The 71,539-nt window shown below is 41.1% G+C and overlaps 1 protein-coding gene and 1 non-coding gene across 6 annotated transcripts; both read right to left on the bottom strand.

Moving 5' to 3' along the window:
* Positions 1 to 14,184: 14,184 nt before the first annotated feature.
* RNF138 (ring finger protein 138) lies at positions 14,185 to 56,541 on the bottom strand. 5 transcript variants are annotated; one of them, XM_003261958.4, is made up of 8 exons: positions 55,966 to 56,541; positions 55,316 to 55,502; positions 35,398 to 35,563; positions 33,140 to 33,255; positions 22,748 to 22,804; positions 21,226 to 21,337; positions 18,969 to 19,076; positions 14,185 to 16,480 (listed from the first exon to the last, which is right to left on the bottom strand). In XM_003261958.4, exons 2-8 carry the CDS (start codon positions 55,423 to 55,425, stop codon positions 16,412 to 16,414), a joined length of 738 nt encoding a protein of 245 aa, XP_003262006.1. In that variant the 5' UTR covers positions 55,426 to 55,502; positions 55,966 to 56,541; the 3' UTR covers positions 14,185 to 16,411. The 5 variants fall into 5 exon arrangements, with proteins under 5 accessions (XP_003262006.1, XP_030666470.1, XP_030666469.1 ...); XM_030810610.1 differs by lacking the exon at positions 55,316 to 55,502; XM_030810609.1 differs by lacking the exon at positions 22,748 to 22,804.
* LOC115834981 lies at positions 53,640 to 53,742 on the bottom strand. The gene has a single exon (XR_004029961.1). It is a non-coding gene; the product is annotated as a small nucleolar RNA U13 (small nucleolar RNA).
* Positions 56,542 to 71,539: the final 14,998 nt, after the last annotated feature.

Below are 71,539 nucleotides of genomic sequence, written 5' to 3' on the forward strand. Positions count from 1 at the left end.
AGGGGGAAATATTTGAAGAAATTAAAGTAACTGCCATTCTAACAAGATGAAAAATCAGCCTATAAAAGAGACATGTATACAAGGATAAACAGCAGTGAATCATTTCAAGAAGGTTAGTACCCCAGATATCTAAGACTCTTGAAAAATTCTGAAGATTTTATATTTTAACCTTTTAGAGAAATTTTTGGAACAAGAGAAAAAAAAGACTGATAGTATTCTGTTAGGAGCAGAAGATACAATGTCATTCATTTACTCCAGTGGTTCTCAAACCTTGCCTGCATGAGAATCGCATGGAGGCCTTATGAAAACAAAGATTGCTGACCTCAGTTCCAGAGCTTCTGTATTCAGAGGACTGAGATAGGACTTGGGAATCTGATTTTCTAACAAGTTCCCAAGTAATGCTGATGCTGCTGGGACAGGCACCATGCTCCAAGACTGACTTAGCGTGTGTCTTGGTTTGGGTTCCACAACAAGTAGACACTAAGAAAAGGATTCAAGTGTAAGTAATTTATTTTGGAGGTACAGAAAACACCTGCAGCGGGCTGAGCACAGTGGCTCATGCCTGTAATTCCAGCATTTTGGAAGGCCAAGGAGGGAGAATCACTTGAGGCCAGGAGTTCCAGACCAGCCTGGACAACACAGTGAGGCCCCACCTCTACAAAAAAAAAAAAAAAAAAAAAAACTTAAAAATTACTGAGTGTGGTGTTGTGCACCTGTGGTCCCAGAGACTCAGGATTGCTGGAGCCCAAGAAGTCGAGGCTGTGAGCCATGATCATGCCACTGCACTCCAGCCTGGGTGACAAGGCAAGATTGTGAGAGAGAGTGAGAGAAAGACTGAGAGAGGAAAAAAAAAAGGAAAGAAAGAAGAAAGAAAGAGAGAGGAAGGAAGGGAGGGAGGGAGGGAGGGAGGGAGGGAAAGAGAAAAAAACCTGTAATCCCAGCACTTTGGGAGGCCAAGGTGGGAGGATCACTTGAGCCCAGAAGTTGGAGACCAGCCCGGGCAATAAAGTGAGGCCCTGCCTCTACAAAAAAATACAAAAATTAGCCAGATGTGCTGACAAGCACCTGTAGTCCCAGCTACTCAGGAAGCTGAGGTGAGAAGATCACTTGAGCCTGGGAAATTTGAGGCTAGAGTGAGCTATGATCACGCCACTGTACTCCAGCCTGGCAACAGAGCAAGACCCTGTAAAAAACACGAGAGAGAGAGAGAAAAAAAAAAGGAAAGACAGAAAAGAAAAAAAAAGAAAGAGGACAAACAGCTGTAGAGAAGGGGAAAATGAGACAGGGAAACAGTAAAATACAGACCTCAGAGTTATTCCACAAAAGGGGCCAGAGAGGTAGGATGTTTATACATCAAATTCCATTGGGCATTGATCGAGGATTGATGGAGGGGAGGCTGATAAAAGAGATTGGTTAATTCTCCAACACTTTCAAACTATGGACCTCCAGGGCGTCACAGGAAGGCCTCATCAGAGGTGGGAATATAGACTCTGGCAATTGACGATGCAGAAGCACAGTTGATTCCTACTGTGTACTGGGCATTGCTATGCCTCCCCCACTGAGTAGTCCATTGCTGCTGTGTCCTCATGGAGCTTACATTCTGGGGGAGACTGGCAAGAAGTTATTTAATTTAACTGGGTTAAATGCTAGGAAGCAGAACAGGTGCTATGGGAGGGTACAGCAGGACCACAAGAGAGCTGGGTCATCAAGACTGCCTTGAGCAAGTAAGGTGAGAACTGAGCTTTCAGATGAACAAATTACAGCTAGATGGAGAAGGGAGGGTGAGGGTGGTGGTCTATGTTCAGAAAGCAGCATGTGTGCAGACCCTCTGGTGGGAATGGGCATAGCAACTTTGAGGAACAGAATCTATGGCTAATAGTGCCCGTGTCTCTAGTATGAAGAGTGATGATAAATGAGGCTGGGAATGTTATATAAGATGCAGACCCTGTAGGTTTGTTGGCCAAGTTAAGAGCATTTGTTTCTTTTTCTCTTGAGAACAATGGAAATCATTGGATGATTTTAACCAAAACAATCGTAAGAAATTTGATGATATATACTAAAGAGAACACAAGCCTATTCAGGAATACTGATCGCAGTCCAGAAGTAGGGATGATATCTTTGGGTAGTGGAATGACAGGTGAATAGGAGGAAAGACAAAAGAGACTTAAGAAATAAAATCAACAGGACTCGTTAATGAATTAGATGTGTAATACAGGGAAAACAGAAGTGACAAGGATGACTCCTAGGCTTTCGGCTTCAGCAAGTGCTGAAAGACACTACTGTTACTGAGTTTCAGAATATGAAGACCAGATGTGAAGAGAAGATAAGTTTGGTCTTAGCTGTTATGAGTTTGAGACACATGTGTGATCATTGGTGCTGCTGAACAAATAGGTGGGCATACAGAGGACAGATGCGGATGAAAATTTGAGACTGGTTACCATAAAGATGATAACTTGACGCCTGGATGAATGTGATCACTGATGCACAATGATGGATGAAAATACTTGACCTTGAGATAAAGTAAAAGGGGAGAGACAGGACTGAGCCCTAAAGAACTCTGACATTTACATGCCCAATCTTAGGAGGTGAACCAGCAAAGAAGAAGTAGAGAGGAATGTGAAGAGAACCAGGAGAGAAGGATGCCACATTAGGCCAAGAGAAAGCAGTATTTCAACCCAATACTGAGTAGTACAGTAAAACAAGTACTAACTAGCTATGAGAACCCCGTCTAGGAAATAAGGGGCTTTTCAGCAGTAAGGTTCTCCAGGCTACAAACCTTAGCTTGCATCTTTTCTAAGGAAGAGTGGCATAACATAGTTACTAGTGAATTGAAGCTCAAGATACATGAATAAAAGTAACTCGCTGCTTCAGATGAATTCATATCTCTAGGTCCAGATAAATTTCATCCTAGTATAAGGATGAGAGTGAAAACCTCATGACAATGACAAAAACTGCTGAAAACCTTCCTCATTAATTCTTCAGATCCAACCTGTGGATAGCCTGAAAAGAACAGAAGGGATACCTGTCTTCCAAGATCTATTCATGCTAAGCCAAACTCATCGCCTGAGCCAAACCCAAACCACAGCATACTCATACTTCATCTCCTCTTTTCCTGCTCTGTGTCTGTTTCTGTTGACTTGTGTCTCCATCCCCCATCCAGTTCACTGTAGTTTCATCTTCCCTCTTGGCTCAGTGCATTTGAACTGGTCACACCATCACTGGCCTCTGGATTTATCTCAGGATTTTGTTTGCTGATATTGTAAGAGACTCCTATGCATTCAAAATTACGTTATAAAAGGACAGAATTTTATGTCATTTATTTTTGGTAAGACTAGACTATAGAATTATGAAGTTGTTTTATGGCAATCACTTGGATGGAATGTTATCATGCCACAGCCTGAAAACATTCTGTAAAAGCCTACTAGCTCAGAAAGTCCTCCTCTCAGCTCCATGGCACTAGTTCCACAGAATTAACTGTTATTATTATTTGTTTGTTTGGGTTCACAGACAACCCAAGATATATAGCCCAGCCCTGCCACATACTCAAGGTGGATTGAATATCAAACTATGATGATGATGATGAAAATTGTCACTTTAAAATTCGTGACATTGGCCGGGCATGGTGGCTCACGCCTATAATCCCAGCACTTTGGGAGGCTAAGGCAGGTGGACCACCTGAGGTCAGGAGTTCGAGACCATCTTGACCAACATGGTGAAGCCCTGTCTCTACTAAAAAAAACAAAACAAAACAAAAAAAAACCATATACACACACACACACAAATTAGTTGGGCGTGGTGGCGCCTGTAATCCCAACTACTTGGGAGGCTGAGGTGAGAAGCACTTGAACCTGGGAGGTGGAGGTTGCAGTGAGCTGGGATCGTGCCACTGCACTCCAGCCTGGGCAACAAGAGCAAAACTCCATCTCAAAATAAATAAGCAAACAAACAAACATTCAGACGGGTGTGGTGGCTCACACCTGTAATCCCAGCACTTTGGGAGGCCAAGGTGGGCAGACCATCTGAGGTCAGGAGTTCAAGACCAGCCTGACCAACATGGTGAAACCCCATCTCTACTAAAATTACAAAAATTAGCCAGGCATGGTGGCACACACCTGTAATCCCAACTACTTAGGAGGCTGAGGCAGGAGAATTGCCTGAGCCCAGAAGGTGGAGGTTGCAGTGCCAAGATTGCACCACTACACTCCAGCCTGGGTGACAGAGCGAGACTCTGTCTCAAAAAATAATAATAAAATAAATAAATACATTCTTTCCTATGTTATAAATTTCACAAGACTCAGATCAACTTGCTTTTTTTTTTTTTTTTTTTTTTTTTTTTTTTTTTGAGATAGGGTCTTACTCTGTCACCCAGACTGGAGTACGATGGTGTGATCTTGGCTCACTGCAACCTCAACCTCCTGGGCTTAAGCAATCTTCCTCCCTAAGCCTCCTTGTGTAGCTGGGTTCATAGACACTCGCCACCACACCCAGGTAATTTTTGGGCTTCTTGTAGAGATGGAGTCTCACTTTGTTACCCAGGCTGGTCTTGAACTCCCAGGCTGAAGCGATCTGCTCACCTCGGCCTCCCAAAATGCTGGGATTACAAGCATGAGCCACTGCAGCTGGCCTCAACTTGCCTTCCTTATCGTGATATTAGCTCATATTACAAAATAAGCAGCAGGGTATTTATGAGAAATATGAAAGAAACAAGGCTGCGAACAGAATCTTCACTTCAATTTAGACATATTTATACTGAGGAGTCCCATACTCATGATATCATAGGCCCTTGATAAGCCCCCAGCCACTCAGTACTTAAGAAACCCTATCTGGATCAAACTGCTCCTGATTTTTTGTTGAAAGAGATACTTTTATCAGAAACGTCCCCCAACATTCATGGCCCAAATAACAAGAGGAGGAAAAAAAACCTTCCAGATCTTTTGCAATAATACACCTATCACCAGTGAAACATATACAACATTTTACATGTGGTCACCTTTTAGTGATATATATATTTAAACATTTTTAGAGACAGGGTTTCACCATGTTGCCCAGGCTGGTCTTGAACTCCTGGATGCAAGCAATCCACTCGCCTCAGCCTCTCAAAGTACTGGGATTACAAGTGTGAGCCACTGCACCCAGCCAACCTATCTTTCTAAAGAAAAAAAATGCATGCTCTGGGAATTACCAGTGAGAATCATGTTGTTTGACAAAATTCTAGAGTATCTGACTTATAAGCAATTAGAAAATTAAATAGTAATTAAAGGACCTAAGGTATATTCACTAAGTCAAATCAAACTAAATACATTTCACATTTTAACACATTTAATGGGCCAGAAGATTAAGAATTGTTATCATTGCAAACAATATGCTATGCAAGGGCTGGAGACTAGAACATTTAAGCATAAATATTAAAGTAATAGTTTAATAACTACACTCAAAGATTATTGATTAATAGATGAATGCCAGTCTAAAATAGTCTTTAATGATTTGTTCCTGGGCTCACCTTGGTCCTGTGCAATAAGGTGAAGGCCTTGCTTATTAGTCTGCACATGAATCTGGGAGTGGTAGCTAATATGTTGAGTGCCAAAATAAAAATTCAAAACATCTTATAGGTGAGAACAATGGCCAAAACTAAAAACAATGAAATTTAATAGTTTTAAAAGTAATGTCCTAAATTATGAAAAACATTTTAGGGATTATGATTGACAGAAACTGCCGTCAGTGGTCATGTAGTCTTGAGCAATTTTGATTAAAATGTGGTTTCTAATACAATGCACATAATGGTACCAAATTATTTTGCTTTGATGGGAAAACAATTTAAAGCACTGGACTGCAATTAAGGAGCCAACAATTTAGGGCATTGACAAAACTGAACTGAGGCCAGGCAATGGAAATCAGGAAGAGAAGGGATCCTAAAACCAGGCCATGAGGAATGATCAAAGCAAATGAGGATGTTACCTTGAAATGAAGTAAAATTTTGCTAATATTGTAAGAGACTCCTATGCATTCAAAATTACGTTATAAAAGGACAGAATTTTATGTCATTTATTTTTGGTAAGACTAGACTATAGAATTATGAAGTTGTTTTATGGCAATCACTTGGATGGAATGTTATCATGCCACAGCCTGAAAACATTCTGTAAAAGCCTACTAGCTCAGAAAGTCCTCCTCTCAGCTCCATGGCACTAGTTCCACAGAATTAACTATTATTATTTTTTTTTTGGTGTTTTTTTGCTAAACTATCATCTCTGCTCCACTTAATCTTCTTCATAATCTGCTGCAGTTTGCTGATTGTCAGTTGAAGACATGGTTTACATTTCAAAAGACACAATTTAAGCTTCTTTCCTTAATAAAAGTACTTTTTAAAAAATGTTCACGCATTTATTTCTTTTGAAATAAATCCAAACTTAAAATTTGCGGCTGGGCAGCCGGGCGCTGTGGCTCACGCCTGTAATCCCAGCACTTTGGGAGACCGAGGCAGGCAGATCACGAGTCAGGAGATCGAGACCATCCTGGCTAACACGGTGAAACCCCGTCTCTACTAAAAATACAAAAAAATTAGCCGAGCGTAGTGGCAGGCACCTGTAGTCCCAGCTACTCGGGAGGCTGAGGCAGGAGAATTGCGTGAACCTGGGAGGCGGAGCTTGCAGTGAGCGGAGATCGCACCACTGCACTCCAGCCTGGGCGACAGAGCGAGACTGTCTCAAAAAAAAAAAAAAAAAATTTGCGGCTGGGCACAGTCGCTCACACTATAATCCCAACACTTTGGTATTACAGAAAAAAAAAAAAACAACACAGGATGCAATAAAGAAGCCAATCAAAAGCTGTCAAAATCAAGATGGTGACCAAAGCTACCTCTGGCTATCCTCACTGCTCCTAATATGTTAATTATAATACATTAGCATACTAAAGGAAACTCCCTTTAGTGCCATGACTGTTTATAAATGCCATGGCTACATCCAGAAGTTACCCTACATGCTCTAAAAGGGGGACAAACCCTCAGTTCCAGGAACTCCTCACCCCTTTCCTGGAAAATTCATGAATAATCCATCCCTTGTTTAGCATATAATCCAGAAATAACCGTGTATAGCCAGTCAAGCAGCCCACACTGCTACTCTGCCTATGGGGTAGCCACCCTTTTATTCCTTTACTTTTTAATAAACTTGCTTTCACTTTACTCTGTCAGCTCACTCTTGAATTCTTTCCTGTGCAAAGCAAAGAACCTACCTGGCCTTCTGGGCTAAGCCCCAGTTTTGTGGTTCACCCTGTGACAGAGTGATAAGACACATAGATCAATGGCGCAGAACAGAGAACCTCAAAAGAAACTCACATATGTATGCTCAAATGATTTTTTACAAAGTTGCAACAGCAAACTCAATGCAGGATGGATAGTGTTTTCAACAAATGGTGCTGGATTAATTGGAGAACGATAAGCAATAACAAGATAATGTCAGCCTAAACCACACCATTTGTATAAACATCAGCTCTAAATGGAGTAGATTTAAATGTAAAGCATAAAATTATAAAGAATTGTAGAAGAAAACAGAAAAAAATCTGCAGGACATAGGACTAGGTAAAGAATTTTTAGGTATGATACCAAAGTATAATCCATAAAAGTTAAAAATCAATAAATTAGATTTCATGAACATTAAAAACTTTGTTCTCTTAAAGTTTTTAATTTATCAAAAACTTACATATTTTCTCCCCATGTGTGTCTGTTATTTCCTCCTTCCCTGTAAGATGAGAGATCCAGTATATGAGAGACCCAGTTTCTCTGCATCCTTGCCAGCATTTGGTATTATGAACATTTTTTCTATTTTAAACATTTAAATAGGTATATAATGACATTTCATTTGTGGTTTAAATTTTTATTCTGTAATAGATCATGGCATTTGACATATTTTATATCCCTTATATCCCTATAAGAATAAGGAAACAACAGATACAGATGGGGAGAAAATATGCAGTAGAAAAACAAATAATCCAATTAGAAAATGGGCAAATGATAAGAAGATATAAAAGGACATTTCACTAAAGAGAGATGACCAATAACACACTAAAAGATGTCAAATACCATTAGCTATTACTGAATAAAAAATTAAATCACAATGAAATGTCATTATATACCTATTTGAATGGCTAAAATAGAAAAATATACTCATAACCATGTGACTTGTGCCTGTAATCCCAGCTATTCCAGAGGCTGAGGCACGAGAATCACTTGAACCCAGGAGGTGGAGGTTGCAGTGAGCTGAGGTCATGCCACCACACTCCACCCTGGGTGACAGAGTAAGATGCTGTCTAAAAAAAAAACTAAAAAAATAAAATTTTGACCCTTAAGTAGAAGTCTTTTTTAATATTCTGGAAAACAAAAGGGGGAAGACACACAAAGCACATTTCCTGCATAAGGAGGTGCAATGGTTGTCTCAAGGAAATATATTTGTGCAAATTATATTGAGTTATGACCTCAACCAACTTTTTTTTTTTCATGGCATGGCCACTTTTACTTAAAAGAGTGACTGGCAAAATATTTATATGTGAGTATTTGGAGGGAGAAAATCAGCATGTCACTTCAAGGTAACAACCATTTGTTGTCAAAGATAAAATTTGAGGTTTTAAGCAAAAATCAGAGTTTTGTAAGCTTCCTGGCTTCCCAATTTTTAAAGACTTGATGAGATCCATGGTGATATTAATATAAGTGCTACAGTATAAAAAGTGAGTAAATATTTGGAAGATCTCCATAACTCAGTGCACCATCTTTTGGACTGACCATTACATAATGCTATGCAGTCATGTGCAGGTAAAAGGTTCATTCAAATATAAGATAGATCTATGGATTTTCCTGTTAAGTGTACAAAAAGTTTGATGTGGTTCGGATTACAACTAACTTTTAAGAAGTTACTATTTGTTTGGGAGGCTGAGGCAGGAGAATCGCTTGAACCCGGGAGGTGGAGGTTGAGGCGGAGGTTGCAATGAGCTGAGATCATGCCATTGCACTCCAGCCTGGGCAACAAGAGCGAAACTCCATCTCAAAAAAAAAAAAAAAAAGTTACTATTTGTTGTTTTTGTTTTGATGCAGTATGTAAGAATACCCAGCCAACTTTTTTTTTTTTTTGAAACAGTTTTGCTCTGTCACCCAGGCTGGAGTGTAATGGCACAATCATGGCTCACTGCAACCTCGACCTCCCTGGGCTCAAGAGAACCTGCCACTTCAGCTGCTGTGGGTAGCCGGGACTACAGGCACATGCCACCACACTCATTTAATTTTTGTATTTTTTTTGTAGAGACAGGGTTTTATCACATTGCCCAGACTGGTCTCAAACTCCTGAACTCAAGCCATCTGCTCGCCTCGGCCTCCCAAAGTGCTGAGATTACAGGTATGAGCCACCTTGCTGGAACTCAGTTATCTTTTTTAAAAGGCTATTAAAATATTCCTCCCTTTTCCAACAACATTATCTGTATGAGACTAGATTATCTTCATATCCTTTAAGCAAAATAACCCACAATAGGTTGAATGCTGACGCATATATGAACAGTATGAACAATCTAGCTGTCTTCTATTAACCTAGATATTTGAGAGATCTGCTGAATATTTTTGCAAGTTATTTTCCATTACAAATGTTAATGATAATGTAATGAGCTTATTATTTTAAATGTTAATGTTTTCACTTTGTCAATTCTTTTTTTTTTTAGAGACAGGGTCTCATTGTGTTGCCCAGGCTGGTCTTGAACCCCTGGCCTCAAGGGATACTCCTACCTTGCCTCCTAAAGTGCTGAGATTATAGCCATTAGCCACTGGGCCTGGTCCACTTTATCAGTTTCCTATGTGATAAATACAGTCATGCATTGCTTGATGACAGGAATATGTTCTGAGAAACATATCATTATTTGATTTCCTCATTGCGTGAACATCACAGAGTATATTTACACAAACCTAGAAGGTATAAGCCTACTATATACCTGGGTTATATGGTGTGGCCTATTGCTCCTAGGCTACAGAACTGTATGGCATGTTACTGTACTGAATACTGTAAGGAACTGTAACACAGTTTATCTAAACATATCTAAACATAGAAAACATATCTAAACATACAGAAGGTACAGTGAAAATACAGTATTATAACCTTAAGGGACCACCATTGTATATGTGGCCCATCAACGACCAAAATGTCATTATGTGGTGCATGACTATATTCACAAAAACAAAACTGCTTTTGGGTTCTCAATAATTTCTAAGGGTAAAGGGCTCCTGAGGCAAGAAGTTTGAAAAGTGTGAGTCTAAGTAAACCTGAAATTACTTCATAAACACAGAAAATGCTGTTGTGATATATCAATTCTATCTGGAAACAGAAACAGTTGGTATAGAGTAGTATTCTCAACCATTACTCATAAGATTTTCAAAAAGTTCAGAAAAACTATTTTACACCCTTTGATACTACCAAATAATCTAGATAATCATATGTAAGCTAGTCAAGTGATTTGCTAATGTTACTAAATAATTTTTTTTCCTAGAGACAATAGTTTCATTCTAATTATTAGACTAAGAACCAAACATGTTAAAAAATGGGTGGGTTAAGTAAATTTCTCATCATAAATCCTAAGTATACATTCAATTGAGAAGTATGATCATCAGCTGATTTTTCTTTATTATTCTTTTTCTTTCTTTTTTTTTTTTTTTTTTTTTTTTTTTTTGAGGAGTTTTGCTCTTGTTGCCCAGGCTGGAGTACAACGGCGCAATTATTTTAAAAGATATGTTTTATTTAGAATTCCTCATGTGTGGGGTATTTGTACTTCTCAGAAACAAAGACAATGTCTCAGATCTTCCCACAGAAGTTGAGGCTAGCAAGCCAGGTGTGATGCACACCTGCAGTCTCAGCTACTCAAGAGGCTGAAGATCCCTTGAGACAAGGAGTTTAGGCTCAAGGGATTGAGGCCTTGAGGCCAAAGCAGGAGGATCACTTGAACTCAGGAGTTTGAGACCCACCTGGGCAACATGGCGAAACCCTGTCTCTACAAAAAAATACAAACAGTTGAGGCCAGCAAATAAAGACTAGTAACTCTTTAGACTCTATATCCTTAAGGGGGAAAAAAAATCCAGACTGTCTTGACAGGATTTTAGACTAAAGTAGGACCCACCAGATATAAATACAATAGGTTGACTTGTACTAGATACATAGTAATAGTAAACATAACATGCTCTGTTCCGAGCTCTTTGTAATATTAACTAATTCAATCCTCACAAACCATAGAGGTAAAAAGGGCTAAGAAATGTGTCCAAACTACACAAGTAGCAACCAGCAGAATCATCAAAACCAGGTTATCTGGTCCAAGAAAGTAGGCTCAGTTGTTTTAAATGCTTGTTCTTCTGGCAAAGATCTACCCAACACCCGTCTGTATCTGCTGCAACCACTTTTGTTTCTATTGGTGGCTTCAGATCCTATCCCAGAAAATATAGTCCTTAAATACTCATTAAAATCTCATACTTCCCATGATTTGAGGGAGCCTAGCAAAAAAATAAAATAGAAAAATAAAATTCTATACCTACAAAAATGCCTTGAAAACATCCAGGCCAAGGTAGGGCACGGTGGCTCACGCCTGTAATCTCAGTACTTTGGGAGTCTGAGGCGGGTGGATCACCTGAGGTCAGGAGTTTGAGACCAGCCTGGCCAAGATGGCGAAACCCTGTCTCTACTAAAATACAAAAATTAGCTAGGTGTGGTGGCGCATGCCTGTAATCCCAGCTACTCGGCAGGCTGAGGCAGGAGAATCGCTTGAACCTGGGAGGGGTTGAAGTGAGCCGAAGTCAGGCCGCTGCACTCCAGCCTGGGCGACAGAACGAGACTCCATCCCCCCAAAAGATAAAACAAAAAAGCATCCAGGCCCTGCGCATTGGCGCACACCTGTAATCCCAGCACTGTGGAAGGCCGAGGCGGGCGGATCACTTGGGGCCAGGAGTTTGAGACCAGCCTGGACAACATGGTGAAACCCATCTCTACTAAAAGTATAAAAATTAGCCAAGCTGGGAGGCACATGCCTGTAATCTTAGCTACTCAGGAGGCTGAGGCAGGAGAATCGTTTGAACCTGGCAGATGGAGGTTGCAATAAGCAGAGACTGCACCACTGCACTCCAGCCTGGGTAAGAGTGAGACACTGTCTCAAAAAAAAAAAAAAAAAAAAAAAAAAGAAAGAAAGATAAAACATCCCATACACAGCTCATGGAAAGTCAGGTAAGAGCAGCGGAAGGCCATTTGGCTAGACTCTTCACTTCCTTCCTCAGTTATGAGGGGAAGACCAGCCTGTTTTGTTTTTACCTACATTTGGCATCCCCAGGTACCAGCATACATAAAAGAATCACTTGTAATACACTTAACACAACTTTTACAAATATTAAAATGTAACTTTAGAAGACTAAGCTTTTCTGCTCTGGACAAAGCACAAGTCACTGCTGCTGTAAACACAAGAAAAAACAGAAAAATCTCCAATGTTATAAAAGCCAAATACAAAATAATATTTACTGTGTGCTTCTACTTATCGCAAACGCATGTATGGTATTAGAAGTTATGTAATGATAATACTTAGTTGTGACTGGAAGTAGAAACAAAAAGACTTAGGAGATTCTAGTAATTTTTTCTTGACTTGAGCATGGATTACTTCAGGTTATTGTTCACTTTGTGCACTTTCAGTATCACGTGCCATTATTGCCCACTTAGATAAATATGAAATCTCCCTCACATCCTATTTTCTTCCTCTCCATATCCTCCACCAAATGGCTGTGACTCATCTGCTTACCAGTCTTCCATATTTATTCCCCTGCCTTGCTCATCTTAAATTCTGCAGTATGTCTTTCACTATTACAATCTTAAGAATTCCTGTTTTTTGGCTGGGCATGGTGGCTCACCCCTGTAATCCCAGCACTTTGGGAGGCTGAGGTCAGGAGTTCAAGACCAGCCTGACCAACATAGTGAAACCCTGTCTCTACTAAATACAAAAAATTAGTTGGGCACGGTGGCGTGTGCCTGTAATCCCAGCTAAGGCCGGAGAATCGCTTGAACCTGGGAGGCGGAGGTTGCAGTGAGCCTAGATCATGCCATTGCACTCCAGCCTGGGCAATGAGCGAACTCTGTCTAAAAAAAAAAAAAAAAAAAAAAAATTCCTGTTTTTTGTTTTGTTGAGACAGTGTCTTGCTCCGTCATCCAGGCTGGAGTGCAGTGGCACGGTAATGGTTCACTGAAACCTCAACGTCCCCAGCTCAAGCCATACTCCCACCTCAGCCTCCTGAGTAGTTGGGACTACAGGTGCACACCACCACACCCGGCCAATTTTTTGATTACTTGCAGAGATGGGGATATATGTTGCCCAGGCTGGGAGAATTCATTATATAGGACATTGTACAATATAGTTTAAATTGTTTGTCAATCAAGTACATAATGGAATACACCCACTTTACTCATCTTGGGGGAAGAATGCAGTGCATGTCATCTTTCTCAATCCCAGGACTGGACCACTGCTGTTGAAGCAGGGAGACAGGCTGTGACACCCATTTTCCTGAGATTCCTGTATCCCCCTTTAACTCACCCCCCTTCCCCATCTTTTTTCAAAACTGTACTGCACAGATAATTATGTTATACACTAAGTGGTATCATGGAATGAGTGCTTTACTTATATGTCTCTTATGAGTTTTATAGTATGTGTACTTAGGTTTTCTGGGTCACACCTTTTCTACACAGTATGCTAAAAAGTCACAGTTCTACAAGGGGTTTGAGTAGCAGCTGTAAGGGGTTTCTGTAGAAGTTATGATGTATTGAAGATCATAATTAATACTTACCAAGCAGCACATAGGTATATGATATTGTATTTGGCAATATAGTCTTATAACCCTGATATCTTACTTAAAAGTAATATCTCCATGTAAAAGTGTTTATTAAGCAATTAAGCTTTCTGCCTAGCTAACAGGGCTTGAAAATCTTGCTCCATGGACACTTCATAAAAATTGCTTTATAAGGTGATTAACATTCAAAATGGATAAAATAGGTTTATAAAGTTAAATCTGGCATATAGCACCAGCATGTGGTAGCTTTTTCTTATCCACTTTTTTAAGTGCAATGGGTTATCTCCTACATGTCTTTCAGTGTGAATTATGAGAGTTAAATGTTTGCCTCCAGACAAAATTTTAATTAGACACACAAGTAGGAGAAAACCACTTTTAATTGAAAAATAAAGCAATACATCTCAAATAAGACTCTGTTTAACAACAAAACAAACTGTAATTTGTTGAAATAGCTTTCCTAAGTGGTATTGTGAAATTTAGGTATTGGAGTATCAATACAATTCCCTCCTTTAATCCTGACTCAGCTGTAAGTAATATTAAAAATAAAAACTTTTCCCCATAAATTTCCATAAATTAAATGTGTAAAGTCTATCCCTATTCACCGACAAAAAGAGGGGAAATTTTAAACAATCATTTTCATACTGAGAAATTCTCAGATAAAAGCAAATAAAGTCAGTATTTTCCTTATGAAAAAGCTGGTATGTGAGACACACAAGACTATCAATGAATGATATTTAACTCATTCACAAAACTTTAAAACACAATTCCATCAAGATGACCTCTACTACAATTTTCCTTTAAAGAAGTTCCCAAATCCCAGAACGATTTAACTAACTTGACATACTGGATGTATTAAACTTTGAAAGAAACTATGAAAGTTATTGCTTTCAAGTGGAAAACACTATGGTCAAAAGTCTCTTAAAAAGGAGCTGTTTTTTAAATTACACCCATGTAACTGAGAGAAAATGCTCAAGCACACACATAGTAAACATCACTCTTTAAAATGACAGAACAAAGGCGTATGTTCATTAAGATGTATGGCTTTTCTTGTGGTTGTTATTACAATCCATAAAGTCTTTACTATTTATTTGACTGAAAAAGGTTTTTACAAAACTCCACTTCCAAAATTAACATTTTTATTAAATCAAGTTAAAAAAATGTTCAGTGTAGAAAAGTCAACAAGGGTTTTAACAAAACCAAAATATACCTTTTTATACAATATATGTATACATTAGCAGCAAACTACTTCTGAGATTCTCTTTTATGTTCTTTTAGTTATTTTAAAGAAAGCATAAACAATGTATATTAGTATGGAATGTCAGCAAATCCACTCTTAGTCCTTTATTCTGTGACTTGGGCCTTCTACAAAATACTTTGATTCTCACTAATGAATATTAAGAACATACCCAATTTTGACTAAAAAGTAGTGAAACAGTGGTTGGTAGAATCTTTCTCACTATATCACGGTTACACATTATATTTGAGAATAACAAATGAGCACCATATGAACAGGTAATTGTGTGTGTGTGTAAACTCAAGTTTTAAGGTGTAATAGCAGCCAACTAGATCACTTAGCACTGTGACTATCACTTTTTAAAAATTTGGTGATACACAAAATTTTAAACAAATCAGATAAACACTTCAACCCCCTATTGCTTGTCCATTTAAAAAATCCTTAATAGAAATTCTATATATAACCTGACAAACTGCATACACACAAAAGTATATGTATATATGCATATACATCTTTAGCTTTGAATAAATTTCTAAACTGAGATGAAGCCAAACCTCTCATTTATATCTTCTAGAATATAATATCACCAACTGAAAGTTTCTAATAAGAGTTTCGACTTAGTTACTCAGAAATACTGGCTACTGAAAATTCTGAGGCCAAAGAGCTGTTATTCAGCTTAGTATATTCTAGGCTTACAAATCAAAAACTGAAATTATCAAATGCCCATGAAAGAAATAAATTTTTCTCTTTGTATTTCCTTCTAATAACAAAAAGAAAATATCTTTACAACAAGCTTTCACTTTTTAAAGAATTAAAATTATTACAGAAATCTCACTAGTCTTCAAAAATAGTAAATGTTATATAAATACAATTTTCTTATAGTTGAATTTTTCAGCTAGAATCTGCATTTAAAAAATTTCCTTTGGATTATTCCATTTAGCACTTCAAGTTTCTATTCTGCAACTCTAATAACTGGCTCAGATTTGTTAGGTTATATCAATCACATCGTTCAAAATTTGCTACTGTGTGTTAAATGTGTACAATAATAAATGGGAGGAATGCACCAAATTTCAAAAGCAACATAATGAAAAATTCAAGAATATTTAATATTACAAAAAGATAAAGTACAACAGGGATTCTCTTTCACTGTTACATTAGTGAAACATCTTTTTTACACTTTTATCAAGAAGATGAAGTTTTTAGAAGCCCTACCTTTATTTTCAATCAAAAACTAAAATGACTGAATTACTTTTATTAATATATACATCAAGTTACTGAAACGGTGACTTCATGTAGTTTCCCCCTTAAAGATGGCACTTGCAGGTACAAAGATGCAGAGATGTCTACAGCCTTCAGATGTTTACTTGAAAAGATTCTTCAACAGCAGTTTGATATTGGGTTTCTTCATCTAACTGAAGATTCTAAAAACAGTAACATTCATGTCAACAGGAAAGTCATACTCAACTACTCAATACTTTGCCCAATATATTAGACATCTTGATACACATTACACACACTCAGGACAGTTATGTACAACATATATAATAGTATCTTTTAAGATACAAGATTTGAATACCTGAACTTTAATAAGAAATTAAGTTCAGTTGTAACTGTTCAAGAATAACAAACAGGATCATCACAGAACAAAATTTGAGTGTTATAATGCATTATAAGTCATTCATAAAAAATGTGGTAAACTGGAAAGCTGGGTAAGCATGCGCCTGTAGTTGCAACTATTCAGGAGGCTGAGGCAGAAGATAGTTTGAGCCTATGAGTTTGAGGTCAGCCTGGGCAACACAGGGAGACTGTCTCTTTAAAAAATAAAAATAAAAAATGAAAAATACAAGTGAAGTCAATCATAATACACAACTAGAAAGTAATGCCAAATATCTGACAGTAAACTGATTTTAAGAAAACAAGCATTTATTGAATTATGAGGTGAGTAAGAAATTTTTTTGGGGGGGAGTTTGGCTCTGTCACTCAGGCTGGAGTGCAGTGGCGCAATCTTGGCTCACCGCAACCTCCACCTCCTGGGCTCAAGCAATTCTTGTGCCTCAGGCTCCCAAGTAGCTGGGATTACAGATACGCACCACCACACCCAGCTAATTTTTGTATCTTTAGTAGAGACAGGGTTTTGCCATGTTGGCCAGGCTGGTCTTGAACTGCTGACCTCAGGTGATCCACCCGCCTCGGCCTCCCACAGTACTGGGATGACAGGCATGAGCCATCGTGCCCAGCTGAGTAATAAATTCTTAACCATAACACGAAGCCTACAGCTTATTCAATCCGTTATAAAACTACTCCTTAATTTTAAAAATTATATTGCTATCAATTTTATGCCCTATGAGTTTTGCTTTAAAATCAAGGCCTCTATTTAACAATCTGAAATAATTAGATCACCTACTTTTCTTTTTTTTTTTTTGAGACGGAGTCTCGCACTCTCACCCAGGCTGGAGTGCAGTGGCGTGATCTCTGGTCACTGCAAGCTCTGCCTCCCGGGTTCAGCCCATTCTCCTGCCTCAGCCTCCCGGGTAGCTGGGACTTAATAGGCATCTGCCAACACGCCCGGCTGATTTTTTTTTTGGAGACGGAGTCTTGCTCTGTCCCCCAGACTGGAGTGCAGTGGCGCAATCTCGGCTCACTGCAAGCTCCACCTCCCGGGTTCACGCCATTCTCCTGCCTCAGCCTCCCGCGTAGCTGGGACTACAGGCGCCCGCCAACACGCCCGGCTAATTTTTTGTATTTTTACTAGAGACGGGGTTTCACCGTGTTAGCCAGGATGGTCTCGATCTCCTGACCTCGTGATCCGCCCACCTCGGCCTCCCAAAGAGCTGGGATTACAGGCTTGAGCCACCGCGCCCGGCTAATTTAACTTGGCCTCCCAAAGTGCTGGGATTACAGGTGTGAGCCACCGTGCCCTGCCTAGATTACCTACTTTTCTATGGCAAGGTAAAACAACTTGACGGTTGGATCAAAAGTGGTTCACAAATTTTTGTATTTCCAAATACATTACATAGCAATCTTTCTTACAATGAGAATAATAATCTAGAATTACTTCATAAAATTGCTAAAGCAATAAAGCACATCTAAATTTTACATATATTTTGAATTTTTATTTTGAAATTGGCTAAATAATGCAAATTCTACAAAATTTAAAAAGCATTTAACAAGAATGATGTAATTTCAACACTGGAAGGCAGACAAAAATGTAGATTTTGTTCATGTCACTGTGCTTACCTAAACTGGAAAACAAATAGCCATTCTTTGTCAGGACTAATCTTAAATAAAGTTTTGATTAAACCGAAGTTGAATAAAATGCAATTTAATAATTAATAAAACAGGTTTTCACCTAATTAAAAAAAGTACATCACATATTTAGAAGTAGAAATTAATCCATTTTGCTTTACGAATTCATTTTTACATTATATAACTTTTCTTACATTCTTAGTCTCTGTAACCTAGCTTTGCCTGATAACTAAGCTCCCTCATTTTTAAAAACGTTGTCTTACATGCTAGATGTGAGAAATCTAAGATTTCTAGCATAATACAAGCAACTTATACTACATGAGAAATATATCCTCCATATGTTGTACCAATTTTACTTCTCTTGTAGGTACAATTTTCCCTTAAATCTAGACAGAGTTTTCATGTAAATCATCATTTTGTTAATCTGGGTGCTTGTTGTTCCTCTATTCTCTCTCTAGTACAGGAGGTAGAGAGTAAACTCAATTTTTACCATTTGTACAAGCTGAAGTTCACCAATATTATTAAAAACCTAAGAACTTGCTCTAAATCCATCCAGTAAGATACAACAGCTTGCCACAAAATTTAAATCTAGATAAAAAAAAAAAAGTTATTTTAACTTTAATATTTAAACAGTACTTTCTTAATCTTGAAGAATTCACTTACCACAAATTCTCCATAATCAAATTGATGTCTCTGATTTAGATGACTAACGAAATTTCTGGTAATCTGGCTAGGATCTCCCCAAGGAAGAGACACACAAATAGGACATGTCTATAAGAAACAGATTGTTTTAAACAAAAAATAATAAAAACAATGAAATATTATACAATTATTGAGTATTAAAATAACACAGGGATACGTTACCAAAAATATCTACGTGAGAAGCATTTTTAAAGGCCAAGTTCCATGACTAGATCATTTCCCAATCAATTACCTTAGACAAAAATGACACTAATCTAACACAGTAAGAGAGATCTTAGACATTCTATTCCTTAAATCTCTTATTACACAAATGTTTCAACAGAAAAATCACATCTAGCTTTTAATACCAACTGTAATGACAGTTATCACTAACTGGCTGCCTGCAATATATCCAATATATTATCTCATTTGATCTACACAATAACCATATAATTATTATTAGTTTTATTTCATTTGTAAGTAAAATAAAAATGAAGTAAACTGGAAAATTTACTTTAAATTGTATCCTTAGTTTTTCTTTTCTTTTTTTATAACTAGAGACACAGTCTCACTGTTGTCCAGGCTGGGTCTCAAACTCCTGGGCTCAAGCAATCCTCCCACCTTGGCCTCCCAAAGTGCTGGGATTAAAGGCGTGTGCCACCACACCAGCCATATCCTTATGTTTAAATAAAGTACATCTTAAAAAGTGAATGGATAACATAACTGAAATAACACACAAAAAACCTTCAGTAATTAAACTCTCGCCAAAGTTTATGATATATCAAATATTATGCAGAAATGAATAAAAATTTGGTAATCCAATATAAAACTAAGTAAAATCTTAAATATGAGCGAGATTTCCTGGAACATCTTTGGCACTGTATTTGTCTATTTAAGCATAACTGAGCCAGGCGCGGTGGCTCATGCTTGTAATCCCAGCACTTTGGGAGGCCGAGGAGGGCGGATCACGAGGTCAGGAGATCGAGACCACGGTGAAACCCCGTCTCTACTAAAAATACAAAAAAAAAATTAGCCGGGTGTGGTGGCGGGCGCCTGTAGTCCCAGCTACTCGGAGAGGCTGAGGCAGGAGAATGGCGTGAACCCGGGAGGCGGAGCTTGCAGTGAGCCGAGATTGCGCCACTGCACTCCAGCCTGGGCGACAGAGCAAGACTCCGTCTCAAAAAAAAAAAAAAAGCATAACTGAACCCATTCTAACAAGCAAAGTAGGTAGTACGCCTTCTTAGGTGGTATGTGAGAGCTTAAGGTCATCCTCAATGGTTATTGAAGCATATTCTTTTTATTTATTTATTTTTTTAAAATAGACAGGGTCTCATTATGTTGCCCAGGCTAGTCTTGAACTCCTGGGCTCAAGCAATCCTCCCCTCTGGGCCTCCCAAGTGCTAAATTACAGGCATGAGCCACCGTGCCCGGTCCTGAAGCATATTCTTTCACAACTTTTCCTAGCATACTCACTAAAACAGCTTAGAAATATCTACAGTTCTTATTGATAACATTTTCCTTCCTATTCTCCTTTCTGAAGACAATATTTATATATCAAAATGTTCACCTGAAAGGGAAGTATCTCTCCCAGCTCAGTTTCTCCTGTTCCATTCACAGCTGAAATAACTTACCTGTGAAACACTTCTAGGATCATTATATGTTGGAATCCTGAATTCTGCTCTATCTCCCTCATTATCAAAAAGCTCTCACCATTTTCTTACAAACCCTCAAAATGTCATAAAAAATATGTAGGCATCAAATACAAAGTCTAATTCTTTTCTTTCCTTGCTTTATGCATTCACATACTATATGCTGCAAGAAAACAATAAAAATACCTACTGACTTTATTCTTACTTATAGGTATTTTCACCTACAGCAATCTACCTGACTAGATCTACTTGTCTGCCATCTACAGAGCAAGTAACTGAGGCCTCAATAGACAGGTTGTGCTACTGCGCAGGAATGAGTTCCTGGTTCATCTTTCATTACTTCACTATTCTCCAGACTATGCTATATTACCTCACACTATGCATCTCCCTTTTTATAATGAGAGTTACTGCAATTTTAAATATCTCATTTTGCTTCACAGTCATCAATCCTTTGTTGACAAAAATCTACCTTACTGATAATGCCACAACCAAATGTAAATCAACTACTTTCCCTTGCATACATGAAGTGAAATAAATAGAACAGCATGTTTTATTCTAAGCAGAAGACTGTCTTAAACATATGTACTTACCACAGGAACTATCTGAAATAGGTGATTACTGTTACAGTGATCCAGTAAACGCTGTCTGGTAAAATTTGATTCTTGACACAGGGGACACTTAAAAGTAGGATGACCAGAAGAACTATAAAACAATTTTAAATGAAACATACTTAATTCAAAATCATAACACAAAAATAACGCTCTCCTATTTTTTGAGGAATCACTATACATTTTTTTAAAAAGTTATAATTATTAGACTATTTAAAGATTCTCTCATTTTGAACATATGTACTCAGGAAATGATGCATTACAGAGGTTCCCAATATCAGTTTACAGTACTCTTAGTGTCCTCAATAAATTTTTTCATGGTGCCTCTAGGCCAAAAGAAAAACAAAAACCTAGCTGACTCCATTTATTATGTAGTTAGGTCCAAACTTAATTGTAGTCGTTTGTTTGATGCCAATAGCTGTCATTTCATGTCCCTTGAAAATTTTTAATATTCTGTAGTATTCCACATTTTGCAAACCTTTTATCTAGGAACTTAAAACTTCTAAAAGACTTCCATCAATATCATATCTCTAATAAATACCAGGCCCTAGGAATCCAACATCCAAAATTCAAAGGAAAAAAACAAAAGCACTGATCATGAGAATGAAATACTCGAAAACATTCTGAGGATCAAGCATCACTGAGTTTTAATACTTCTGAACTTCAGGAAGGGACAGTTCAACACAGACAACTTTACCTAAATCATGTGTGGAAGAAACCTGACCACAGTGAAAGAGAATAAACTTTTCTAACCTAATGTGATTCTTAAAAGCAATAACTGCATTTTCTACTTCTAAACTGCTAACTTCAAACACTATGCCTAATGATGTAACTGATTTTTTTTTTTTTTTTTAAAGTTTAATTTACGGCCAGGCGTGGTGGCTCATGCCTGTAATCCCAGCACTTTGGGAAGCCAAGGCAGGTGGATTATCTGAGGTCAGGAGTTTGAGACCAGCCTGGCCAACATGGTGAAACCCTGTCTCTACTAAAAATATAAAAATTAGCCGGAGGCCGAGGCGGGCGGATCGCGAGGTCAGGAGATCGAGACCACAGTGAAACCCCGTCTCTCTACTAAAAATACAAAAAAATTAGCCGGGCGTGGTGGCGGGCACCTGTAGTCCCAGCTACTCGGAGAGGCTGAGGCAGGAGAATGGCATGAACCTGGGAGGCGGAGATTGCAGTGAGCCGAGATTGCGCCACTGCACTCCAGCCTGGGCGACAGATCGAGACTCTGTCTCAAAAAAAAAAAAAAAAAATTAGCCGGGCATGGTGGCAGGCACCTGTAATACCAGATACTTGGGAGGCTGAGGCAGGACAATCACTTGAACCTGGGAGGCGCAGGTTGCAGTGAGCCAAGATTGCACCACTGCACTCCAGCCTGGGCAAACAAAGCGAGACTCCGTCTCAAAAAAAATAAAAAAAATAAAAAAAGTTTAATTTAAAAAGCTATTTGATAAGTGATAAATATTACTTGCTAAAGTGGCAGGATTTTTCAAAAGCTTACCTTGTATTCTCTTGGTAAGTTTCTGTGTTATCAGATGTGGATGTTTCACTCCTATTGCTTAAGAAGCATAGGGAGAAAAAGTTAATACCTCGAAGTAATGAAAACACACTAAAGGTTCATTATCTTGAACCATTAATGAAGAAGACTAGTTTGAATTTGTTTTAAAAAGTCTGAACTTCAATATTCCTTTTTCCTATTGGGTCCTTGAAAAAACAAAACTTGAACTTCAAATGGTTCTGAACTATGAAATAATTACAATATTAATTACTTTTAAATAAATTGACTGCTTACTAGATTCTTATTCATGTTCTTTAAAATTAACTGATGCACAGTTACAGAAGTATACAGAATTTTGCAGAATTACCTTAAATCCCATTCCTCTACCTTTACCTAGACTAGTAAGGTTTTAAATGCTACGGTAGACTCAAGAATTTGTGAACTTTTTTACTTGAAACTAGGACATGGTATAAGGTTATGCCCTCCAAAGTGGAGTAATTTAAGAAAATATGTAAATGTTCGCTATGTTTGTATTTTATTTCCAAAAAGGAAAGAAACCAGGCTTCACTAACATTTAATATATAGAACAACTTAACATCTCCACTTTTACCATATGCCAGAGAGTCATGTGTCATATGGAATATCAGAGGAATATCAGAGGAGGGAAGAGTAAGTATTCCATACAGGGATTGTCACTTGTGTGCTACAGAATTTGATCAATGTGGTCAATTTTATTTATTTATTTAGTTAGTTTTTGAGATGGAGTCTCAATCTGTCGCCCAGGCTGGAGTGCAGTGGTGCAATCTCGGCTCACTGCAACCTCTGCCTCCTGGGTTTGAGCAATTTTTCTGCCTCAGCCTCCCAAGTAGCTGGGATTACAGGCGTGAGCCACCATGACCGGCTAATTTTTGTATTTTTAGTAGAGATGGGGTTTCGCCACGATGGCCAGGCTGGTCTTGAACTCCTGAGCTCAGGCGATCCGCCCACCTCAGCCTCCCAAACTGCTGGGATTACAGGCATGAGTCACTGCACCCGGCCCAATGTGGTCAATTTTATAAAAGCAATGTCTTTCAACAGTAGAAATCTTAACATGGTCATAATTTAGGTAGTGGCTAAGAAAAATTGTACAACACAGGTTGGTTCTATATCTCAGAGTTTAAAACATTGAACTTAAACTGGTTATTCATTTTTCCTTTATAAAAAGACAAGGAATACCATATCATCTACTTAGCAGCTGATCTTTCTTTTCTGTTTACTTTCATAATAAACGTATATACAACAATGTGTACGCAGTGAAAAGGCACCATTCCAATGACACTCAGTTCATTTCTGTGAAGATAACAATGTTATCTCCCCACACATAGCCCAAGCAAGCAAGCAAACTTCACTGTTAAAATACATAACCCAGGCCGGGCGCAGTGGCTCACACCTGTAATCCCAGCACTTTGGGAGGCTGAGGCGGGCGGATCTCTAGGTCAGGAGTTCGAGATCAGCCTAGCCAACATGGTGAAACCCCGTCTCTACTAAAAATACAAAAATTAGCCGGGTGTGGTGGCAGGCGCCTGTAATCCCAGCTACTCGGGAGACTGAGGCAGGAGAATCGCTTGAAACCGGAAGGCGGAGGTTGCAGTGAGCTAAGATCGTGCCACTGCACTCCAGCCTGGGCAACAAGAGTGAAACTCGGTCTGAAAAAAAAGTACATAACCTAAATAGAAGACTATTAAACTACTATTTGCACCTTTCTGGAACTAAAAGCCTGCTCTTTAAAATAAAGTCAAATTATGGAGAGTGCATTTATTAAGGGAGTGTTACATGATTTTGTTACCAAAAACAGCATGTGTCACCAATTAAAAACAACTCATACCTATACATTTAAAATTGGTAGATGTTTCTAACCAGCTTAAAAAATCTTCCAAATTAATATAATCACTGGGTTTTGAATGTGCCCTTTAAAAATACTGTAACAACTTCTAATTAGTTTATAGAGCTATAATATCATTGGGGAAGATGAAAATTTCAGCAACAGTCCTTTTTATATTTAGAAAATAGGATTGCCGGGCGCGGTGGCTCAAGCCTGTAATCCCAGCACTTTGGGAGGCCGAGGCGGGTGGATCACGAGGTCAGGAGATCGAGACCATCCTGGCTAACACGGTGAAACCCCGTCTCTACTAAAAAATACAAAAAAATTAGCCGGGCGTGTTGGTGGGCGCCTGTGGTCCCAGCTACTCGGGAGGCTGAGGCAGGAGAATGGCGTGAACCCAGGAGGTGGAGGTTGTGGTGAGCCGAGATCGCGCCACCGCACTCCAGCCTGGGGGACAGAGAAAGACTCCGTCTCAAAAAAAAAGAAAAAAAAAAAAAATAGAAAATAGGATTAAAACTTTTTTTTTTTTTTTTTTTTTTGAGATGGAGTTTCACTCTTATTGCCCCGGCTGGAATGCAGTGGCGCGATCGCAGCTCACCACAACCTCCGCCTCCCGGGTTCAAGTGATTCTCCTGCCTCAGCCTCCTGAGAAGCTGGGATTACCAGCATGCACCACCACACCCGGCTTGTTTTGTATTTTTAGTAGAGATGGAGTTTCTCCATGTTGGTCAGGCTGGTCTCAAACTCCCAATCTCAGGTGATCTGCCCACCTTGGCCTCCCAAAGTGCTGGGATTAGAAGCATGAGCCACCACACCCGGCCAGGATTGAAAAAATTTTTATTTTATCCTATGGCATACATCTTCCATTTGGATCTGCCTTTTTTTTTTTTTTTTTTTTTTGGAGACAGTCTTGCTCTGTCTCCCAGGCTGGAGTGCAGTGGTGCGATCTCAGCTCATTGCAAACTCCTCCTCCTGGGTTCAAGTGATTCTCGTGCCTCAGCCTCCCGAGTAGCTAGGTCTACCGGCCATGCCACCATGCCTGGCTAATTTTTGTATTTTTAGTAGAGACAGGGTTTTACCATGTTGGCCCAGCTGGTCCCGACCTCAAGTGATTCACCCACCTTGGCCTCCCAAAGTACAGGGATTACAGGCATGAGCCACCGAATCCAGCCAGTACTATGCAGTTTTAAATAAACACAAACACTGGGGGTACATACTCAATTCTTTTACTGATAGGGTAATGCAATCACAAAACTTCTGATTTAAAGCATTTAATATCAAAGTTAATGCCCTTTTTAAACACGTTCTCCCTTCTATCTACCCTTATAACTCTCAATTTTCCATTATTACTGTCATCATCATCATTCTAGTTCTTCCTAGTCATCCTTGTATCATGCCTGGGCTGTTGTATCATGCCTGCTCATTTAGCTCAGAATAGGTTCAACAATAGAAAATCAATTACTGACAGCAAATTATTATTTTTTAAAAAACTTATGATTTTATCAGATACAGAAACACCAATAAAATTCAATCTCCATAATAAAAAGCAAAAAATTATTTTCCTATAGGTATGTCTGTTGCTTTTTAATTTAATGTTCTATATCACACTTGGTTTACTGCATTCAATAGGATCTCTATCCAATGTTAAATAGTAAGCACAATGCTTTTTAAAAATACAAATGCCTAGACTCCAGATATCAGAATATCTGGAACTCTAGCCAGATGTATATATGTTTTTAATTTCACACATGATTCTGATTTGAGTAAAACTATTAATGGGGAAATCTTAAATTCAGGGTAATACCGACATGGAGCAGATAAACTGTAAAACTAAAAGATCTACGCTAAAAAACTATAGTAAATATTATACTTATTTGTAAAATTGTAGGTGTATTCCCACTAAAATCAGGAACAAGAAAAAGGTGCCTGCTATTTAACAGTGAATAGAAAACCTATTCAATGCAATACATCAAGTATTATATAGAACATTAGGTTTAAAAGAAGCAGACAAAACTATGGGAAAATATAATGATTTTCTATACAATAAATCTAAAAGAATCAACAGGTAGATTATAAGAACTGCCAGATTAGAACTATTACAACTGACAAATCATTAAAGTTGCTGAAAACAAGATTAACATAAAAATCAATTGATATTTCTACTCTCTAGTAATAACTAATTAGATTATCAAACAGGAAAAAAGGGCTCATTCTTATAGCAACAAAAACTATAAGGTTTTACTAGAAAAAGATATAAAACATTTACTCATGTTTTAAATGAACTTTTAATCCATTTTTTTTTAAATGAGAAAGAGGCTGGGGGCAGTGGCTCACTCCTGTAATCCCAGCACTTTGGCAGGCCAAGGCAGGCGGATCACCTGAGGCCAGGAGGCCGAGACCAGCTTGGCCAACATAGCGAAACTCTGTCTCTACCAAAAATACAAAAATTAGCCAGGCGTGGTGTCACATGCCTGTAGTCCCAGCTACTCGGGAGTCTGAGGCAGAAGAATCACTTGAACCCAGAGGCAGAGGTTGTAGTAAGCTGAGATCATGCCATTACACTCCAGCCTGAGAGACAGAGTTAGACTCTGTCTCAAAAAAATAAAAATAATAAATAAAATAAAATAAAATAAAATGAGAAAGAGGCCAGGCACCACAGTGGCTCATGCCTGTGATCCCAACACTTTGGGAGGCCAAGGCGGGAGGACTGTTTGATCCCCAGAGTTTGAGACCAGCCTGGGCAACATAGCGAGACCCTACCTCAATAAAATAAATAGTAAAATGAGAGAGGTCATATTTCTAGAGGAATGAACAATGGATCACCTGCTACTGCCCCCCCTCCCCCCCCCAAAAAAAACCAGGATGCAGAGATGTGTAGAACAGAAGTGGCATTATAAATCAGTACAAAGAACCGACTCCTCAACGAATGGTACCAAAACAAATGGTTTATCACATGGGGAAAATTTTCCCTACCTCACATTATACAACCCAAATAAATGTGAAAAGCTCAGCTTTTAAAGTTTAAGAAGAAAATATCTTTTTTTTTTTTCTTTTTGAGACAGAGTCTTGCTCTGTCGCCCAGGCTGGAGTGCAGTGACGCAATCTCGGCTCACTGCAAGCTCCGCCTCCTGGGTTCACGCCATTCTCCTGCCTCAGCCTCTCCGAGTAGCTGGACTACAGGCGCCCGCCACCATGCCCAGCTAATTTTTTTGTATTTTTAGTAGAGACGGGGTTTCACCGTGGTCTCGATCTCCTGACCTCGTGATCCGCCCGCCTCGGCCTCCCAAAGTGCTGGGATTACAAGTGTGAGCCACCGCGCCCGGCCTGAAAATATCTTTTATAACCTTGATGTAGAAAAAAAATTTCTCAGGCATGATATAAAAAGAAAATTAAAGAATATACATATACATGTAAATACAATACTTTTCTATGTCAAAAGACACCATACAAAACCAGCCAAAGGCTAAACAAAAATATCTGCAATGCATGTAACGAAGGATTATTATTATTATTTTCTTTTTTTGTGACGGAGTCTCGCTCTGTTGCCCAGGCTGGAGTGTTAGCGGCACGATCCCAGCTCACTGCAACCTCGGCCTCCTGGGTTCAAGCAATTCTCCTGCTTCAGCCTCCTGAGTAGCTGGGATTACAGGCGCACACCACCACGCCCAGCTAATTTTTCTATTTTTAGTAGAGACAAGGTTTCACCATGTTGGCCAGGCTGGTCTCGAACTTGTGACCTAGTGATCCACCCACCTCAGCCTCCCAAAGTGCTGGGATTACAGGCATGAGCCACTGCGCCCAGCATTATTATTATTTTTTGAGAAAGAGTTTTGCTCTGTCTCCCAGGCTGGAATGCAGTGGCCAGATCTCAGATCACTGCAACCTCTGCCTCCTGGGTTCAAGAAGTTCTCCTGCCTCAGCCTCCTGAGTAGCTGGGACTACAGGTGTGTGCCACCATGCCTGGCTAATTTTTGTGTTTTTAGTAGAGACGGGGTTTCACCATGTTGGCCAGGCTAGTCTTGAACTCCTGACCTCAGGTGATCTGCCCACCTCGGCCTCCCAAAGCTGGGACTACAGGCGTGAGCCACTGCACCCAGCCATAACAAAGGATTATTATCCAGAATATATGAAGAATGCCTATAAACAAGAAAAAGAACATTTTAATACTATGCCAGATTTCTTCCTAGCTATTTAGCCACTTAAAATATTGAACAATCTGGAGAGAAATTTATTAGGAAAAATAAAAGACTGCTGGTAATTTCTTTTTTTAGTTTTTGTGAAGAGCTGTATTTGAAATAAATTGTATGAGCCTACTGATATCCAGTTACTAATGTTTACAAAGAGTCAAGATTAGTAGGAACAGCCTGAAAACAGACCAAATGATTTCCAAGGAAGATAAAATTGAAATGTCTTCTGTATCTTAATGATTACATTCATCTTCCCTCCTCCTCCCCACTTCCTGTGGCTAAAGAAAACAAAAATATATAATCTTATGTTAGCAGAAGAATTTTGGTATAAAATAGGAATGGCCTTAGTAAAATTAGCACTGCTATCTAATTATTATGAGAAACTACCCCATACCAATGCAATAATTTTGCTAAAACATCCTCCAATATTTACTAATTTATGGTAAACAGTACTACTCTGAATGATATGAATGAAAGTGACACAGATTATTTTAGATGGCTCAACTGGAAGTTATAAGCTTACAGTTAGATATATGGAAATAATAATGTCTGTTTTACCAATTCCTGTATATTCATAACGTGGAGTGTGTCCAGCACTTCAGAACATATAATAAACAGTATGAATTAGTGAAATGATCTATGGATTTATTTTGCAATTTTTTTTTCTACTCAAAGATAGTTGCATGCAAATGCCACTTTAAGAATTTCCATAGCCATGCTCTATTCAGCTCTCTTCTTCAGGTTCTGGTATCTATTTCCTCCTCTCTCCTGCTTTCAGTAGACCCAGAGCACACCATTATTCCTTGTGGCTTCCTATACCCTACTTATATAGTGTACCTAACATACTACTCTTTGAAAATAGTCCCTTTACTAAATTCTCCTCAAATCGCATAATTAGAGCCCACTGTTTCCTGCTCAGATCGTGAGTATACCATGGATCATATCTTATTTTTCCTACCATTAAAAAAAAAAAAAAATTTCTGGCTGGGTGCAGTGGTTCATGCCTGTAATCCCGACACTTTGGGAGGCCGAGGCAGGTGGATCACCTGAGGTCAGGAGTTCGAGACCAGCCTGGCCAACATGGTAAAACCCCATCTCTACAAAAAATACAAAAATTAGTTGGGCGTGGTGCTGGGCACCTGTAATCCCAGCTATTCAGGAGGCTCAGGCAGGAGAATCACTTGAACCTGGGAGGTGGATGTTGCAGTGAGCTGAGATCGCACCATTGCACTCCAGCCTGGGCGATGAGCAAAACTCTGTCTACAAATAAATAAATTAAAAATAAAAATAAACATTTCTGGCCAGGCGTGGTGGCTCATGCCTGTGATCCCAGCACTTTGGGAGGCCAAGGCAGGTGGATCACCTGAGGTCCGGAGTTCGAGACCTGCGTGGGCAACAAATTGAGGACCCTATCTCAATGTGTTTAACACCAAAAACTACCCCCCAACCCCAAAAAATCAAAAAATTAGATGGACGTAGTGGCATGCGCCCACGGTCCTAGCTACATGGGAGGCTGAGGCAGAAGGATTGCTTGAGCTCAGGAGGTCGAGGCTACAGTGAGCCACGTTCACGCCATTGCACTCCAGGCTGGATGACAGAGCAAGACCCTGTCTAAAAACAAAATAGAACAAACAAAATAAATTTAAAAATTAAAAAAAAAAAAAAAGCTTTTCCTTCCTTTGCCAATTTTCTTACTGACTGAAAATCCATATACAAACGCCATTCTTCCATTGCAATCAGAACTCTGCATAGGATATAGAAATAAATAAGACTAAAAAGCTCATTCCAGGTGAGGAGACAGGCTGAAATAAATAAATACAATAAAGTTTAGAGATCTAATAGCATAAAGAACAGTTCTACCAAGAAGAAGAAATTCTAGAGCTCAGGAAGGATTTTACTGAGTAGCTAACACTTGGTCTAAGTCTTCAAGGAGAAGAAAAAAGTCAATCAGCTGGCAAAATGCAGGTTGGGATATTACTGGCAAAAGTGTGGAGGTGAGGGAGTGACAATGATGATGATGAGGAAGAACTAACATTTTCCAAGCAAAGTACTATTCAAGTTTCTTTACCTGTATTAACTTATTTATTAACTTCAATCCAATGAGGACCTATCATCATCATTACCTCTCATACCTTTCCTTAAACAGATGAGACAACTGAAGCAGTTTCTTGACAGTGCAATACAATTAGTAAGTGACATCTGAAATTTGAACCCAGCACTCGGGCTCCAAGCCTACATTTTTAACCACAGTCATACTGTTTTTCAAGAATGGCAAAGAGAGGGAACAAATCAATCAACATGGCTAAGGCATGTGATACAATGATGGATAACCAAGAAAAAAAGGCTATAAAAAGAGAGGAAAGGGCCAGATCAGAAAGGGCTTTGGAATAAGGAATTTTGTCGTGTGTGTGTGTGTGTGGTGTGTGTGTGTGTGTAAAGAATTTTGTCGTGTGTGTGTGTGTTTTAGACGGAGTCTGACTCTGTCGCCCAGGCTAGAGTGCAGTGGTGTGCTCTCAGCTCACTGCAACCTCCGTTTCCTAGGTTCAAGTGATTCTCCTGCCTAAGCCTCCCAAGTAGCTGGGACTATAGGCACGCACCACCACGTCCAGCTGATTTTTGTATTTTTAGTAGAGACAAGGTTTCACCATGTTGGCCAGGCTGGTCTTGAACTCCTGACCTCAAGTGATCTGCCCACCTTGGCCTCCCAAAGTGCTGGGATTACAGGTGTGAGCCACCGCGCCCAGCCAGAATTTTGTCTTTTATACTTCATTAATATTACTTTGGTGATAGAATGTGAAACAGATTAGACGATAACTACCAGCCAAAAGGCTATTATCATAGTTCGAGTGAGAGATGATGAGGGCCTGAGCTAGGGAAGTGACGAGATAAAATAAAAGTACAGATGAGGAATATTGCTATTAGGAATCAAGTGTCTATGACCAAGTGGATCTAAGAAGTAAGGGGGAGGAAGGCCTGTCTCCTGCTAAGAAAATTTGGTCATTAAAAGTGTGATTACAATCATGTATACTAAGAACTTTATTAAAAGCTGGAGATATGCTCAACAAGACAAACACCATCCCCTCACTTAAGAACAATCTATTGGGTAAAAAAGCAGATACGAAATTACAATAAAGTAGAAGTACAACAATAAGAAAAACATAGAAATGAAGAGACCCAGAAGGACTAAAAAAAAACTATAAGAGCAACAACTTTCAAACAAATTTCCTTGACACTAACAAGTCAAGTAAAATGAGAACCTGAAAAGTTTTTTCAGACTAGGCAATCAGAAAATTACTGCAGATCTTTACCAGACAATCACTAAAGATCTTTACCAGAAATTTCAACTGAGTAGGGAAGACGCCTAATGTAGTATGATCAACATGAGGTGCTTAAGGGCAGTTAAGTTACTAAAAATTAGCAATATGTAAAATGAAAAGCTACTAAAATATTAGAGACTGCTTAACATACCGTCTCCTGGGAACCTTTCTATAATAGTGGCAATATTGTCTTTCCTTACAGTTATGTATGTGCTTACTACAGAAGTTTTCAAAATTAACAATGCATTGTTTAGGGACACATGCATGGGTGATGATACATAAAGAAAATCAAAGGAACGAATAATCCAAATAAGAGAATAGAGGTTGCATCTAGGAGTATAGGGTTCAAATGGGCAGGAGCTCACATAGAGATCCTAAAGTTCTGAAAAATGTTCTTTCTTGACCCGGGTTAATAGGTAACTGGATGTTTACCATTTTTTTTTTTTTAAACCACAAGTGCATTTTGGCCATTTTTCTGTGTAAAATACATTTCATAAAAATGTTTAATGTACATAAATCTGAGGTAAGATACAAATCAATCCAAATCTAGTTGTTTAAAAGAAATGAGACTCAAATAGAACTGCATTGCACCTGGTTTCACTTTTACATGACATTTTAGAATAAAAATTTCAAACTCTAAGTCTATCCCTTAGATAGCAAAGAAAAACAGGTTGTAGTTTGCAAATACATTACTGAAAAGAATTTTCTATAGTTTTTCAAATCATTTCAGTTGCAAAATTCGTAAGAGAAAAATCTCCAGCTTATTTTTTACTCAAAAAAATGAAAATTCTTAGAATGATTTTAAATAACATAAGCTTAAGTTCATGAAGTTCATCTCCCAGATGAGATCTTACGTGTGCCAAACAGATTTTAAGGCAAATGCTGTAGTTCTGATACTTGGCAATTCACTTTAAAAACACATGTGCACATACACACACACACATCCCCCCAAATACCTTATCATATAGTTCCCAAAACAATTTCCATTTCAATTACGAAAATTCTGTATTTAGGAATAAGTATTGCTTACCTGTTCCCTACTGAATCTTGAGAGATCTGAAAGTTTGGAATGATAGAAGAAACACCATATTCATCCTGATACTTCTTACAAGATTTGTAATGATGTCTCATGCGATAGAATTTAATCTGTAAATTATTAAAATGTGACTTTTAATTTAAAATAGAACTTGTAAGATTTGAGATAGTGTAAAAAGAGGAAAAAAATAAAAGTAACTAAATACTCCATTTAAACAGGAGTTGTATTTTTTTTTTTTTTTTTTTTTTTTTGAGAAGGAGTCTCGCTCTGTCACCCAGGCTGGAGTGCAGTGGCGCGATCTCAGCTCACTGCAAGCTCTGCCTCCCGGGTTCACGCCATTCTCCTGCCTCAGCCTCTCCGAGTAGCCGGGACTACAGGCACCCGCCACCACGTCCGGCTAATTTTTTGTGTTTTTAGTAGAGACGGGGTTTCACCGTGGTCTCGATCTCCTGACCTCGTGATCCGCCCGCCTCGGCCTCCCAAAGTGCTGGGATTACAAGCGTGAGCCACCACGCCCGGCCAGGAGCTGTATTTTTTAAAGTAAATGATTTCATCCTTAAGTAGGAGTTAAAAATAGATAATACATTTCTGTTCATTAAATGTAGAGATGGAGAAGAGTCCATCTGTCCCTAAGTTCACGGCAAAAAACAGCAAATAACTTCACACTTGAAAAGATACTACCAGCAGTAGACAAAAAAATTAAAAGCACTAAGAGGATGCCAGATGCTATTGGGCATGTCTTATTATTTAACTTCTGCAGCCTGACACAGTTAGAAAGCACTTTAAAAAAAATTAAGTTCCTGGCTGGGTGCAGTGGCTCGCGCTTGTAATCCCAGCCTTTTGGGAGGCTGGGGCGGGTGGACTGCTTGAGTTCAGGGGTTCAAGACCAGCCTGAGCAATATGGCAAAATCCCGTTTATACAAAAAATACAAAAATTAGCCAGGTGTAATCTCAGCTACCTGAGGGGCTGAGGCAGGAGGATCGCTTAGAGCCTGGGAAGTCAAAGCTGCAGTGAGCCAAGATTGTGCTACTGTACTCCAGCCTGGGTGACAAAGTGAGACCCTGTCTCAAAAAAAAAGAAAATAAAATTAAGTTCCCAGGAATACTTGGAACATTTTTCAGTTTCTCACTGAGAGGAATAGCCAGAATCTCTCGAGTGTGTTTTCCAGCTTCACTTCACTGCCCTGTCAGTTAAACACTTCCTTCAAAAAGATGTAAAAGCAGATCTGACTTGTGTGAATGCATGAAATAGCAACCAGCTTTGCTCACTGAATTCATTAGCTATTAGAAAAAATGTCAGTGATAAATCTATAGACACATGGATATACTCAAAGCCTAACTACCCCTCACTATTTTATTCCTTCTCCAAATGACAGAATAAAATCCAGATTAGAGAATTAATGCTGGTTATTTGTTAACACCTGATTTTCCTACATGTTCCTTAAAAATAACCAAATATTTTGTGACTTCTTTCTTCTTCTTTTTTTTTTTAGACAAGTTTCGCTCTTGTTGCCCAGTCTAGAGTGCAATGGCGCAATCTCAGCTCACCGCAACCTCTGCCTCCCAGGTTCAAACAATTCTGCCTCAGCCTCCCAAGTAGCTGGGATTATAGGCATGCGCCACCACACCTGGCTGATTTTTGTATTTTTAGTAGAGACAGGGTTTCACCATGTTGGTCAGGCTGGTCTCGAACTCCTGACCTCAGGTCATCCACCCACCTTGGCCTCCCATAAGTGCTGGGATTACAGGCGTGAGCCACCATGCCCGGCCCTTGTGATTTCTTAAATACATACATATAAATACATAAGTAAAGTGAGGAGCTAGAGAGTTCCTTAACTACGTAAATCCATGTGCCCAAACTAGTAACATTTCTATGTGCTAAGTTGCAATAATGATACTACCATGAGAAAAACTTAAGGGGTGAATTTGTACAAGAATGGGGTTTAAATGAGCTAAATGCCAGCTTGCTAATTTAGTTACTTTAGTAAGTAATCAATGAGAAATCACTTTTAGAAAAATGCCATGCTAAATATTATGAAATTCAGTGGTTTTTTTTTTTCAGTCTCATTTCTCAGTAAGTTTATAATCTAGTAAGATCTATGACCACAGCTTTTTTTGGCCTTTTCTATCCAATTCCCAGTCTAAATACCTTTCATCTTTTCAAAAAAAAAGCACCAACCAAGAAAATTCAAATAAGAATTTCAGAGTAGAAACTTGGCTTCCAAAGAAGAGAGATGTCACATTTACTCTACCTGTTTTGCACAGCATCTGCAGCTACCAGAAAACTTCCTCATTATATTTTCAAGGTCTAAGGCCCGTTCAGGACATGCTCTCTCTCTTCTAGTCACATTTCCACGACATAGGGGACAATGTGCTCCGCTTTCCCTCATTGCAGTCAGGAAACATTTTCTACAGAAACTAAACCAAACATTGTGACACATTAATTACAAAAAAAATTACTCTTTTCATCTCTATAATTAAATACAAACAAGTGATTATAAATATGTATTCATATTAAATAAGTTAGGCTACTCATATGTACATAAATCTCAGAAGTTTAATAACTATATGTATTTATCAGAGAGTAAGATTGATAACTGGACTAGATGGGAATATTTTAAGTCTGCTTTACAACGTCTTAACATAATATATGATGAATAAATATTAATGCTACATATTAATCATATTACTAGAGGAAGCATGGTACAAAGGAAGAATTGGATCCTGGCTCTGCCATTTAGTAGCTGTGTAATCTTAGGTCAACAAATTAACTCACACCGGATCTCCATTTCCTCCCCTTACAAAATAAAAGGATGAATAACATAAGCTTTCGTCTCAAACTGTATATCGACATGTTGTTCCACAAGACATAAACAGGTCTACTACAAAAGAGCACACAAATTGGTTTGGGAAGTTCTAGGATAAAGTTAACAGGTTTTACCCAAAGTTATCTGCATGTTAATAGGTGTTACTCAAAGTTATTTGGTCAGAAAATAGGAAAATTTCCCAAACAGTGTGCAATGGAACGTAATTTGAGAAATACCTAACAATACTTCCAGCTTTGCCAGGCGCGGTGGCTCACGCCTGTAATCCCAGCACTTTGGGAGGCTGAGGCGGGCGGATCACGTGGTCAGGAGATCGAGACCCTTCTGGCTAACACGGTGACATCTCGTCTCTACTAAAAATATAAAAAATTAGCTGGGTGTGGTGACAGGCACCTGTAGTCCCAGCTACTCGGGAGGCTGAGGCAGGAGAATGGCATAAACCCGGGAGGCAGAGGTTGCAGTGAGCCGAGATTGCACCACTGCACTCCGGCCTGGGCGACAAAGCGAGACTCTGTCTCAAAAAAAAAAAAGATTAAACATTTTTATAACCAACTTTTTAGTTAGAATCAAACTAAAATCTTTTTATCTTCTCTAGCCCCACCAAATACCTTATTTGATCATTTTGCTTTCAAGAGAACCAGTTAAATTACAGACATATATATCTGGGATCTAGAATACATATACATTTAATCCAATCTCCTATAAATATATGCAAATATTCCTCCTCTATACTAACAAAAGTTGAGAGGAAATCGCGCAGTAACAGATCACATAACCTGAGTTTCCTAACCATGCAGCACTTTTAAACAAGTCAGTTTTCCCCTCTAAAATCAGTTTCCTCACTCATGAAATAATAAAAGTATCTACAACTGACTGGGCTGTTCAGAGGATTAAAATAAATAACACGTATAAAATGCTTAACACACTATTTGTCATGGTCAGGAAAGTGTTCAATAAATAGTAGCTAATATCATTAAAGCAGCACTAGAAGTCATTACCAATTAACACCATAAACTAAAACATTAGGCAGGCATAGTGGCTCATGCCTATAATCTACGTGCTTTGGGAGGTCAAGGCAGGAGGACGGCTTGAGGCAAGGAGTTGAAGACCAGCCTGGGCAACACAGCAAGACCCTGTCTCTACAAAAATTAAAAATAAAAAAAATTAGCTGGGTATAGTAGCATGCACGTCCAGTCCCAGCTACTCAGGAGGCTGAGGCGAAGGATCACTTGAGCCCAGGAGGTTGAAGCTGTAGTGAGCTATGAAGGTGCCACTGCATTCCAGCCTGGGTGACAGAGCAATAGTGTCTTTCAAAAAACAATAACAATTAAAAATATTTACCATAGCCAGAAACCAAAATAATGCAAAGTAAACAAGATGCCAGTTTTCACTTGTCAAACTAAAAACTAGTTTTATTTATTTATTTTTTTATTTTTTTTAGACACAGCCTTGCTCTGTCGCCCAGGCTGGAGTACACTGGTGTGATCTTGGCTCACTGCAACCTCTGCCTCCAGGGCTCAAGTAATTTTCCGGCCTCAGCCTCCCCAGTAGGTGGGACTACAGGCACGCACCACTGCGACGGCTAATTTTTGTACTTTTTGTAGAGATGGGATTTCGCCAGTTGCTCAGGCTAGTCTTGAACTCCTGAGCTCAAGTGATCCAGCTGTCTCGGCCTGCCAAAGTGTTGGGATTACAGGCGTGAGCCATGGTGCCCAGCAAAACTAGTTTTAAAAATAGTAAAAGTAAGGCTGGGCGCGGTGGCTCACGCTTGTAATCCCAGCACTTTGGGAGGCCGAGGCGGGCGGATCACGAGGTCAGGAGATCGAGACCACAGTGAAACCCCGTCTCTACTAAAAATACAAAAAAATTAACCGGGCGTGGTGGCGGGCGCCTGTAGTCCCAGCTACTCGGAGAGGCTGAGGCAGGAGAATGGCGTGAACCCAGGAGGCAGAGCTTGCAGTGAGCCGAGATCGCGCCACTGCACTCCAGCCTGGGTGACAGAACGAGACTCCGTCTAAAAAATAAATAAATAAAATAATAATAATAAAAGTAACCAAATCTGGGCACAGCAGCATGTACCTGTAGTCTTAGCCACTTGGGAGGCTGAGGTGGGAGGGTCTCTTGAGCCAATGAGTTCAAGGCCCGCCTGGGTAACACAGCATGACCCTGTCTCTAAAAAAACAGTAATAATAAAACAATGGCCAGGCACAGTGGCTCACACCTGTAATCCTGCACATTGAGAGGCTGAGCGGGGCAAATGGCTTAAGCTCATAAGACCAGCCTGGGCAACATGGTGAAACCCCATCTCTACTAGCCTGGCATGGTGGCACATGCCTGTAGTCCCAGCTACTCAGAAGGCTGAGGTGAGAGGATCACTTGAGCCTGTGAGGCGGAGGTTGCAGTGAGCCAAGATCGTGCCACCGCACTTCAGCCTGAGCAACAGAGAGAGACCTTGTTTCAAAAAAAAGAAAAAGACAAAAATGAAAAAGGTGGGAAATACCAAGTGTTAGGGAGGATATGAACCAACCTAAACTCACATTGGATGCTATGGGAGTATAAACTTTTACAACCATTTGGAAAACTGTGTGGCAATATCCATTAGCGCCCATAAATTCCACTCTGAAGTATATACCCATCAAACCTATATACATAAAACCATGGGCAGTGGCTTATGCCTATAATCCCAGCACTTTGGGAGGCCAAGGCGGGAGGATTACTTGAGGCCAGGAGTTTGAGGCCAGCCTGGACAACATAGTGAGACTTTGCTCCTATAAAAAAATTAAAAATAAAAATAAAAAATTAGCTGGGCACGGTGGTGCATGCCTGTAGTCCTAGCTACTTGAGAGACTAGGGCAGGAGGATTGCTTGAGCCCAGGGGGTCAAGGCTGCAATGAGCTATGATCACTCCATTACCCTCCTGCCTAAGCAAGAGTGAGACCTTGCATCTATTTAAAAACAAAACAAAATAAAAATTACATATATAATCAGAAAAAAATTGCTAGAAAGTTCATAGCCACACTATTTATAATAGCCCCAAACTGAAAACTATACATAGGTCCGCCAACAGAAGAATGCATAACTAATTATGGTATATTCACAAAATGAAAATTACAATATGATGTATTGAGAATGAAAATGTTACAGCTATAAGCAACAATATGAACATAATGATACAATGTTGAGCTAAACAAGCCAGATATAAAAGAGTACAAACTGCATGATTCTATTTTTAGAATGTACAAAAAGCAGTTAAACTATGTTAAAGGTCAGGATAATGGTATCCTGAAGGAGGTGGGATATGTTCCCTTAGAGAAGGGAACATTAGGGGAGTTTCTGGGATGCTAATGATCTGTTGCTTGACATAGGTGCTGAATGGTTGCTCGATATGGGTGTACTCAATTTGGGAAAATTCACTGAGCTGGATATCTGTGATAGGGACACGTTTCTGTATGCATTTTATACTTAAATAAAAAATATTTGGCCAGGCATGGTGGCTCATGCTTGTAATCCCAGCACTTTAGGGAGCCGAGGCAGGTGGATCACCTGAAGTCAGGAGGTCAAGACTAGCCTGGCCAACATGGCAAAACTCCATCTATACTAAAAATGCAAAAATCAGCCAGGTGTGGTGGCAGGTGCCTGTAATCCCAGCTACCCAGGAGGCTAAGGCAGGAGAATCACTTGTACCTGGGAGGCGGAGCTTGCAGTGAGCTGAGATAGCGCCCCAGTCTGGGCAATAGAGCGAGACTCTGTCTCAAGAAAAAAAAAAAAAAAAAAAAAGAGTACCCTTTAAACAAGGGTAGTTATATTAAAACTGTTATAAAAATAACTAGATAAGGCCGGGCGCAGTGGCTCACGCCTATAATCCCAGCACTTTGGGAGGCTGAGGCGGGTGGATCACAAGGTCAGGAGTTCGAGCCTAGCCTGGCCAACATGGTGAAACCCCGTCTTGACTAACGATACAAAAAATTAGCCAGGCGTGATGGTGCGCGCCGGTAATCCTAGCTACTTGGGAGGCTGAGGCAGAAGAATCACTTGAACCTGGGAGGCAGAGGTTGCAGTGAGCCAAAATCGTGCCATTGCATTCCAGCCTGGGTGACAGGGGAAGACTCCATCTCAAAAAAAAACAAACAAACAAACAAACAAACAAAAAACTTTAAGATTATCTTCTAACTGGCCTTTAAAAAAAAAAACTACTAAAATTTAAAAAAGAATGAATTACTAGAAAAAAGGAAAGTGGGCCAGGTGTAGTGGATCACACCTGTAATCCCAGCACTTTGGGAGGCCGAGGAGGGCGGACTGCCTGAGCTCAGGAGTTCGAGACCAGCCTGGGCAACACAGTGAAACCCCGTGTCTACTAAAATACAAAAAAAATTAGCCGGGCGTGGCGGCGTGCACCTGTAGTCCCAGCTACTCGGGAGGCTGAGGCAGGAGAATTGCTTAAACCCAGGAGGCACAGGTTGCAGGGAGCCGAGATCGTGCCACTGCACTCCAGCCTGGGTGACAGAGTGAGACTCTGTCTCCAAAAAAAAGAAAAAAAGGAAAGTGAATTTAACCAAAGACAGTTAACACATAAGAGCCCTAATCCAGTGGCCCAATAGCCATAGGAGACAGGAAGAGAAAATTATTTTTAAAGAAACAAAAGGAGAAAATGAGAGTGTGAGGGGAATTTCCAGAGCTAAAAAATGTGTCAGCAGAATAGAGACAAGTGAAGGACCTGTACAATAAATTTAAGAGTCACAACCAGAAAGATTACTGGAAAAACTTCAAATAATAATTTTTCAGCCAGGCGCAGTGGCTCACGCCTGTAATCCCAGCACTTTGGGAGGCCGAGGCGGGCAGATCATGAGGTCAGGAAATCAAGATCATCCTGGCTAACACAGTGAAACCCCGTCTCTACTAAAAATACAAAAAATTAGCTGGGCGTGGTGGCAGGCACCTGTAGTCCCAGCTACTCAAGAGGCTGAGGCAGGAGAATGGCGTGAACCCGAAAGGCGGAGCTTGCCGGGAGCCGAGATCGCACAACTGCACTCCAGCCTGGGTGACAGAGCGAGATTCCATCTCAATAAACAAATAAATAAATAAAATAAAATAAAATAAAATAATTTTTCAACTTCTAATATCTTCCAGAGAGGAAGTAAAAATAGATCACCTACTAAGGAAAGAGAATCAGATTAGCATCAAACTCATGAGCAATAACAAATGACAAAATAATAGAATGATGTGTTCAAAGTTCTGACGAGAAATGATTTATAACCTAAAACTGCATCTTCTGGATACTAAATCATTTTGTATCACTTAAGGCATTTCTGATATAATGTAACATATGAAACACTGAAAACCTTGGCATTCTGCATACCCGCACAATAAAACTTATAGGGCTTAATGGAAAAAAATCATTGGAATAGACCACTCCCGCAACCTTGTCGCCAGACTAACAAAACCCAAACAATCCAAATAAAAATACAAACGATTCTAAAAAGGTATGTGAAGTTCCTAATAAACACTTCACCCTAAAATTTTTAGGCCGGGCACGGTGGCTCACACCTGTAATCCCAGCACTTTGGGAGGCCAAGGCGGGCAGATCACGAGGTCAAGAGATCGAGACCATCCCGGCTAACACGGTGAAACCCCGTCTCTACTAAAAATACAAAAAATTAACCAGGCGTGGTGGTGGGCGACTGTAGTCCCAGCTACTTGGGAGGTTGAGGCAGGAGAATCACTTGAACCCAGGAGGTTCAGAGCTTGCAGTGAGCGGAGCTTGCAGTGAGCCGAGATTGCACCACTGCACTCCAGCCTGGGTGACAGAGCAAGACTCCCTCTCAAAAAAAAAAAAACAAAAAAAAAAATTTTTTTTTTAAAGAAGAGAGGGATAAGTGGTTGAAGCTGTTAAATTATGGAAATAAATTTAAAATGCACAAGGGAAAGGAGAAACATGCAATAGGTGTTCCAAGAGAGAACTCATAGCCAAACTGAACTAAGAAAAGAAGAATGAATGTTGGGCACCTTGTGCCATAGTGCTTAATTCTATGGTTTGTTATATTCAGCTATGTTTTAGTGTGCTTTGCTTCAGCCACCATTTGTTGATGGACCAAAACAATTTTCAGGGGGAAAAAAGTCACATATAAACCTATCTGTTCTGATATAATCTGTTGTAGCAAGTAGAACAGACTACATCACTGTTCAGTCCATCATTTGTCTTTAACCTTGCTGTGGTCTTCTGATACGTAAATTTTTTAACTTTCAGTCATGGCCTTTTCCTAAAATTATGGTTTATGCTTTTGCAGTCTTAAGAATTCCCCACTTCAAGATCAGAGATATTCCCCCCACATTTCCTTCTAAAGTTTAAGCTTTGCTCATTAAAGTTTTTAATCCATCTGGAAATATTATCGTGTATAGCGCACAGCAGATTCTACATATAAAGCTATTGCCCAAATACTATCTTACTGATCAAAGCCACCTTTCCCTCGTTCATTTGCAATGTCACATCTATCAAAGATAAAAAGTTCCAAAATATGTGTGGAACTATTTCTGGAGTCTGTAGTATATTCTAGTCATTTATCTACTGCTGAATGAACACCATACGATTTGGCTGGTGCGGTGGCTCATGCCTGTAATCCCAGCACTTTGGGAGGCCGAAGTGGGCAGATCAATTGAGGTCAGGAGTTCAAGACCAGCCTGGCCAACATGGTGAAACCTGTCTCTACTAAAAATACAAAAATTAGCCAGGTACAGTGGCAGGTGCCTGTAATCCCAGCTACTCAGGAGGCTGAGGCAGGAGAATCACTTGAACCCAGGAGGCAGAAGTTGCAGTGAGCCAAGATGGTGCCACTGCACTCCAGTCTGGGGGACAGAGGGAGACTCCGTCTCAAAAAAAAAAAAAAATAAGAAAAAAGCATATGATTTTTTTGTTTTCATTTTGTATTTTTATATTTTTAATTTAATAATATTTTCACAGGAAAATCAAAGAAGCCAACCATACTATTTTAATTATCATTGTTTCATGATATCTCATTATATCTGATAGGGTTGTGCTATCTCTATGTTCTTCTTTTTCAAATATTTTCTTAGTTATTCATAGTCATTAACTCTTTATTAGAATTTTTTAATACATTTTTCAAGTTCTACCAAAAAATCATGTTGGGACTTCACCAGAACTGTATGTTTAGAACTGTGTGGAGAAAACTGATACCTTAAATTTATTAAATCTTTCTAACCATAAATGTCACGTTCTCTTATGCTTTTCAATAAAGTTTTGTAATTTTCTTCAAGAATCTGTGTATATTTTTATTGTTTAGTCCAAATAACATTATAATTTTGTTGCTATTGTAAGTGACGTTTTTCTTCTATTAATTTTTTTATCTGATTACTGCTGGTATAAAGATATGTTGTTGATTTTTGTCTGTTCTTGCATCAAACCTCTCTGTACTCGTTTCTCGTTTTTAATCGACAAATTATGACAATTTTATCTCTTCCTTTTCCATCTCTGTGTATCTGATTTCTTCTTTTCTCACTGAATTGTCTAAAACCTAAAATACAATGTTAAATGTCAGGGGTGATGCAGACTTCTTTGACTAGTTCCTAACTAGAAAAGCACCTAAAGCTTACAACTAGGTATATTTGCTATAGATTTTAGGGAAGCCACCCTTAATGAAGATTTTTTTTTTTAAAAGTTTTAGGCCAGGTCTGGTGGCTCATGCATGTAATCTCAGCCCTTTGGCAGGCCGAGGTGGGGGGATCACTTGACCTCAGGAGTTTGAGACCAGCCTGGCCAACATGGTGAAACCCCGTCTCTACTAAAAATACAAAAATTCGCCAGGCATGGTGGCGTATGCCTGTAATCCCAACTATTTGCGGGGGCTAAGTCACTAGAATCTCTTGAACCCAGAAGGCAGAGGTTACAGTGAGCCAAGATCAGACCACTGCATTCTGGCATGGGCGACAGAACTAGACTCTGTCTCCAAAACAAACAAACAAAAAAGTTTTTTAGCCTATTCCTAATTTGCTATGAAGTTTTCTTTTCTTTTCTTTTTTTTTTTTTTTTTTTTGAGACAGAGTCTCGCTCTGTCACCCAGGCTGGAGTGCAGTGGCGCCATCTCAGCTCACTGCAAGCTCCACCTCCTGGGTTCACGCCATTCTCCTGCCTCAGCCTCCCGAGTAGCTGGGACTACAGGTGCCTGCCGCCACGCCCGGCTAACTTTTTTTTGTATTTTTAGTAGAGATGGGGTTTCACCATGTTAGCCAGGATGATCTCGATCTCCTGACCTCGTGATCCACCCGCCTCGGCCTCTCCAAGTGCTGGGATTACAGGCATGAGCCACCACGCCTGGCCCATTAAGTTTTCAAAAGCTCAACATGTATTCTTGTCTAAAAAATTTTTTTTAATAATAAAAAGGGATAATAAAAATATTTAGTGGAAAATTGCTGTTTATTGATTGTGTTCCTCGAAGGACAAACCTTTTTTCTTGGTGCCTTGAATATCAGGTACACAAAAATGTTTAATCAAATGCTGAATGAGATCAGACACAGTGGCTCACACCTATAATCTCAACACTTTGGGAGGCTGAGGCAGGAGGATTACTTGAGCCTAGGAGTTCAAGACCAGCCTGGGCAACATAGTGAGAGTTCCCCATCTCTACAAAAATTTGTAAAAATTAGTGAGGTGTAGTGGTGTGCACCTGTAGTCTCAGCTACTTGCAAGGATGAGGCAGTAGGATTCCTTAACTCCAGGAGTTCAAAGCTACAGTGAAAAATGATCACCCCACCCCACTGTATTCCAGCCTGGGCAACAGAATTAAATTAAAACTAGTCTCTAAGCAAAAAATGAAAAATAAACAAATGCTGACTGAATTTTTACTAAAAAGAAGAAACAAAGCCAACAATTTCTATTCAGCATTTACTTTCAATATATTGACACACAACTAATAAATGGAATGGTCTGGATTCAAAAATATATATATACACACACACACACACACACACATATATAGGCTATAAAAACAAAGCAAATATTTAAAGGCATAAAAATATACAAAAGCAAAAAATCAATTTAGATCACAAACTATTTTGTCAGAAAATCCCAAATTGGCCAGGCATGGTGGCTCACACCTGTAATCCCAGCACTTTGGGAGGCCAAGGCAGGTGGATCACCTAAGGTCAGGAGTTCAAGACCAGCCTGGCCAACATGGTGAAACCCCGTCTCTACTAAAAATAAAAATTAGCTGGGCGTGGTGTTGCGCACCTGTAATCTCAGCTACTCGGGAGGCTGAGGCAGGAGAATCACTTGAACCTGGGAGACGGAGGTGTCAGTGAGCCGAGATAGTACCACTGCACTCCAGCCTGGGCAACGGAACTTGACTATTTCTCAAAAAAAAAAAAAAAAAAAAAAAAAAAAGAAAAGAAAATCCCAAATTAACCTCCAAAATTACATGTGATAAATCAGGTGACAAACCGTACAATACAAACTCTTCAAATATTAATTGCATTACTACAAACTAGTGATATTATTAAAAACATTCATATAAGAAACTAAAAAAAAGGGCCGGGCACGGTGGCTCACACCTGTAATCCCAGCACTTTGGGAGGCCAAGGCGGGCAGATCACAAGGTCAGGAGATCAAGACCATCCTGGCTAACATGGTGAAACCCCATCTCTACTAAAAATACAAAAAATTAGCTGGGCGTGGTGTTGGGCACCTGTAGTCCCAGCTACTCGGGAGGCTGAGGCAGGAGAATGGTGTGAACCTGGGAGGTGGAGCTTGCAGTGAGCTGACATCGTGCCACTGCACTGCACTCCATCCTGGGTGACAGAGCAAGACTCTGTCTCAAAAAAAAAAAAAAAAAAGAAAAAGAAACTAAAAAAAGGTCAGGTGTGGTGGCTCACACCTGTAATACCAGCACTTTGGGAGGCCCAGGCGAGAGGATCACTTGAGTCCAGGAGTTTGAGGCCAGCCTGGGTAACACAGCAAGACCTCCTCTCTACTGGGAAAAAAAAAAAAAATCAGCCAGGCATGGTGGTGCATGCCTGTAGTCCCAGCTACTTGGGAGGCTGAGGTGGGAGGATCGCTTGAGCCTAGGAGGTTGAGGCTGCAGTAAGCCGTGATTATGCCCCTGCACTCCAGCCTGGGCAACAGAGTTAGACCCTGTCTCAAAACAAACAAGCAAAAATGTAATATGGAAAATGCATGCAGCCTTGCTAGCAACTGAAGAAATACATTTTAATGTGACTTCTAGACACCATTATGAACTGTATTAAAATAGCATAAAAATGCTTAAAAAAACAAAATTGGCAAAGATGATGGATTACAAATATACTTTTATAGTACTAATGGCATTTTGTAAATTAGCTCAATTTTGGGGAAAGCAACATGACATTTTTGAAAATAGCAGTTACCACTTATTGAGTACATAATATGTGCTAGGTGCTAGGCTGGATCCCAGAAACTATCCATTCGTGATCTTGAATTCTTAAAAAAATAAATAAATTTTTCTTAGTAAGTTCCTTTATTTTACAGATGAGGAAACTAAGCCTTAAAAAATAAAATGTTAATAAACCTATAAGAGCGAGGCAGGCAAATCACTTGAGGTCAGGAGTTCGAGACCAATCTGGCCAACATGGTGAAACCCTGACTCTAATCAAAAAATACGTATATACACAAAAATTAGCCAGGAGTGGTGGTGCACACCTGTAATCCCAGCTACTCAGAAGGCTGAGGTAGAAGAATGGCTTGAACCTAGGAGGCGGAGGTTACAGTGAGCCAAGATTGCGTGTGCCACTGCACTCCAGCCTGGACAACAGAGACAGACTCTGTCTTTAAAAAAAAAAAAAAAAAATCTATAAGAGGTTGAAGCCCAGAAGATGCTTCTGTCATTCAAATACAAAGCCCTGCATGTTCCCTCCTACCTCGGGACCTTTGTCCAGAATTTTTCTTCTCCCCAGAATGTTCTATGCACGAGCACAGCCCTCCACAAATTAATACCTATATCTCACTTAGATATCAGCAATAATATCACTTCCTCAAGAAAGGGTCATCGATACTCACCCACTAGATCTGGTCCCTCTCTTATACTCTCTCAAAACTTATAAATTTGTAATTACACCATTTTTCTGAGTGTTTATTTTAATTTAAATATATCTCAGGCCAGGCGCAGTGGCTCAGGCCTGTGATCCCAGCACTCTGGGAGGCCAAGGCGAGCAGATCGCTTGAGCTCAGGCGTTCGAGACCAGCCTGGCCAACATGGTGAAACCCAGTCTATACAAAAAATACAGACCAGGCGCGGTGGCTCACGCCTGTAATCCCAACACTTTGGGAGGCCGAGGTGGGCAGATCACCTGAGGTCGGGAGTTCGAGACCAGTCTGACCAACATGGTGAAACCCCCGTCTCTATTAAAAATACAAAATTAGCCGGGCCTGGTGGCGCATGCCTGTAATCCCAGCTACTTGGGAGGCTAAGGCAGGAAAATCACTTAAACCCAGGAGGCGGAGGTTGCAGTGAGCCGAGATCGCGCCATTGCACTCCAGCCAGGCCAACAAGAGCAAAACTCCGTCTCAAAAAAAAAAAGTTAGTTAGGTGTGGTGGTGGCACATGCCTGTAGTCCCAGCTACTGGGGAGGCTAAAGGGGGATCACTTGAGCCCAGGGAGGTCAAGGCTGCAGTAAGCCATGATCATGCCACTGCACTCTAGCCTAGGCAACAGAGCAACAGAGAAAGACCCTATCTCAAATATATATATAAAATAATAAAATAAAATAAAATAAAATAGAGGTATTCAGGTCTTTTATCTCCAATTTTACTGTTCCTCTGTACAACCAAACATGTATATATATATATATATATATCAATCACTAACACCCAGCTCCAAGAGGGCAGGGATCCAATCTATTTGCTCTTTACAATATCCCTGGCACCTAACAGTGCTAGGTACCTATTAGGCAGTCCTAATATTTGCTAAAGCAATGAATGCCAATTTACCTTAATTTAAAAAGTATTAAATCCCTTAACCAAAAGATATAATTGACAGTTCTCAAATCAAAACCTTGAGCACTTTCCATGAACAAGACACTTCACTAGAGCTGCAACTATTCTTGTGTGATGTATCAGAAATATTTGTTTGTATCTACCCTTTGACCCAGCAATTCCATTTGCCAGAATTTAGCTGGCAGAAAAAACTCTCATATGTGAAATGATATATTAGTAGGCTTAAATAAGTAACAGGAGATCTTGTATGCTTCCTTTATAAAGCTTGCAGCCTAACCAGTGAAACTGACACTGGTCAAATTATCTGATTCCAAAAATGTTATGATTACAAACTGTGATAAGAGGTACAAAGAATGGCCGGGCGCAGTGGCTCACACCTGTAATCCCAGCACTTTGCGAGGCCGAGGTGGGCAGATCATTTGGGGTCAGGAGTTGGAGACCAGCCTGACCAACATGGTGAAACACCATCTCTACTAAAAATACAAAAAAATTAGCTGGGTACAGTGGTGCATGCCTGTAGTTCCAGCTACACAGGAGACTGAGGCAGAAGAATCTCTTGAACCCAATGGGTGGAGGCTGCAGTGAGCCGAGACTGCACCACTGCACTCTAGCCTGGGCAACAGAGCGAGACTTTGTCTAAAAATAAAATAAAATAGAGATATTCGGGTCTTTTATCTCCAATTTTACTGTTCCTTCCTCTGTACAACCAAGCATGTTTCTTCAGACGTCAAACGAATTATTCTCATCTCACTTTGGGCTGGAATGGATCAAAGAGCTAGACAGAACTTATTTCAAAACAAAGCAGAAGTAGGAAGGAAAAAGGTACAAATCAAGAATTACTAAAACTAATTTTCATGTTTCTGAAAAGGCCCGTATCTTCAGAATAGGCATTACCTATAACCAAAAAAGTTCTCTTTACATTTCTCTCAACTTTAAACTAGCAGATGCTAGATGAATTTCCATTACGCATTCTCCCAACAAAAGGCTAATCAACAATACTGGGAGAGGAAAAACAATATTCCCCCTCATCATGCTCCCAATTTCAGGATAAATTAAATAATTTAAAATCTGGCACTTAGTCTATCTATCTATCTTCCTAGTCGATAATGGAGATCATTCCCCAAAAAAACTCCAAAAAAAAAAAAAAAAACAAAGGTTTTAAACTAGTCTTCAAGATTTAAAATTAAGTCAACTTTTTTTTTTTGAAACGGAGTCTTGCTCTGTCGCCAGGGCTGGAGTGCAGTGGCACCATCTTGGCTCACTGCAAGCTCCGCCTCCCGGGTTCATGCCATTCTCCTGCCTCAGCCTCCCGAGTAGCTGGGATTACAGGCGCCCACCACCACGCCCGGCAAATTTTTTTGTATTTTTAGTAAACACGGGATTTCACTGTGTTAGCCAGGATGGTCTCGATCTCCTGACCTCGTGATCCACCTGCATCAACCTCCCAAAGTGCTGGGATGACAGGCGTGAGCACTGTCCGCGCCTGGCCTCAACCTTTTGTTATATAATTAAATAGCACAGATTTTAGGAAAGAAGAAAATTATTTTAAAGTATATACTTAGAGCATAACTACTCAAGTAACAAGATACCAATAAAGCTGTTAAAATTACAAAAGCCAGGTGCTGTGGCACTCACCTGTAGTCCAGGAGGCTCAGGTGGGAGGGCTGCTTGAGGCCAGGAGTTTGAGACCAACCTGAGCAACATAGCAAGACCCCATCTCTAAAAAAATTGAAACTATAAGAAATATATTGCCGGGCGCAGTGGCTCACACCTGTAATCCTAGCACTTTGGGAGGCCGAGGCAAGTGGATCACTTGAGGTCAGGAGTTCAAAACCAGCCTGGAGTTCAAAACCAGCCTGGCCAACATGGTAAAATCGTGTCTCTACTAAAAACACAAAAAATTAGCAGGGCGTGGTGGTGCACACCTGTAATCCCAACTACTTGGGAGGCCAAGGGAGTAGAATCGCTTGAACCAGGGAGGTGGAGGTTGCAGTGAGCCAAGACCGCGCCACTACATTCCAGCCTGGGCAACACAGTGAAACTGTCTCAAAAAAAAAAAAAAAAAAAAAAAAACACACACACACATATACACATATACACACACACACACACACACACACACATATACACACATATATATAGCCCGAGCAACAGAGTGAGACCCTGTTTCTAAATTAATTAGGCCGGGGGCAGTGGCTCATGCCTATAATCCCAGCACTTTAGGAGGCCAAGGCGGGCAGATCACTTGAGCTCAGGGGTTCGAGACCAGATACGATGAAACCTCATCTCTACTAAAAATACAAAAAAACAAAAAACAAAAATTAGCCGGGCATGGTGGTGCATGCCTGTAGTCCAGCTACTTGTGCCTGTAGTCCCAGCTACTCAGGAGGACGAGGCAGGAGAATCACTTAAATCCAGGAGGTGGAGGTTACAGTGAGCCAAGATCCCACCACTGCACTCCAGCCTGGGCAACAGAGAGACACACTGTCTCAAAAATAAATAATTAATTAATTTAAAATTGTTTTAGAATTATGGATTAAAAAATAAATATGAACTAAAAACTCAGGAACTGGATGTTCAAGCTGGTCAAATAGGAAATTACACAAATTTGTGCTTAACAAGAAGTAGAAGTTCATTTTAAAAGATGCCTCTGGCCAGGCGCGGTGGCTCAAGCCTGTAATCCCAGCACTTTGGGAGGCTGAGGCGGGTGGATCACAAGGTCAGGATATCGAGACCATCCTGGCTAACATGGTGAAACCCCGTCTCTACTAAAAATACAAAAAATTAGCCGGGCGTGATGACAGGCACCTGTAGTCCCAGCTACGCGGGAAGCTGAAGCAGGAGAATGGCGTGAACCCGGGAGGCAGAGCTTGCAGTGAGCCGAGATCATGCCACTGCACTCCAGCCTGGGCAACAGAGCAAGACTCCGTCTCAAAAAAAAAAAAAAAAAAAAAAAAAAAGATGCCTCCTTACAGAGGCCTAAAAGCAAAAACAGATTAGATTTCCATTTTTAAGAGTTTAGCAAAGAATCAAACTTGTTATATGTAATTTTTATTGCAATAGTAGCTTACTTCTGCCATGTACAAGAATCATTTCCTTGACTGTTCAAAACAAGGAAGAACAGAGGTTTCCAAGAGCCTTTGAAGATTACAGAATAAAACACCAAAAGAGAGAAACACCTTACTCCTACACCAGTCTGTACTTTCTTCTGAAGCCTTGCTTTAACTACCTGCTCAACTTTCATTTTAATTTGTCTTAACATGTTTTTAAAAATATTACATCTGCCAGGTGTGGAGGCTCTTGCCTGTAATCCCAGCACTTTGGGAGGCTGAGGCAGGAGGACAGTTTGCACCCAGGAGTTAGAGACTAGGTTGGGCAACAAAGCAAGACCCACCTCTACAAAAAAAATTTTTAATAGCCAGGCATGGTGGTGAGTGCCTGTAGTCCCAGCTAGCTACTTGGGAGGTTGAGGTGGGAAGATTTCTTGAGCCTGGGAGGTTGAGGCTGCAGTAAGCTATGATCATGCCACTGCACTCCTCGCAACAGAGCGAGACCTTATTTCAAAAAAAAAAACAAAAACAAAATTACATCTGACCACTCTAAGGCATCTGAAAATGCTGACTGCTTCCTTAACAATCATTTGCAGATGATTTGAATCCTCAGTTTCCGCTCTCACTTTATTCCTGGTTTTCTTCCTATCCTTCTGTTCATTCCTTGTCTGGCTGCAATTTTCTCCACTCAATATTTAAGTAAGTATTCTCCAACACTTTGCTCTATCTAGGTGCTCTTCAATCTTTCCATTTATATACCTCACTCGGTGACCACGTTGACACCCAAGCTTTAGCTCCATGTATTCCAGATCTACATATGGTATACATACTTAACTACTGAACACACAGTCATCAAATCTTACACACTGTCCTTAAAATGTCAGGAGTCTCTCTGCTCCATTCCTACTATCATTTCCTTAGTTCAGGTTCTAATCATTTCTCTCCCTGACACATCAATGAATGAATGACCTCTTCACTAGTCTCACCACTACCAAGCTGAAAACCCTGCTATGAAGGTAAACGTTCTAAAAATGAAAGGTGACCATGCTGCTCCCCTGCCAAAAATTATTTACTAGGTCTAGTATTATTCATTAGGTTATCTAATTATTTAATAGGTTTTCAGGAAAACGCTCAAATTAGTTTACACAGTAAGTTCCTGCCAATAACTCTAAGCTCCATCTCCACTACGCTGTCTTTGGCTCCAGCCAAACTTCAAAGTCCAGCTCACATTCATCCTCTGTACTCTCCTTGACTCTGGCATTCCCCAGAAACCCTGAATACAAATGCTGACCTAAGGCATTACTTCATCTAGGAAATCATCCCTATCCTTTAGGCTAATTTAGATACCTGCTCTAGATGCTCACATAAAATCTCTTCTATATCAATCACACTCATTTATAGGTCTCTCCAGCGGACTATTAAGCCTCCAGAGAAACAGTACTTAGTAGTCCCTGCACCAGACAAAGAGAAAGCATTCAACAACCGTAGTTTCAGGGAATGAATGGGGATTAAATGGGAATTTATATTTTAGTAATGTTATTCTAATGATAATGACTTGCTCCTTTAACTAGGATAGTCAGTAGTCAAATCCTTTCCTGTCATTGAAATGGCAATTAAAATTTTTCATTTTCTAACTGATCCACAGTAACCCAAAGCCCTTATCACTTCAACTCTCTATTCATGAATCAAAAATTGATTTTGCAGCCAAATATAAATTTCTTTAAAGGCATAGGTCTGTCCTTTGTGAAGAAGGTAGGACAAATGACATAGATAACTATGTTACTTAAAAAATAGGTCAGGCGCCATGCCTCATGCCTGTAATCCCAGCAATTTGGGAGGCCAAGGCAGGAGGATGACTTCAGCCCGGGAGTTCAAGATCTGACTGGGCAACATAGTGAGGCCCTGTCTCTATAAAAAAAAAACAAAATTAGCCAGGCATGGGGGCATGCTCCTGTAGTCCCAGCAACTTGAGAGGCTGAGGCGGGAGGATTGCTTGAACGGGGGAGGTCAAGGCTGCAATGAAACGTGATCACAACACTGCACTCCACCCTGGACAACAGAATAAGACCATGTCTCAAAAAAAAATAATTTTTAAAAATTCTCTCCAATTCCCCCACTAAACTCCTTCCAACTGATTAAGATCCTGTTCCTCCACTACCACCTCTTCCAAATTAAACTTTTTTTCTCCCTCTGCCTATTCTTTAATTCATTGTTCAGGCAGAACTGTCTATGCACAGTGAGTTGATTTGAGAAAGGTCCTGAATTAAAAACAATCATCTCCAACATTTTCCACAATCTTGAGGTCAAACCAAATTATAAACCTTGATTTAAAATGTCCCACAAGGGAAGTGGACTAGAGCAATCCACACGGAATTTTGGGAAGTGCTAAAAAACTACAATGAGGCCCATTAGGTCAATGACCCAAAGGATAATTAGAATGATTCTATCCAAAAAAACCTGCTTTATATATATACAGTTACCAGCTATTACAACTTCCTCTCACCTTGCTCTCCTCCCTTTTATCTACCCACTGCCAACACAGCACTTAAATTTTTTTAAAATATTGGAAAGGGACCAAGTTATGCTAGATTAAAGATGGAATATCTATATTGTATCCTAGACACCTCCAAACCTCTTTTTTTTCATGTCAGATGGGTAATGTGCTGACTCTGTAACAAGGTTTGAGGGTGGCACATCTCACACATGCCTGTGAACACTCAATCATCACACTATGAACCACAAAAAGACCCCTCAAAACATTTCTTTAAGAATCTGCATTTGTTGCACAAAATAAGAAGATATCATTCATTTCCCTTAAAGAGCGAAAGCGTGACTGGCATAATTTCTATCACGAAAATCCACACACTCTTGGCTCACACAACCAGCACAAAATAGAAATAAAGTAGACAGTGCAGTTAAGATTGGGGAAAAAATGAGAAGAGTTGGTATCAAGAAAACAACCAGAGTAAGGGCATTTGCAATTAAGAACCAAAAATTCAATCTATCCTTTACAAAATTATAGAACCTCACCTCAAAAAAAAAAAAAAAAAAGTGGAAGGAGAATTAAATACATTTAGAAGGTTAGTCAATTCTTTTCAGTTATTTGCAAGCACACGTAACGTTCAAGCCTGAGTGTGTTTTTTAAAAATAAAGATTTCCGGGCGGGGCGCGGTGGCTCATGCCTTTAATCCCAGCACTTTGGGAGGCCGAGACGGGCGGATCACGAGGTCAGGAGATCGAGACCATCCTGGCTAACACAGTAAAACCCCGTCTCTACTTAAAAAAAATACAATAAATAAAGACTTCCAGGCCCCACCTGCCCGAACATTCTTTTGTTAAGTTTGGAATGGAGCCTGGGAATTGGTATGTTTACTTAAAAAGTTCCCCGGGACTCTGCTCATCAGTCAGGTCTGTCAGAAGGGCTATACACCTTTTCAACAAGGGCTCTTTCCAACCCTGACTCACACCCTAGCCGTCCATAAAATTTTATCAAAGTTCTTGTAAATATGCCTGCCAATCAAACGCACGCGTTATCTCACCCAGCCCCTTTGTGTTCTCCCCCACCCTGGGTAGCAACTCAATTTCGGCCCATTCCTCATAACAGAAGTCTTCCTTCCTCCTCTCCACCCTTGTATTAATCAAGTAATAAGCAGAAAGGTAAAACAAAGGGAAACGCTCATTTCAATGCCCGAAAATCCTGTCAGTTTTAACAAACCAGGGAAGAAAACTCATTCTAGATCCCTCTAACACACAGTGGACTGGAAACGAAACAAAACGCTCTCGAGGGTGTTCTGTGAAGCAGGGTTGAGGGGAAGTTACTGAAGAGCTCTTGGACCGAGGGGACGGACCAAGGTTCTGAAAGAGGAAACCTGAAAGCCGGGCCGGTCTCGGGGCGAGCGGGCCCGCGCGAGCACCGCCGGCCGCTTTTGACACTCGACACCCCAGCCTTCACCCGGGTTGCTAAGAAACAAAAAGGCTCCAAGTTCCCTGCAATTCCTCCCGGGCCTGGCGGAGACGACAGGGGCCTCCGGGGCCTGAAGACGCCGCAGGGAACGGCCTGGCCACTGCCCCGGGGGCGCGAAAGCCAGGGAGAGCGGGAGCTCGGGCTGAGGGGGCCGGACGCGGGGAGCGGGCCCCGAAGCTGAGGAGGAGGGCGGCCCGGGGGCTCTGAGGGGCGAGGAACGGGACCTCGAGGGGGCAGCGACGCTCGGGCAGGCCGCGGCGGGCTTGGTTCCCGCCAGGCGGCAGCCCGGGGTCCCGGGCCGGAGGCCGGGCCTAAGCGACAAACAGGCCCCGCGCGAGGGAGGGGGCGTCTACTCACACGTGCTGACAGGCCGCGGTCCGCACGGGCGTTTTGAGCACCTCCTGACAGACGGGACAGTAGAAATCATCTTCGGTGTAGGACGTGGCCGCGGAGAGGTCCTCGGCCATGGCGGGGAATGGGGGAACAAGGCGATGGCGACAGCGGCAGCGGCCGAGGTGACGGTGGCGGCCGGGGGCCCGACTCCCTACACGAACCCGGAGGGGGGAGGGGGATCGCGTCAGGATGCAGCGCGCGCCAGGAAGGGGGCGGGGCCCTGGGTAGGGCGGGGCCGAACGCAGAGACGCTACTGCCGCACGCGCCGGGCAAGAGGCGACCCCTCCCACGGCTCCTCCCACAGGAGCTGGATAGGGGACAGTGCTTGGCGGGAGGCTGGGCTCGCAGCTTGCCGTGGGCCCGCCCCGGTCGCCCCTCACCCCGCCCCAGGCCGCGGCCTCACGCCCTAGGCCACGCCCCCACCGGGCTCCAAGCGTGGGCTGGCGCCCCGCCCTTAGCCCCCGTTTTCGCCCAAGGCCTCCCTTTTCACCGCTTTTCCGCCTCTACTCACCCCGACCCCCAGCCCCGAGTGCCCAGCCCGTGTCCGCGGCTTCCTCCCCGCCCCGCTTCCCGGCACCCCGGCCCCTCCACGCTTCCGCCGGGGAGACCCTCACCTAGGAGCCCCAAAGCGGCGCTGTGGACGGAGCTGCTTTCCTTCACGTGTTCGTAGAGACGCGGCCCACCGCTTTCCTCGGGCTTCCTGTCCGGCCGCCGCTATCTTCGCAGCCGAGGCCCCGGGGCAAATGGAGGGCGGCGTGCGCTGTGCTTATCGGCCCCAAAGGGGGTCGGCCCCGAGGCTCATGGTGAAGGGAGATTCGCCCGCCCCCGCCAGCAGCTCTGTCTTGGCATTGCGCTGCCTACAGCCTACCCGGCCGTCACCGAACGCGGGAGCGCCGGGACTCTGGGCGGAGGAGCCAGGAGAGGCGGGACGGGACGGGGTGTGAAGCGCGGCCTCTATAGCAACCGGCGCATGGCGCCTTCCGCGGGTTGTGACGTAAGCAGCTGGGCGCCCGCGGTGACACCTGCGCCTCTCCGCCCCGCCTCGCTAGGCCAGGGACCCCAGTTATCTCTCCTGTCAAGTACATTGGGCCTTTCAGGAAGTATTCGTCAATGTTCAAGATTTAGTCTTTACTATTTGCCCTACCAGAATGTTTTGATTTTGTCGAGCTGTGTTATAAATAAATATTTGTTACGGGATTTTAATCCTTTGGGGGCAGGATTAAAGTTTCCTTGAGAGGATGTCCACTTTCTCCTTTAACAGCATGACTGATGCTTAAATACGGTCGCAGATGCAGTCTTCTACTACACCTTTGGGTTGATTTTTTATTTTTTCTTTTTTTTTTAGCTTTGAAGAGAAATGCCGTAGAAGCATGGAAGTGGATTTTCACCAAGGTTATTCACTAATTTAAGTGTTTTTTTATTTTTTTTAATTTTTTTTTTTTTTTATTTTTGAGACAGGTACTCTGTCTCCCAGGCCGGAGTGCAGTGGCGCGATCTCGGGTCACTGCAACCTCTGCCTCTCGGTTTCAAGCGATTCTCCCACCTCAGCCTCCCGCGTAGCTGGGACCACAGGCGTGTGCCACCACACCCGCTAATTTTTGTATTTTTATTAGAGACAGTGTGGTACCATGCTGGCCAGGCTGGTCTTGAACTGACCTCAAGTGATCCACACGCCTGGGCCTCCCAAAGTGCTGGAATTACAAGCGTGAGCCACTATGCCCTGCTTGTTTTTTGTTTGTTTTTTGATGAGCCCTTAATTTCCAGATATATCTGTACAATTGATAATCTATAAGATGGTCTAGCCTGGGTAACAGAGTGAGACTCCGTCTCAAAAAAAAAAAAAAAAAGAAAAGAAAAAAGGCCGGGCTTGGTGGCTCACACCTGTAATCCCAGCACTTTGGGAGGCGAAGGCGGGTGGATCACTTGAGGTCAGGAGTTCAAGACCAGCCTGGCCAACATGATGAAATCCCATCTCTACTAAAAATACAAAAATTAACCGGACATGGTGGTGGGAGCCTGTAATCCCAGGTACTCGGGAGGCTGAGGCACGAGAATCGCTTGAACCCAGGAGGCAGAGGTTGCAGTGAGCCGCGATCGCGCCGCTGCACTCCAGCCCTGGCAACAGAGTGAGATTCTGTCTCAAAAAAAAAGAAAAAAAGGATAAATCGATAAGATGGGATCACAACGACGTGAAAGAAGCTAAGGAAAATCTAGAACATTATACAGCACCTACAATTAGCTTCAGAGAAAAGAAAGGTTTTATTACCATCGTTTGTTAAAACCCTCCCCCATGGTCTAAATGAATAAATAGAAGCCATTTAAGGGACTATTTAAATCAATTCTGCCATTTATTGTCTATGTTGACATTGGCACTGTTAGGTGTTATGCAGATGTCATGAACTTTCCTCTCAACCTGTTTACATTATTACATATCTATCAGAATGAGAGAGAAAAAATGGTATTTGCCAAAGTATTAAATTTTGCATTAAACGATGGCTATAATGAGGACAGGAAATGGAATGATTAGAAACATATGGATTTAACAGAAAACTTTATGGAGGAAATAGGTTTTAATGTACATCTCAAAAGCAATGATTCCTAGAATAATAATTATTTGTCCAATGAATAGCTAATTCCCTCTACCAAACTACATTTTGTATTTTTTGTTGCTTTTCCTCCTTAGCAGCAAGCGCAGTGGAAGCAAGACAAGAAAGCTAATACTAGCTTCAGATTTCCTGGAAGGAGGAAGAGCACATGACAAGAGGGGCAGCTAATAGCAGTAGTTCAGGTGCTTTTCACATTCACTTATAAAATGGTTCTTTGAGTTCAAATTTTTAACAGCCCAGAGAAGAAAACTCACTGTTTTTTCTTTTTTCTTTTGAGACAGAATCTCACTCTGTCACCCAGGCTGGGGTGCAGTGGAATGATCTCAGCTCACTGCAACCTGCGCCTCCCAGGTTGAAGCAACTCTTCTGCCTCAGCCTCCCAAGTAGCTGAGATTACAGGCATGCACTACCATGCCAAACTAATTTTTGTATTTTTAGTAGAGACAGGGTTTTGCCATGTTGGCCAGGCTAGTCTCGAACTCCTGGCCTCAAGCGATCCGCCCACCTTGGCCTCCCAGAGTGCTGGAATTATAGGCATGAGCCACTGTGCCTGGCCTACATTTTACTTTTTTGATAATTCCACTCATTTCATTCATTCTGACCATTTGGGAAGTAAGATGTATTATCTGTATAATAGTGTTTCGCATTATTAATTGGGAATGTCTAACCATAACATTAATTTTGTAACCCTAATTTTATTTGCTTCATTCTTTCTCTGCAACAGCAGCTTTACTTATGTCTAATCCAAACATATTTGTATCACTCCCTCATATATTCTAATAAGTCATTCGGTATACACACAAGCATATAGCTGGCAATATGTGGAAATCCACCAAAAACTTGGATATAAGAAAAATATAGACACCCTTGGAAAGTTAAGCTTAAAAAATAAGTTGCAACTACCAATGACACAATCTTCTGTCTTGGCAACATTTCAGGTGAAAAGCTACTTGATATTTTTATAAGAATGTCATAAATTTACTCAAAATGCATTCAGCTGTGTAAATAAAATGTCCTCAGCATTTGGACAGTAGGAGGGAAAACCCTAGATGTTAGACCAATTTGGTAAACTGTGCTGCAATAATTTAAACAGTTCCTTTAAGTTTAGGTTAAACCAGTCAGTCCCTCTCAGTGGGCTTCCCTCAAAATGGCATTTGGGAGGAGGGAAGGGAGGATGATGGGTAGCTGACATGAACTTAAGGCACTATAGGGGAATCTGGGTCCTGAAATCTGCAAGTTCTCTTTTGCATTTTTGCCAGATTTTCTTTAGCAAGACTAATTTTCGCTGCTCCTTGAGATGCAATGTGTCCTGGGTGTTCTCTTGCTGAAACTTGCTGGTGAAGATTGCTCGGACCTGTCTCTCAGCTGGGCCAAGGCCCTGAGATATGTCCTAGCTTCACCAACACTGTAAAACCTTCTAATCTCTGCCACGATCATCTTCCAATTCCTTAACCCTCAACATAGCAGGCTCCTTAGCAGGCTCTCTGGCTCTCAACACAACTACTGTCTATGACATCCTTTGTGGTTCTCCCTTTGGTTCTGAACAGCCTGTAAGGCCATGTGCTTCTAGGGCATGCACTCCAATCCATCTAACCCACCTTCCCCCCTCCAGAATGAAGCCCCTACTTTGTTTCTTCTCCTACAGTCCCTTGGATTAGAAGGAATGGATTTTTCCCCTTGCCACTTCTTGCTGATTGGGTGCTCTAAAACTCTCCAGTCAAGGCCGGGCGTGGTGGATCACGCCCTAATCCCAGCACTCTGGGAGGCCAAGGTGGGAGGATCACTTGAGGTCAGGAGTTCGTGACCAGCCTGGACGACATGGCGAAACCTGTCTCTACTAAAATACAAAAATTAACCGGGCATGGTGTGCATGCCTATAGTCCCAGCTACTCCAGAGGCTGAGGCAGAAGAATGGCTTGAACCCAGGAGGCAGAAGTTGCAGTGAGCTGAGATGGCACCACTGCACTCCAGCCTGGGTGACAGAGCAGGACTCTGTCTCAAAAAATAAAAAATAAAAATAAATAAAACTCTCCAGTCAAGTTTGATGGACCTTGATACGCTAAAGAGAAAAATAAAATAATTTAGAATACTGATTTCTTGACAAGGCCTGGCTTTATCTTACTACAAACCATCAAAATCCTGTTTTGCTGGTAAAAGTGATTGCCTTTGAAGAAGTGAACTGGGAAGCTGGAGGATGGAACAGGAGAGAGGCTCATGTTTCACTCTCTACCCTTTGGTATCTTTGTAAATTGGTACCATGTGCAGTGTTGACACTCAGCTGGTTTGTACCAGTACCATTTTCCTAGTCTTTTTCAGCCTTGTCCATCCTGATTGGTCAGTAGTCTGTCCTGAATGACCAGTGCCAATTTGGTTCCAGTTGCTAAATATTTTTATTGTTACTTTTGACTATGTACATACATAACTGTTCCATGAAAGGGCTATATATGCAAAGCAACTCTCAAATGCAGAAGAAGCCAAAAATCCAAAGAAGAGGCAAACAAATCCAGTTTGCTGGTAGCAGGTGATTTACTGGGGAACTTATGGATGGAAGTGTGGTCTTGGGCAGCAGCAAGACAGGTGGATCTTTGTACTGTTATCCTGCAGACCGTAAGGAAAGGGTATACATAATGTGTAGGAAAATTAAAGTTCACCCCTGAGGGAAAGACAAGAATACTATGTGCATTACAGCCTATAATTTGCTTAAGGGCAGGATTTATGATTAAGACCATGCTCTTTTTACACAAGGAATCATAAAGAAGAACTCTTAGGGGCATTCCTGGAACTGGGGTTAATCAGAAGTCAACCTAGCATGTTAACATCCATGATGGAGTTCTTTAACCTCCACAATAACCAATTGTGTAGGGAAAACTCTAATCATATTTTACCTTTACTCTCACAGCACCACAACCATCAACACAGAAGAAGACTTCTGTAAACAAATATGTGGGGGGTTTTCCCCTCGCACCAAGCAGCAGACAGCGGCTGGGTGTCCTCTAATTCAGTTCCTACCTACCCAGAGACAGTGTCAGATCCCACAGGTTGGGGGCCCAGTTCCCAAGACTGGCTTCCATACCACCAGACACCACTTACAAGTCCGGGCCTCCAGAACTTCTGACCAATCAGCTTCAAGTTGCGGTTCCCACAGCCCACTCTTTTGGTTTCATTAATTTGCTGGAGCAGTGCACAGAACTCAGAGAAACACGATTACTGCTGTATTATAAAGGATATTGCTCCAGCAAATTAATGAAACCCAAAGAGTGGGCTCTGGGAACCGCAACTTGAAGCTGAAGCAGCACACAGAACTCAGAGAAACACGATTACTGGTGTATTATAAAGGATATTGCAAAAGATACAGATGACGAGATGCATACGGTAAGGTATGGGGGAAGAGGTGCAGAGCTTCCATGCCTTCCCTGGATTGGCCTTTTCCTCTTACCAGTGGTTTAAGCATGAGCATGTATGTGACTCAATTATGACCAAAAGGCTGTGAAGGGAATTATTATGAGGGGCATCAGCAAGTACTTTTCTTTGATGATCAAAGACAAGGCCAGGCATGGTGGCTCATTCCTGTAATTCCAGCACTTTGGGAGGCTGAGGTACAAGGATAGCTTGAGGTCAGGAATTTGAGACCAGCCTGGACAACATAGTGGGACCCTGTCTCTACAAAAAAATTTTAGAGGCCAGGCATGGTGGCTCATACCTGTAATCCCAACACTTTGGGAGGCCAAGGCAGGCAGATCACCTGAGGTTGGGAGTTCGAGACCAGCCTTACCAACACGGAGAAACCCTGCCTCTACTAAAAATACAAAAGTAGCTGGGTGTGGTGGCAGGAGCCTGTAATCCCAGCTACTTAGCAGGCTGAGGCAGGAGAATCGCTTGAACCCCAGAGGCAGAGGTTGCGATGAGCCAAGATCATGCCATTGCACTCCAGCCTGGGCAACAAGAGCAAAACTCCATCTAAAAAAAAAAAAAAATTAGAAATTAGCATGGTGTGGTGGCTCACACATGTAATTCCAGCTATTCAGGAGACTGAGTTAGGAGGATTGGTTGAGCCTGGGAGGTCAAGGCTGCAGTGAGCCATGATCACTCCACTGCACTCCAGCCTGAGCAACAGACAACCTGTCTCAAAAAAAAAAAAATAGGTCGGGCGCGGTGGCTCACGCCTGTAATCCCAGCACTTTGGGAGGCCGAGGTGGGTGGATTACGAGGTCAGGAGATCGAGACCATCCTGGTTAACACGGTGAAACCCCGTCTCTACTAAAAATACAAAAAATTAGCCGGGCGCAGTGGCGGGCGCCTGTAGTCCCAGCTACTCGGGGGGCTGAGGCAGGAGAATGGCGTGAACCCGGGAGGCGGAGCTTGCAGTGAGCCGAGATTGCGCCACTGCACTCCGGGCTGGGCGAAAGAGTGAGACCCCGTCTCAAAAAAAAAAAAAAAAAAAAAAAAACCAAAAAAACCACAAATATCTAGGTGCAGTGGTGTGCACCTATAGTCCCAGCTATTCGAGAGGCTGAGGCAGGAGGATTGCTTGAGCCCAGGAGTCCTACCTAGGCAACATAGCAAGAGCTTGTCTCAAAAAAAAAAAAGACAAATCTACTCCCCCATCTAGATGTTTCTGTGTCTATATGTGCTACATGGAACTGCAAGCAGGATGAAACCGTGCAAAGAGCCAGCCATGAAAAGATAAGCCAATGTGCTGAAGGTGGTAAAGCTGAAAGATGGAAAGAATATATAGGTTCTTGATGTATTAATATTTGAGTTATTCAATTACTCTAGTCAACCCTGAAACTGCCCTGCCTCCTATCTGTTAATCAAGATTAGTTAAACACCTTCTAGTTTGAGCCATTCTCAGTGGGTTCTTTGGTTATTTGTAGCTGGAAGTATCTGACCTAGGCATTTGCCTTTCCGCATCTCTTTCTCTGTTCTGCTCTTGTCGTTCTGCTCTTGTTGTTCGAGCAGTTTCCCTTGCCAGCTGACTTCTGGCTATATTCAGCCAATACAAGGCACCAATGAGAGATCAGGAAGGAAGGAAGGACGAAACCAAGTTATTTCTCTCTCTCTTTTTTTTGAGAAGGAGTTTCACTCTTGTTGCCCAACCTGGAGTACAATGGTGCAGTCTCGGCTCACTGCAACCTCCACCCCCAGGTTCAAGCGATTCTCCTGCCTCAGCCTCCCAAGTAGCTGAGATTACAGGCGCCCGCCACCACACATGGCTAATTTTTTGTATTTTTAGTAGAAATGGGGTTTCACCATGTTGGTCAGGCTGGTCTCAAACTCCAGACCTCAGGTGATCCTCCCGCCTCGGCCTCCTAAAGTGCTGGGATTACAGGTGTGAGCCACCTCGCTCAGCTCGCTCTCTTTTTCTCTCTCTCTCTCTGCTTCTGGCAGTGGTTTCATTTCTTCTGTGGTTTTGGCTTCTGTGAGGCTGCACTTCCTTTGGTCCTGCTTCCTGCTGGACAGGCCCTTCCTTTTCTCAATGCCTTGTGTATTTGCTTCACTGTCACACTTGGCCTTTCTGCTCTTTTAATGTCTTTGTAATTAGTTTCCCATATTAATCATCCTCTACTGAACCACCCTTGCAAGCTCCGCTTTCCTGATTGGCCCCTGTCCCAGTTTCCTAGCTGAATCAACAGTTCAGAAGGAGAGGAGAGGCAAGTGAGAAAGAAATGCCACAAAATGGTTCTTCCTTCCCAAAGACAAGGAACTGGGTTACTTTTCATTGTAAGCTTAAATTCTCTCCTCACACCTCTGCAAAGTAGCTGAAATGGAAGTTCAAAAGTGAGATTAAATTAACTATAGAAAATGAAGGAGTTTATCCTTTTTGAATTCACCCCAGTTTGAGACAGTTACATTTCAACTTCTTCATAAATGTCATTATGAACATGAATTTTCATGACATTTAATTTCATATCATTCATATTTTATGTATTATTATACAGCTTCCATTTTTAACAATGTTCGTATGAGTAGCCCCAGTGACCCTGTTTATCCTGTGGAATCTGGCCTCTATGTTACAGTTGATTAGAATAGAGGTGAATATAATCCCAGCCTGTGATAGCCACACTCTCTCTCCCAAGACTGTGGAACTGAGATTCTGATATTCTAGTCAGTCTCTATTAAATCCCTTAATTTGGAAGGCATGTTAACACAGGAGCTGTGGGGCAGCCACCTTCTCCCTTGCCCAAACACACAAATCAGTCAGTAGAAAGAGAGCAAACCAACAATGAAACAGATATTCGGAATGCAGCTTAAGTCGCTTCACTGAATAAACTATGCTGTCCTAGGAGGCAGAGCCCTAGATTAGACCAGTAATGATGAATAGATTTCAACAAATCAACTCACATTTCAACTTTTCTTTGATGCTGTTCTTATTTTTTTGTTTTTTGTTTGTTTGTTTGTTTGGAGACAGAGTCTTGCTCTATCCCACAGGCGGGAATGCAGTGGCACGATCTCGGCTCACTGCAACCTCCGTCTCCTGGGTTCAAGAGATTCCCCTGCCTCAGCCTCCCAAGTAGCTGGGATTACAGGCATGCACCACCAAGCCTGGCTAATTTTTGTATTTTCGTAGACATGGGGATTCAGCAAGTCGGCTAGGCTGGTCTCGAACTCCTGACCTCAGGTGATCCACCTGCCTCGGCCTCCCAAAGTGCTGGGATTACAGGCGTGAGCCACCACGCCCAGTCAGTTGTTGTTTTTTAATCTTTGAGAGAAACATTTAAATTTGAAGCTAAAAGATCTTTCTCCATTTCTCTCTCGCTCTTCTCTCCTGCTCTTCTCTCCCTTTCTCCCTTTCTTTTTCTTACCTTTTCTCTCTCTCTCCTTCCTCTTTTTTCCCTTTTTGTTTTTCCCTTACTCCACATTTTTTTTTTCGAGACAGGGTCTCGCTCTGTTGCTGTAGTACAGTGGCTCCCAGGCTGTAGTACAGTGGCACAATCATAGCTCACTGCAGCTTCAAACTCCCAGTCTCAGTCAATCCTCCTGCCTCTGCCTCCTGAGTAGTGAGAACTATAGGCACACACCACCACATTCAGCTAATTTTTGTAGAGATGGGGTTTCGCCATGTTACCCAGGCTGGTTTCAAACTCCTGAGCTCAAGCAATCTGCCTACCTAAGCCTCCCAAAGTGCTGGGATTACAGGCATGAGCCACCGTACCTGACCTACTCCACATTTATTAACATCCTCTGGGCATTGTTCTGCCCCGGCTTCCTCGCCAGGACAGAGGCAACTATAACAAGATTAGTTCCAGTATTACACTGGAGGCAAAAGCCTGACACCAGTTTATAAAGCAAACAAAGCCTACATTTTAGGGAAACAGAAGAACCATCCAGTCCACATATAAGCCCTTCTTTGTATACATGAAGTTCAATAATTCCAGCCTTACCGCTCAATACATAGGCATTTATTATTTTCTCGAAAGGAGGTAATCCAAAGTCCCTTCTAGCAGCAATGTCACATGGAAAAAGGGGAAGAAACCACAGGACATGTACCATCTGTTGCTGGACAGAATTAATAAAGCAAAGCAGAGAACCACAGCATCTCATGGGCATCATTTGGTTGACTTTGCAACAGTGAGAGCTCTATTGCCAACAAATCTAGCTTCTCTGATATTGCCTTCTGGGATCATTTCTATTGTCAAGGGAGCATCTGAAAGGACATTAGAGGAGACTACCCTGTTTGGGGAGAGAGGATGGGTATATCTCACAATTCACTTTTTGTTAAAGGTATTGGGGTCCACAAATGCCCTGAGGACCTTAGGGTATCCAAGGAACTGGGACATTGGTTTCAATGAATCACAGTCCTGTTATACAAATAGTGTTTTTCCAGTGCTGTAATTCTAATAAAAACTTAGTCATCTGTCCATCAGTTTCATTTAGGGGAAATTCCTAAAAGCAAACACCAAAAATGTCAGGTCAGCAGGGCTGCTAAATTGAAGAGACAAGGCTGGCCTACACACATAGAGTTTCCGTTCCTTAGCGCAACTCTGGGGGCAACGTATATCCCAGTACACTCTGTTTGACAAACTTTATATCAGGACAGCGTGAAGAAGACTACCTGGGCTGGCAGAGAGGTCTTCTCTATTCCCTAAAATATTGCCTGGTGATCTGAATTCACAGCATCCTGAATCTATGCTCCCATGTTGCAGATCTCAAACTTGGCCCAAATAAACTCTCTACTTATATTTAAACAGATATATAATATAAATACAAATATAATATATATGATGTGTGTGCATGTATGTGTGTGTGTGTGTGTATATATATATACCAGTCCAATGTATTTTGTACAGGTAGTGACATCTTATTTGATTTGCCAGGAGAGAAGCCAGTGTGAGGTTTTGATTTCCTATTAGATTTCCTAGGAGGGAAGCCAGTGTAATGTACTGAATACCAGTCCAATGTATTTTGTACTGATAGTGACATCCTATTTGATTTGCCAGGAGGGAAGCCAGTGCGAGGTTCTCTAATGTAGCTCAGGGAGCCAAGATTCCCCAAACCCTCCATTCCATTCATTCCTTCCCACTCCAGTTGCCAGGATCTCAAACTTTCCCACTCAGCATTTCAAACTTACATACAGAAAAGGAAGTGAATCAAAAACCTTGACTTCTGTACCTCAGTCCATCAAATGATTACTTCCTTCATTCAGAACTCCACATTCTCAATTCCCAACTTCCTTTTTCCTACTCACATCCAGAAAAATCTCCATGGAAGAATGTAAATTTCTGGTTGTACCTTATTGAAAGTACTCAGGAAAAATCAACACAATCTGATTTATCAGTCTGGGTCTAATCATGAGAGAGAAACCACACAATAATTTGAACAGAGAAAGTTTAATATTAAAAATTTTAAATTATAATAGATTTTATAGGCTGAATTGTATCCTTTTCTCTCCCCAATTCCTATGTTTAAGTTCTAACCCCAGTACCTTAGAATGTGACTCTTTTTGGAGGTATGGCTTTTAAAAAGTAATTAAGTTGGCCGGGCGCGGTGGCTCAAGCTTGTAATCCCAGCACTTTGGGAGGCCGAGGCGGGCGAATCACGAGGTCAGGAGATCGAGACCACGGTGAAACCCCCTCTCTACTAAAAATACAAAAAATTAGCCGGGCGTCGTGGTGGGCGCCTGTAGTCCCAGCTACTTGGAGAGGCTGAGGCAGGAGAATGGCGTGAACCCAGGAGGCGGAGCTTGCAGTGAGCTGAGATTGCGCCACTGCACTCCAGCCTGGGCAACAGAGCGAGACTCCATCTCAAAAAAAAAAAAAAAAAAAAAAAAAAAGTAATTAAGTTAAAATGGGGGTGATACTATAACTGGTACCTTAATAAAGAGATGGTACAATCACTGCAAATGGTGGGGGAAACAAACAAACAATGTTCTGTGCTTTAAGCTTCATCCAAAGTCTGGAGAGAGACCAGTGGGTGAAAAAAATAGCAACAGAGAGTAAAGTTGTTGTCTCTATATTTAAATACTTTATTTTTGAAACCCCAAGAGCTTTGCCAGTAAGATGACATTTCTTCTTTCCTAAATTTCACTGACAATTATAATTTCCTAAACTGGGTGTCATAGAACTGTATATACACCATGGTATTTGCTTAAAATTTTTTGTTTGTTTTTTTCCTTTGTGTTTAAAAAACACAAAACATGAAATTTACCATTCTGACCTTTTTTTTTTTTTTTTCAGACGGAGTCTCACTCTGTCGCCTAGGATGACGTCCAGTGAGTGGCGAGATGTTGGCTCACTGCAACCTCTGCCTCCCGGGTGCAAGCGATTCTCCTGCCTCAGCCTCCTGAGTAGCTGGGATTACAGGCTTACAGGCTTGCACCACCATACCCGGTTAATGATTGTATTTTTAGTAGAGACGGGGTTTCACCATGTTGGTCAGGCTGGTCTCGAACTCCTGTCCTCGTGATCCTCCTGCCTCAGCCACCCAAAATGCTCGGATTACAGGCGTGAGCCACCGCGCCCGGCCCATTCTGACCCTTTTTTTTTTTTCCTTTTTGAGACGGAGTCTCGCACAGTCCCCCAGGCTGGAGTGCCGTGGCGCCATCTTGGCTCACTGCAAGCTCCGCCTCCCAGGTTCACGCCATTCTCCCGAGTAGCTGGGACTACAGGCGTCCGGCAGCACACCCAGCTAATTTTTTTGTGTTTTTAGTAGAGACGAGGTTTCATGACCTTTTTTAAGTGTATAAGACAGTAGTGTTATCTATAGTCACCTTGTTACGCAACAGATCTCTAAAACTTTTTATCTTGCAGAACTGAAACTCCATACCCATGAACAACAACTCCCTTTTTCTACTTTCAACTACCATTCTAAGAGTTTGATCACTTTATTAAGTTTTTTAAATTAGAAAGTCACTGTTTCTCTCTTTAAGGTAGCTTTAAAACCAGCATGCCTCAAGGCCAAAATTTCTGGAGGACACATCCTTGAAATACTGTCAAAGGACAGTATGATTTTGTTACAAGACTTTGACCTTCTTGCATACATTATTAAGAGTGTTTCAAAGGCACAAAGTGAAATACCCTTAGAGGTATATAAAAACATAGTGGATAGGCCGGGCGTGGTGGCTCACGCTTGTAATCCTATCATTTTGAGAGGCCGAGGTGGGCAGATCACTTGAGGTCAGGAGTTTGAGACCAGCCTGGCCAACATGGTGAAACCCTGTCTCTACTAAAAATACAAAAATTAGCTGGGCGTGGTGGCGCGTGCCTGTAATCCCAGCTACCGGGGAGTCAGAGGCAGGAGAATCGCTTGATCCCAGGAGGCAGAGGTTGTAGTGAGCCGAGATTGCACCACTGCACTCCAGCCTGGGCGACAGAGCGGGACTCCAACTCAAAACAAAACAAAAACAAAAACATAGTGGATATAAGAGCTAAACATTTTCTTCATTTTACCTGATTACCTAGGTTAATCCATTTTATTTGGTTACCTAGGTTGACTCTGTAGCAGATTACTACACTGCAACATCTAGAGCCAATTAAACTCAGCAACTATAATATATACAGTTGTCCTTCAGAATTAGCACTATAGCTTTAAAATGAACACAAAATAATACTGCTTCTCCTATAAGAGCTATATCACTGGACTAAGTCTTTACTTTAGAACTCTGTCCAGGAGAGAAGTTGTCTGGTAGTTTGGTTCACTTGATGGGCATATCTCTAAAGAGAAGGAATGCATCTGGCTTGAAGACATTATTCATTAAGAACGTCTTGTGTAAGCATATCAAACTACAATTTATTCACTAATTTATTTATCAGATGTTTATGGAGTGCCTACACAGATGCATGACACTGTGCTAAGTTCCAGAAACAATAATGCACAAATTTAGACATAGGGCTCCTTTCTTCATTATAATTTTGCTCCCCATGTAGGCTTTATTGCTAAGAAAATACACTGAAAAGCTAACATGAATATTCTCATCCATTTTTTAGCCATTCATTCATCCAGTCAATGAACATGTTGTTACGGACTGAATGTTTGTGTCTTCCAAAATTCATATGTTGAAGCTCTAACCCACCATTTAATAGTATTTGGAGATGGGGCATTTGGATGGTAATTAGGATTAGATGAGGTCAGGAGAGTGGAACCCTCAGAGGAGATTAATCCCCTTATAAGAGACTCCAGAGATCTTCTCTCACTCTTTCTCTCCCTCCCCACCATGTAAGGATGAAGTGAGAAGTCGGGTGTCCAAAAATCTGTTACTGAAGTCACCCAGTCTATGATATTTTTTTACTGTAGCCTGAACAGATTGACACATGAATTGAATTTCTAGTAAAGCCCTGTGATTACAAAGATAAATCCCAACCTTTGCCCTCAAGGAACTCCCCATCTCATGGATCTCAGATATATAAACAAAGAAATATAATGTGATAACCGTAGCAGTAGATGTATGGTCAAGGGATACTGGTGATATAAAGGATGGTGTGACTGACTCTACTTGGGTGGGTCAAGGAAGTCTTTTCAGAAAAATAATGAAATTTATTTCAGGCTGAGGAAAAAGTGTGCAAAATCAGAGGCATAAAACAACATGATGTGTTGGGGATAGAAGGACTAGGGCAATAAGAAAATATTTCCTAAAACCTTAGAAATAGTGAAAAGGATTGCTCTATGAGAATTAAAACTAACTAAAGCATATGAGAATTAAATTAAAACTAACTAAAGCGAGGTTTAAATATAGGAAGTTAAAGATACACATTTCTTCCCAAGCTGACTTGACTGTAAACTGAATGATGTATTTTTTTTCTTTTTTTTTTTTTTTTAGAGATTTAGTCTCACTCTGTTGCTCGGGCTGGAGTGCAATGGCATGATCATAGCTCATTGCAGCCTTGAACTCCTGGGCTTATACAGTCCTCATGCCTCAGCCTCCCAAGTAGCTGGGACTACTACAGGCACATGCCACCATGCCCAGCTATGAATGATGTATTCACCGATGTTTATTATTATTATTATTATTGTTATTATTATTTTTAAGCTATATCCTACAGGAAGGATATTCACCTAATGACAGTGACAATCAAAAAGTGCCACTATTTAACCGTTATTAGACTTTATTACATCCCACTCCTTTTTTTGTCATTATGAATGGTGTTGCAATAAATTTCGTCCTGCATATAGATTCTATTTTGGATTAGAGTGCCAGGAAATATTTCCAGATGTAGAATTACTGGGCCAAGAGGTAAGATATCACTACCAACTTGCTTTGAAATGTGTAAGTTATACCACTATCACCAGCACAATATGCCAGTTTCACTGTATCATCCTTTCATGGGGGATTATTAATTGAGAAATTTTGCTAATAGACTGAATCAAAAAATATTTATTGAAGACTGGGCCTGGTAGCTCACGCCTGTAATCTCAGCACTTTGGGAGGCTGAGGTGGGAGGGTCACTTGAGCCCAGGAGTTTGCAGCCAACTTAAGCAACATAGTGAGACCTGTCTCTACAAAAAATTTTAAAAATTAGCTAGATGTGATGGTGTGTGCCTATGGTCCCAGCTACTCAGGAGGCTGAGGTAGGAGAATCACTTGGACTTGGGAGGTCAAGGCTGCAGTGAGCCATGTCACACACCACTGCACTCCAGCCTGGGTGAGAGGGTGAAACCATGTCTCAAAAAAAAAAAAAAATTATTAGAGTTTACACTATGCCAGACATTATGCTGAGAGAAAAATGGTACATGATTAGAGTGGTCAAGTTAATGTCTTTGATTACTGATAATATTAGGATTTTTTTCTTCTTTCAAAAATGGGGTTTTATGGCCCGGCGAGGTGGCTCACGCCTGTAATCTTAGCAATTTGGGAGGCCGAGGTGGGCGGATCACTTGAGGTCAGGAGTTCGAGACCAGGCTGGCCAACAAGGTGAAACGTTGTCTCCGCTAAAATACAAAAATTAGCTGGGCATGGTGGTACATGCCTGTAATCCCAGCTACTCAGGAGGCTGAGGCAGGAGAATCGCTCGAACCCGGGAGGCAGAGGTTGCATTGAGCTGAGATCACGCCACTGCACTCTAGGCTGGGTGACAGAGCAAGACTCTGTCTTAAGTGCTGGGATTACATGTCTCAAAAAAAAAAAAAAAATGGGGGGAGGTGTTGCTAT

The sequence above is a fragment of the Nomascus leucogenys genome, chromosome 4 (genome assembly GCF_006542625.1).
Source record: "Nomascus leucogenys isolate Asia chromosome 4, Asia_NLE_v1, whole genome shotgun sequence".
In the NCBI taxonomy this organism is placed as follows: Eukaryota; Metazoa; Chordata; class Mammalia; order Primates; family Hylobatidae; genus Nomascus; species Nomascus leucogenys.

Excerpts from the sequence above, each read along its gene's own strand:
- RNF138 (XM_003261958.4), bottom strand. The coding sequence starts at position 55,425 with ATGGCCGAGGACCTCTCCGCGGCCACGTCCTACACCGAAGATGATTTC. Across the intron at positions 21,338-22,747 it reads ACTTACCAAGAGAATACAAG|TTCTTCTGGTCATCCTACTT; the intron begins GTAAGCTTTTGA and ends ATTGTTTTATAG. Across the intron at positions 19,077-21,225 it reads TATTTCAGATAGTTCCTGTG|ACATGTCCTATTTGTGTGTC; the intron begins GTAAGTACATAT and ends TGTTTCTTATAG.